Below are 72,089 nucleotides of genomic sequence, written 5' to 3' on the forward strand. Positions count from 1 at the left end.
TCAACTTGTAGGTTTCCAGTAAGATGTAGCTGATATTCTGGATTCAGGAGGTCAAATGGACTGTATCGCGGGAGACTACAGGCAAAAATGAGTGCACCTGAACTTGACAAAAGAGTGACTAAATGGGTGGCTATGTTTCTAGAAAATAGAACTCAGAGGATTAGAGTAGGTGAAGCTTTATCTGTCCCTGTTATAATTAAGAGGGTAATTCCTCAAGGCAGTATTATCGGACCTTAATGTTTTCTTATATATAAATGATATGAGTAAAGGAGTGGAATGGGAGGTAAGGCTTTTTGCGGATGATGTTTTTCTCTATAGAGTGATAAACAAGTTACAGGATTGTGAGCAATTGCAAAATGACTACGATAATGTTGTGAGATGGGCAGTAGGCAATGGTATGATGATGAACGGGGTTAAAAGTCAGGTTGTGAGTTTCACAAATAGGAAAAGTCCTTTCAGTTTTAATTACTGCGTTGATGGGCTGAAAGTTCCTTTTGAGGATCATTGTAAGTATCTGGGTGTTAATATAAGTAAAGATCTTCATTGGGGTAATCACATAAATGGGATTGTAAATAAAGGATACAGATCTCTGCACATGGTCATGACGGTGTTTACGGGTTGTAGTAAGGGTCTAAAGGAGAGGGCATATACATCTCTGGTAATACCACAACTGGAATATGGTTCCAGTATATAGAACCCTCACCAATATTACTTGATTCAAGAACTGGAAAAAATCCAAAGAAAAGCAGCTCGATTTGTTCTGGGTGATTTCCGACAAAAGAGTAGCGTAACAAAAGTATTGCAAAGTTTGGGCTGGGAAAACTTGGTAGAAACGAGACGAGTTGCTCGACTAAGTGGTATGTGCCGAGCTGTCAGTGTAGATATGGCGTGGAATGACATCGGCAGACGAATAAGTTTGGATGGTGTCTTTAAGAGTAGGAAAGATCACAATATGAAGATAAAGTTGGAAATCAAGAGGACAGATTGGGGCAAATATTCGTTTATAGGAATTGGATTTAGGGAGTGGAATAACTTATCAAGGGAGATGTTCGATTAATTTCTAATTTCTTTGGAATCATATAAGAGAAGGCTAGGAAAAAAACAGATACGGAATCCGCCACCTGCGCGACAGCCCTAAATGCAGATCAGTAGTTATTGAGAGTTGTTTGATGACAGCCCGTGTTCCACACCGTGCGATCTGGTCTGCACTCATGACCATGGTGTACCAGAAATGTTTATAATTTAGATCAGGATGCTATACACGAATACCAGAGGTTGTGTATGTTGCGCTGTCAACGTCTCGGAGAGCTTCTCATTGAAAGTTTGTGTGTACACCAATCTTCCACTCTGTCCCCATTGCTCTTTGTCCTCAGCATGGACACCACCACATGGGACTTGCAAAGGGGTGTTTGTAGGACTCTGTTATATGCAGATGATGTTGCACTTGCTGATAGACCCGGAATGGGACTGCGGCATCAAGGTGAAGATTGAATACCTGTTTTTCACAATACAAACTTAGAATGAACAAAAGGACGAGTGAATACCTGGAGTCATCCGAACCATCTAATGGCTCCATCCAAATTGATTCAGGTACCTAGGATCTTGCCTACAGACTGTTAGTGGGGTAGATTTTGAAGTGCGGTTTATGATACAGGCAGCGTGGATGAGATGAAGGGAATTCACAGGCACACACTGTGACTGAAGTATAACACTACGTCTGAAGTTCAGAATATAATGCATGTCAGTAAGTCTTGTTGCTGTGTACGGTGTTGAATGTCGACGTACTGAGAAAGGTATAGAGTAGCAATTACACAACATGGAAATGTGTATACGCCATTAGTAGATGGGCATTGCAGTCCTGCATCACGTAAGAAAAGAAAGACACCGTTCACCAGCAAATGAGCATAGAATATGTCACCAATGGTTTGGTCGGCGTCCTTTTGCTGTACCTGACGCAGTTGGCAATTTCATCCAATCTTTTGAATTTACTTTGCAATGTCCACATGGACCTACTATAAAAAGACATTGACAATATTATACAAAAATTTAAAACTAGAACTGCTGCTGGGATTGGTAAAATTTCTGGGCATATACGAAAGTCAGTTCTTTGAGATATTGATTAGTGTATGTGTGAATCAGCTATACAAGATGAATTAATAATTAGTGTAGTAGCACCCTGTGTATAAAGAACATGTGCTAAACATAAAGCCAGTAATTACACACTAGTCAACTTGACTGGTGTTGCATGCAAGCGCTTGGAATGCATTCTTTCTGATCATATTATACACATTTACGAAATTACAAACTGGTTCGATGGATGGTAGTTCAGGTTTCAGAAATATTATTCCACTGAAGCTCATCTTGTAGATTTCAGCAAGATATAGCAGATATATTAGATTCATGTGATCTAATGTATCACGATTGACATATCTATAAGGATTTTCATAGGGTAGATCTTGGGAAATTACTGACAAAAATTAGTGTGGTTGGGATAGATAAAATTGTGGCTAAATGGGTGACTATAAAGACGAGGCCAAATTATTAAACATTAAAAATTGAGAATTGAAGACATAAGATGTTACCAATTTTTAAGATGATGACTTTAGTACTTGGTAAGCACCCACTTAGCTTTCGTGTGTGACTTGATTAGACTGGGCATACCCTCAAACAGTATTTTACACTGACTCTTTAAATCGTCATCATGACACCAGATCTGAACGAGCTTCTCAATGAAGCCAATTTCTGTCGTTATATTCGCTTTTCGTACCTTTCTTTGCTATCGCCTAAGGATGTTCTATGGGGTTCATGTCTGGACTGTTTCTAGACTTTGTGGCAAGGAGGCCCATCTTGCATAAAAATAAATTCACTTTGGCCAAACCACTCTTGCATCCGAGGTACCAAACAGGTTCTTAATTCTATATTGTTCACGTCCCATAGTTCCTTCTACAATATATAATTGTCCACAGCCGTACCAAGAATACACACTCCAGACCATCACTGAAGTTGGATGTTTCACTCTCTGCTTCACTCAATCTGGGTGGAATGCTTCACCTTTTCTTCTGACACATGGACTTGTCTCTTATTCTACAGGAAATACCGATTCGCCGCTAAAACAAACCTGAAATAAATGAAACAAATAAGCCTAGCATTAAATGCAATAAGCTGTACGGTTTGGAAGAAAAATTTCACAGAGTTACTGTACTGTACAGTTACATCACTTAGATTGGGTTAAAATTGAATAATGAATGATAATTAAGGAATTACAGTAATTGTCATAGACTTGCCTGTTTCCAATCTTCACATAACCAATTCTGGAGAGTCGTGGCCCACTGGAACATATTTTCAGCCATAGCAGGAGTAATCTTCGCTTTTCTTAGAGGTCGTCTTGCTCTCAATCTAGCATTAAACAGCTCTCGTCTCAAAGTCCTGGCTGGTACCAATGACCCGTACTCTTATAATTTCATATGTAAATCCAAACTAGTAACCTTGCGGTTGTTTACTGACAAATTAAAAAGTTTTGCTTCCTCCTTGGGGTTAGTTTCTTCTTTCGCCCACAGTTTCCAACATGTTGTTGACATTTTGCCTTCCCCTTATCTTCACGTTTTAAAATTCTACTTACAGATTGCTGTAATATTTGCAATCTAGAATCTACCTCTTGCTGTGAATAACGTTTCTCAACAAGTAGCTCTCTGACAATGCCTTTCTTGGCGAAAGGTCATTTTGTCTCCCCATAACCTCAAAATTTGACAGTTCTCTAGTACCACTCTTAAGATATATCAACTGAACTCGTGAATAGTATCAATAACGCACGTAATTTACAGAATGCACACTATTAACAATAGGTCGCATTATTTACTTCCATACAGCAACAATATGCAGATATAGACGATAAACAACAGAATATGTTCACTAACAAAATATGACACAAAACCATGTGAATAATGAAATTACATTGTGGTTCTCACTGTAGCCACTATATGAAAAAATACAATAATGTGGGCAGGGATATCCCAAGTGGTAACTTTACCACCAAACAATGTTCAAGGATTAAACTATAAAGGTCAATAAATTACATAAAGATAGAAATATACCATTTACCATGAAAATTTTTCCACGTCTGGTGTATTTGTAGAAAATAGAACTCAGAGTATTAGAGTAGTTGAAGCTTTATTTGATCCTGTAACAATTATGGGATTGGGTCCCACAGGGCAGTACTGTGAGACCTCTATTTTCTGATATGTATATATAAACAATATGAATAATGAACTGAAAAACTGATGAAGCTCTTTGTAATAACTAAGGATTAAGGCCACGGCCGCTTCCTTCCCACTCCTAGGCCTTTCCTGTCCCATCGTCGCCGTAAGACCTATCTGTGTCGGTGCGACGTAAAACAACTAGCAAAAAAATGTAATAACTAAGTTTCAGGATTGTGAGTAACTGCAAAAAGACCTTGACAATATTGTAAGATGGACGTCGGGCAATGCTATATTGGTAAATGGGGGTGAAAAGTCAGGTTCTGTGCTTTACAAATAGAAAGAGTCCTCTCTAATTTAATTATTGTGTTGATGGGGTGAAAGTTGTTCATGGGGATCTCTATAAGTACCTAGTTATTCTTATTAAGGGTATATTTTCATTGTGGTAATCACATAAACGTATCAGAAATAAAATTTGCAGGTCTCTTAATATGATTATGAGGTTATTTAGGGGTTGTAAGGGAGAGGGCATATAAATCTGCAGCAAAACCACGATGAGAGTATGAGACCATCACCAGTATTACTTGATTAGAGAATAGGAAATACTCCACAGGAATAGCTCCATTTCTTGTGGTTGATTTCTAACAAAAGAGTTGTGTTACAGAGATGTTGCAAGGATTCAGCTGGGAAGACTTGAGAAAGGACACAAGCTCTTCAGTTAAGCAGTATATTCTGAGATGTCATTGGAGAGATGGCTTGGAATGACATTAGTTGATGAATACATTTAAGTCATGTTGTTGAATTATAGGAAAGGTCACAACATGAAGATAAGTTGGAATTCATGGGGACTAATTTTGGCAAATGTTCACTTATAGGAAGATGATTTAGTGATTGAAATAATTTACCGTGAGAGTTTTTTCATAAATTTCCGCAATCTTTTTCTACATAAACAACCAACATCCCTAAATGCTGCTGTTTGATTGTTTCATTGATTGATTTATTCATTGATTGGGACATTGACTGATGTATGTATTCTGGTCTTAATATGATGTACAGAGAGGGACGATGGATATTTCTATGCTTGTGATATAAACATTGTCCTATTGTTGGAAAAGTGGTGGGAGTAATGTGGGATTATTTGATATTACAGTGAAGTGTTTCGGAAAGAATATATATAGGAACATGGAAATGAACGAAGAAGTAACAAGTCAAGTCATGTATAGAAAAATGGGAACAGTGGAATGTGAATATTAGACAATGAAGGTAATACCTAGTCATTGTGGTATTAGGATCAATAGAAAGAGAAACATAAGCAAGGAATGGTATTGGGTTATGATTTGGAGAGTGTTTATTATTATTTATTTTCCTTAAATTGTACATGTACACATACACAGAAGTGCCTCCACCCATACATGTATGTGTACATATACTCTGCTGAATATTCACAAATATGTAGATAATTTTAAATTTACATATTTACAAATGTTCCTCCTGTTTTGTGCTACCATGTCTACTGCTATTCAACAGTGTTTTCCTTTTCATGTTCTTATCTATCTTATCAGTTGTTTGAAAAGCAGTGGCGAAAGGACTCAGGTTAAAACGCAGCAGGTCATTATGCTAGTTAGGTCCCCAAAACAGTAAATATAAAATAAATAAATGCAATGTAAATTTTAATCTAATAGAAATTGTATACTATTATTTGAAGTAGCTGCACAAGTTGTATACGTGTTGATTATGTTTGTAAAACAGAAGATATTATGAGTAAAATTTTGTAAATTATATACATTTATTAAGGACGAGCTGTGTGCTTAATAGAAAAAAATAGCATATATATTTTATAATATTGCATTTACAAAATTGTTTTCTTCTCTGTTCTTTTAAAATTTAGTGCTTGATAATAATGTATTTTTGTGTACCATTTGCCAACAAGGTAGACACCTCACTTGCATTTAAAGTGATTTTGATTTGATTGTTCCTTTCAATTATATAATTTTTAAATGGGATGTAAATTAATTATACTCTTATTGTGCCACTATGGAATTTATTATCTGTGCTGTTTCTTGTTTAGGACTATATATTTTTCCCTTCTTTATTCTACTTTTCTTATTTCTTACTTATAGCCTTCTGAATATACTAAGGAGGAAATATTCATAGAAGAACATACTGATGATCAGCTCTTGCCGTACATCAAAGAAGAAACAAAGTACGTACACTACAAATTCTATACAATATGGAATATGTTGTACCTATTCACAGCTGTGTTCAGTAGTGGTTGGTTTATCTCCAAAAACTGGCCGTTTTCATCAGTTTAATCCTTTCTTTACAAGATTACATTTAAACACTAATATCTTCAAATTCCACCTGTTAAAATTATCTAAAATATTCAGGTTATTTAAGATCATAATTAATGTTCCGTCATGTAGATTTATTGAATGTATATCTACAAAAATCCTTGGTAAAGCTTGATATTTTTGAAGTGTATTTGTTTACAATACTCTTAAACAACCACGAAAAATGTGTTCTTTTTTTCACTTTCTCTGCATCATTTGTTCATCACATTCTTAACATCTGAAATGCCTTCTGAAACTATTGCTTCCAGATATTCTGTGTAAGTTCTTTTTACGTTCATACCAACAGTGACACACAGAAAAAGCGATGTTTGTAGATTATAAATTACATCTACAAATTTAAAATTGTTAAGTTTTATGTACATTTTAAACAACAATTACTTCAAACTAACATAATCAGTTTCATTAATCAATATAATTATGGCTGAGTTCAATAATGTGGTATCTCAGAGAATGTCATTTTAAGATTATTTGGTTAGATTCCTTTTTTTCTGGTAATTTCTGTTCTCTTGTGTGTTAAGTCAGATTTCTCCATTTGTGGACGCCAAAGCAGATATTGTGTTGTAGAAATGAAACGTTGAGATCATTAATGCTACATCTTTGATATCATAGTTTGCAAATAAAACTTATGCATTGTTGCAAGTGTAAAAAAATGGTGGTATTGAATTCATGTTCATTCCAGTGATGTGGTCACACTTGCTCTATTCATTTTAGTGTTCATTGTCAGTCAGGTGGTTCTAGTGTGTTGATTGAAAACATGCCTACACAATGAGTATAATCTAATAAAATAGACTGGTACAAGTGGAGTTTTAAATTTGTGCAGGTTGCTTAAAAAATTCAGAATTCTTTAAGTAAGTGAAGTTATTATTTCGTAAAAGTAGATAAATAGGGGGTACATTATTGCTTCACGTCCGTAGGTTTAACCTCCAAGTGCCCTACACGTGACCCCCGGGTGGTACTAAGAAAGCAATAACTGTGGCTGCTGGACTTACCTTTTAAATATCTCCCAGCAATGACTAAAGTATTTCATGGAAATAGCTGTTCTCAGAGCTACCAGACAAGAAGGATTGGACCTTTCATCCGTGTCTTCCAGCTTAACATAGATGTGACTACCTATAAAAAGTTATCCTGGATAATAATATAGATGTAGTGTCTATACAGGGAACCCATACAGCCAATGAAGAAGAGTTTCGGAAAAGGGGCCGCATTAATGGTTATGCTGCTCTTGGTGGAACATATCACAGTGCACACGGTATAGCTACTTATGTTCGTAATAATATCCAAAATGCCTGACTGCTCTTTCAAAACGAAGACGAAGACATCTATTGTGTTGCTGTGCGAGTGGCAGATGTTACTATTTTTAACATTTATAAACCCCCAAACGCAAAGTGGCCAAGTACCGTTCTACCTACTGCTCAACACCCTGCACTTTATATAGGCGACTTCAACAGCCATCACGAACTATGGAAGTACTCGAATAACAGTGAATGTGGAACGAAACTCGTAGAATAGACAGAACTGAACAATCTCCATCTGATTTTTGACCCAAAAGATCTTGGTAGTTTCCAATCAGCTGCATGGAATAGGGATTCCAATCTTGACCTGTGTTTTGTTAGCTGCAATGAGGGAGGACAGTCCTTACATACCAGTCGTAAAGTGTTAATACATTTTCCCCACAGTCAACATGGCCCCATTGTAGTGGACATTGGCATGAAAATTCCTGTTGTACGGTCAATACCACATGCTCGGAGGAACTTCAGAAAAGCAAATTCGTCAACATTCACCACTGAACTGGATAAATGTGTTCGGTGGATTGCTCCCAAACACAATTACAAGCGTTTCGTAGATGCAGTTATGATGGCGGCTAAGAAGAGTATGCCATAGAAAAGAATACATCCCTGGTTGGAATGTAGAGACTGATGCACTCTATAACGAATATCGGCATACTGGTGATGAAGACATAGCTGATGAACTTCTTTCCAGCATGGATACTACCCGGAGAGAACGGTGGATTGAAACAGTGGAGAATATCGACCTAACTCATTCCAGTAGAAGATCTTGGGGACACCGCAGAAAACTTGGAGGAAGGACACATTTGGTGAAGCAACAGCCTGGAGTTACTCCGGATGAAGTAGCATCTCACATCGTCACAACTTTCCAAACTCCATCAGATAAGAAACATACCAAATACATACGGCGCCAGCTCCAAACTCTGGAATCAAGAACACCACGCACATCAAGGTATTCACAACCGCTTACGGTGCAAGACATCAATGCTGCTCTCAAAGACGTTAAACCAAGTACAGCTCCAGATTTTGACGACATTCATCCAGAATTTCGCATTCGCTTAGGGAAGAATGCAAGAAGTTGGCTGTTAAGGTTTTTTACCGACCTTCTACCGAACAGACAACTCCCGGCAGAATTCAAACGAACGAAAGTGATTTCCATCTTGAAACCAGGTAAGCCTGCCAATGACCCAAGCAGTTATAGACCAGTTGCCCTTCTTTTTGAGGTGCTATTCCACAACAGAATCAGCGCAATTATTTTTCAGCGTATTACAGTTGATCAAGCTGGATTCAGGCCAAATCGCAGCTGCTGCAATCAAGTGCTTTCACTGACATTCCACATGGAAGCAGGTTTCCAGAAACAACTCAAGACCTCAGCTGTATTCATTGATGTTACAGCAGCATTTGATGCAGTCTGGAGGGAAGGATTAATTTACAAGCTTCACCGAATTGCACCCCGTAGGACCATCGTGCAGGTTATAAGCAATATGCTCAATGACAGAAGATTTCGAGTGTGTATGGGAAATAGTATGAGTAGAGAAAGGAAGCTCAAAAATGGATTACCTCAAGGATCGGTACTGTCTCCCCTACTGTTCAATTTGTATATCTCCGATCTCCCAGAAACATCATCGCAAACATTTTGTTATGCTGATATCATAACACTAGCCACTCAAAATCGATACCTGAGTGTGACAGAAGAAGTGCTACGAAGAGACCTGATTTCACTTGAAACGTACTTCAAGAAATGGCAACTGTGTCCTAACTCTAACAAAACAGAAGTGTCATGTTTTCACCTGAATAATCGCCAAGTTGGCATTAAACTTCACATACGTTTTTGTCACCAAGAACTTCGGCATAGCAGCTATCCCAAATATTTGTGGATTACACTTGATCGCACACTATCTTACAAACAACATCTTATGAATCTGTCAAAAAAGCTCAAAACACGTAATATTATCCTTCAGAAATTGTATGGCTCAAGTTGGGGTTCATCAGCAAAGACTTTATGATCTGCTTTGGGACTGGTATTCTCGTGTGGTGAGTACTGTGCACCTGTTTGGCTGGATAGCCCATATACAAGACTAATTGGTACTCAACTGAATGTTAGCTTGCGGTTAATATCTGGTACTGTCCAGTCCACATCGCTTTATTGGCTCCTAATTCTGTCAGGTATAATGCCACCTGTTTTAGAAAGATAAAATGCTCCCATCCGAGAGTTCAAGAAGATAGAAATGAAGCCTCAACTGCCTGTTTTGGATGATATTCCTGTTCTCAAGGTAACGAGGTTGGAGTCACGACATCCATCTTTGCATGATGCTGTCGCATTGGCTGATGGAAATTTTCACCCTTTAGAAGAATGGAGAAGTCGCTGGAAAGTTGCCACAGACAGTTCCTTACACAACATCTTCCTGGTGAACATCATCTACCACGTAAGATTTGGACCACTCTGAATTGGGTGAGAACAAATCATGGACGACGCTGGGATGCCCTTTATAAGTGGAAATATATCTCATCACCAGAGTGCGACTGTGGTGCATCTCGGCAGAAATCCCCATATTGTAAGTGAATGTGCACGACGTTCCTACACAGGTAGCCCGAGTGACTTTTTGGAACCAACCAAGGAAGCCATACAGTGGATCACTCAACTGGACATTCTGTTATAAAACATGTTTCTTGTCTGTGCACATTTGTAAATACTATATATTTGTATATATGTATCTAACTTGTTGCCCTATGCTAATAATAATAATAATAATAATAATAATAATAATAATAATAATAATAATAATAGGTAAATAACGTAGTGATATAATATTCTTTCAAAATTGTAATTATTGTCACTGACCTTACAAAGTACCACAAGTGTATGTCCTGTTTTAAAACATTTAATGCAGTAGTGTTTTTGAACTGTAGTTGTGACATTGCTAATTAATTTTTTGCTGTCACACCTTTGTGGGTTACTGTGTGAAATGATCTTTGATAATTCATGGGAAATGATTGTATAGTCTCGGATTGGTGCTCTTAACCAAGCCCTTGTATCAGCAGGTCATGCGATGGCTAGTCATAGCCTAAGGTTTGACTTCAAACCAGATTTGTGATGGAAAATATGAATTCTGAATGGTTTATTTGATTTTGTGAGTGGTTAGAGTCTTCTCGTTTCTTATGTGATGCACTGACTTGTTCCTACTGTACTTTCACAACTAGTGGCAAGAAATATTCATGTCGGTCCTCAGAACTACCAAGTACCAGCTCACACTCTCTGTTTCTTTGTAATTCATGTGTAACAGGACACAATAGGCTACGTTAGAGAACAATCTTGTATTATGACCACCAGTAAAAATGTTGCTTATGAATCCTTTTCACACACAAAATCATATTTCTATTTTTGATGGAGTCTAAATTACCTTTTTACTTTCTAAACATATTTTGTGCAGAGACCAGCAAAGCGACATGCATTTTATATGTCTTCATTTTTCTTGGCATATATGTCAGAGGACAGTCCGTTGTCTACGTAGCTTAGTCCATTTTACATCATAGATTTTAGATGCTTCTGAACGATTCAGTCGACCGGATCTTATCTGCTACTTCCCACTTTGTTTTATATCTCACCTCAGGCGCTATTGTTTCCTCACTCTCATTTCAGCAGTCTACAAATATCATGCCGCAACTTAAATGACTTCCTTTAAAATGTCTAAACTATTTGCCATGCCAGTTTGGTATTGAATTACATAAGAAAAGATTTTAAGATTCATAAAATTTCCTAATTGCTGACTTGTGGAAATACACGTATTTCTGAGATTACCAATTAGTGATGAGATTACCTTCCATTTGTGGAGAGACACATCGTCCTGAGCTAAATAGTGATGAGGCTTACTTCTGTTTGTGTAGAGACACATGGTCCTGAACTAACCACTTAGTTATGTGGCTTCCTTCCAGCTTTAGAGCGTCGAGTGTCACATGGCCCTGAGCTGGCCACTTTGTGCCACTCCTCCATGGTCTTCATATTTATAGGCGTGATCGGAGTGAAAATCACAAACCGATTAATATGATCGTCTGCTGTCTATGACGTATGTAAGCAGAAATATGAATTGCAAAATTCTATTCTGGCTAGAATACACTGACGAACTCCCCTCTTGTAGGTACTTGTAGAATTCCACCGGATATTCAAACTGTCCTTCCCATTTAACACAGATATATCCATTTTTTATTTTTTTATTTATAAGTTTTTCTTCACAATGCATTTATAGGAGTCACTTAAACACGAAATCCAGAAGCGTTCAGACATTCAAACATTATTTTGTGAAAATAAGTTTTTATAGATATCGGACATAGGCATTAGGGGAGAAAATTTGAACATACAATAAACTAATTTGAATGTTAGAATGTGTAAAATATCCATTGCATTCAATTTTTGTAATAGAATATTAATCAGTCTGCATCTGGTGGCAGGGTTCGGTGTTGTGGTTCATTGACTCCAGTTAGTTCGGTCTCGGGCCATGTCTGCATGTAGTCTTCCAACTTTCAGGCCGTTGTGCACTTTATCAGTCTTTGCTGTCTGGTTCGTCCCTAGCGCCTCTTTTCACCGACTTTCTGTGTAATACTCTGACTTTCCCAATGTATCGTCCTCTACACGCAACACATGACCAAACCAGCGCACACGCCTTTTACCAATTTTCTTCTGGATCGCTGCAATGCCAAAACGTTTTCTAATAATATCATTTGAAATGTGATCTAGTCTAGTTATGCCAGCCTTCCACCTAAGCAACTTTGTATCCATGATGCTTAGTTGGCGTTCTACCTCTAGAGGTGGGCAGCATGCGTTGCCGTAGAAAACGACAGGATGGATATCGATAGGACAGATATCAGTTCGGTAGAACTTAGTTTAGAAATGGCCCTTCGTCCAAAGTTCGGAAGGGCGCCTGTTGTCATTTCCACTTCAGTCAGGCTTTGTATATCCTTAAGTTGACTTAATCAGTAAGTCGGCCATAATCATAGACTGTGGAGCCAATATACTTAAATATCTCTACTCGTGCAATATCTTCAACGTCAACATGCATGGTTCAAACTTCTCGACGATGTAATGCAATGTATTCTGTCTTTTTCTTGTTGGGGCGCGGGGCTTATTGCGCTAGTCGATTGTTCCAGTCTTCTGTTTGACGCTGCAGGTCTAGCTTATTCTCTTCAGCCAAATGATATCATTTGCTTAGACAAGTGTCCATGGTATTGGACTGCGCAGGTTTGTGGTAATTATGTCCATCACAGGAATGAGCTGCAGTGGTGATAAGCCGGGGCCTTGATGGACTCCTACAGTTATGCGGAAGTCATCAGACGGTCCTGCGGCAGCTTGAACACAACTCATTTGTTCTTTTTAGAGCAATTATACCCTCTCAGCAAGGTGCTCTGGAATGCCATGTACTTATAGGGCTGACTGATTAGGTCATGAAGTACCCGATGGAAGGGCTTCTAAGGGTCCAGAAATTTGTGATGAAGCCTCTTATTCTTTTCACAGTGTCTCTCAAGTAATAGTCCGGCAGCATGGGTTTCTCCTATTGCGCCACAATTTTACACAAATCCAGCTTGGCTTGTTGTATGTTTGTATAAATCGCTAATCCTTTTGTCGAAGATTTGTTCTAAGTTTCTCATTGCGAGGCTCAGAAGTATGTTCGGGCCGTGATTAGAAAAATTGGCAGGGCTTCCCTTATTTCTGAATTGATAATCCGTTGCCAGTCTGTTTGTTTTTGACCTTCTTTGATGATATGGTTGAAAAGCTTGCTTTAGCCACACTGCTGCATCCTCCCATTGAGAGAAACAAAACTCTGCCGGAAGATAATCGGGACAGATGGCTTTCCCTGGTTTCATTTCCTTCAGCATAGTCTGGACTTTAGTGACGTCATTTTCCTTCGTTGGACCTTCAACAGGGGAGGTGATTACGATTGGTAGATACGGAAATTCCATGATTGAAATATTGTCAAAATAGTTCCACCAGTGTACTCGCGCTTCCCGCCTGTCCAGTAGCAAATCGTCTGTTTCCTCACTGATGCCGTAAAAACGTTGGACTTCTGACGTTTTGCGATGGCTCGATTGGACTAGCCGTTAAAAATTCCGCTCGAATTCGCGCATGTCATGTTTCACTTATAGACCTGCCTACCGGTTTGATTTTGTTACGGCAAATACCTTCTTCATTTTACGAGTGGCTGCCTTGTAGGCATTCCAACGAGCAAGAAACTCGTGGTACAGCAGCTTCTTCAACCGTACTGCATATTTAACATCTTCATTCCTTGGCCATATGTCATGTTTAATCCTTCATTGTCGTCGCCCTGACTTAATTGTTCCAGGAATAGAGCGAAAGGCGTCTTTCAGTTTAGTCCGGCTCACTTCAACTATGGTGATTTGTGACTCTGTAACTTTTGCAACGACGTTAGTCTCCTTCTTCAGGGGCAACCATTTGATCCCAATTTGTCTATTTCCTGCGAAGTATTGGGCTCTTGGTGACTTTATCCGCAGCTTAGATGACTGGTCTTTGTTGCATCGCAAGGATTTAATAAGGGACAACTGTTATCTCTAGAACATCTTCGAGATTTCACCCTCTCACAAGGATGTAGTCAGTGCGAATTGGATGGGAGCCACTGTAGTACTGAGTAGATGAATATCACTCTTTTTGAACCGTGTGTTTGCGATGATCAGTTTCTGCATAATCGCGAATTTGTTGGGCATCGTCGTTCTTTTCTCCATATCCATGAACGCCATGGACTGTTTGTTCTTCTTTCCTCGGTCCTACACGTCCATTCAGATCAGCGGCAGCGATAAGATAGTCAGCGGTCTTCTTGTCAGGCAGTGCCCAGAACGCATCTTTGGTTTCCATGAGCACGTCAGTTTGTGGAGCGTTGCTGTGAAAAATTGGAATTTCCTTCTTTCCCCAGTGCGGACGAGTTACATCAAGCGATTATCAAACTTTTGCACCTCGGAGACTGAACCGTCAAATTTAGCTGATATGACAATGTCAACACCATGAACTGTCCTTCGGTTTCTGTTGTACACCAGTTAGTAACCACACCTCTTTGCCCATGACTTTTCTCCATTCCATCTTTTTTCCGCACCTCTCAGATGCCTACAAGCCTTCTCTCAAGTGCAGAAGCTTATTCGCTACTTCATCCAGGCATAATTCAATGATGGGATACAAAATGGGGGTACTAGCATGGTTAGCCGTCACAACCCGTGCGACGGTAACCCCAGCATACTTTTCATGCTGACTGGGCCCTGCCAATGCGCGTCCCTTCCAGGGGCTGCACTAATCTTGGCTCCGATACCATGAGAAATATTTCCGTAATGATATAACGCTATTATTTTACGGCCGGCTTGTCTTGAGCATTTTAGAGCTCATGACAGAAGGGAATAACGCAGCTCCGGACATGGAGAACAGATGCCTTTTCCAGCCACTCCTCTAGAGAAGAAACACTACCCTCTTTTCTGCATTAACTTCCAGAAATTTAGTGTACCTCTTCCGCCACCTGGTCCCTACTGAACGTCTCCATCTCCGTCAAAGTTGCCATTAAAGACTTTGTACATGTTTGGTACGCGAGAGCTTTTATATTTTGCTCAAGTTCATCGGCAGGCCAGCGGGGAACCCGTATCCGTCACCTGGGACGCGCCACGAGTTACAGCAATGTAGCTGGTTCGTATAGAATATTTATCAATGCAAAATGAAACATTATTTTACTGAAAACTAATTGTGAACCTCATAAATTACTTGTCACAAGAATCACGTATTCAGGTAAAGAAGAAGGGTTGCAGACGTTTGCACCTATGCTTGGCGTGATATGCCACAGAACGCATGACATACAATCCAGTGTCGTATTTTCTGCCCCCTGTTGTCTAGTGGTGTCAACATCAATATCTTGTTTGATGACGAAGAGGTTTAGTCTGTCATATCTGGAATCAATGTCCCCCTTTCATTTGTCCACTTATTTTCTCCAAAGAGTGCAGTAACAATACATGGTCGAGCCTCCCATTACTTTGCTTGTGAGCCAGTCATGCATTCGACTGGGCCATGTGAATTCATTTCATATAGCATGAATTGGAAAGTACCTGTTCATGTTACGATATATTTTAGCCTGCGTGATCGATTTTCCCATGTGGCAGTTGTAAGTGGATCTCACCTTTAACCCTTCTTCCGTAGAATATGTAGAACTACTCTGTGGTGGGGAGACATGCACAGAATTGGATGCTGTCCAACTATGTTATCAATCCACTAAAAATAATCACGTTGCCCGTGATCTTGTGAAATAAATAGAATAACATTCCTTCCTTTACATAGCAGCAATATCCACTACAGTGCAATTCATCGTCTTGTCATCTCGAATTTTGGCTCAAGCCTTGATTTTCATGCTCCTTCTATCCGTATTGTTAAAGTAATACTTGTAAGAATATTCAAGGGCATGATAGGTTGCGTTTTGTTTCAAAATCAGGATATTAGAACATTGTAATAAAACGCTACCACCAAAGCCATATTCTGTGTTGCCTTCATAATGTCTATAACAGCAGTGTCTTGAGGAGAAAAGACAGTATCAATGCTAGGGAGAGAGCCTCGTATACTTGTTACATTTCAGCTTTTCCAGGATTTCATCAGTATTAGTGGTTTCCGTGTTAAATACAGCAATTAAGACGTAGACTGATGTAGTACATGGTAGTAATTATGAACGTCCTTGTATAAACCTACCGTCCTATATATATAGGTTGGCTATGTTTGATTGCACATCAAAGATACATATTTCAGAAAAGCGACACAGTGACATAATAAAAGGCTATAGTGATATGATAACAATGTACAAATACAATATGTATATTTGTGTGACAAAATAACATTCATAAGAGATTAGCCATGTTTCAACAGATCTTGCTGAATGTCGGCAAACGTTCTCAACTTTATTAATATCTACAACACAGACATTCTCTCAAACAACCTCAAGAACAAGGTCCTTTACAAAAATTATTACTTGCCTGCGACAAAGCGCAGAGTGGTTCAACAAGATCAAAACTCCAAAGCATATGGCGTTCTTTATGTAGGAGAACAGACTACGGATTTCGGTAGAATAATATGTGCTGGATTAAAGAGTTTGTACGAGTATTTACCCTTTTAGGCTGGACCACTTCTCATGCTTTCTTCAAATGAGGTTGTCTATTAACTCGTACATTTCTAAACCGTGACAAGTTTCTTCCGCGTGATATCGTGATTAAGAAAAGACGCAACACATTCTCGTTACAAGTGAGAGGTTTTGAATTTTAACCTCAGATGATATTTACTCTCAGGAATGTAATGTTTATGAGTAACGAGCTCTCTGCACTGGATATCAGTGATTGGAATGTCCAGTAGCAAATCCCCTGTGTGAGAGTTGTAGTGGAGTTGGCTGTTGAACTATTGGTCACATGGTTTTAATTTGTCACTGTAGATCGAGACCCGAGGTGAGCTATAGAGATCATCAACCTCCGGACGGCGGATCAGCTAGTTTTAGGTGTAGTGTGTGCAGTGACATCCTGGCTGGGAAGTTGGACCTCTTGCGACATCTGAAGAGACACAAGGAAGATCGACCCTTCAAGTGCGATCACTGCGGAAAGGTGTTATGTAGCCGAAGCAGCTTGTCGGAACACCTCAGAATCCACCCGCTCCAAGTGTGCGTATATTCTGATAAATGCTTTACAAAGAGGAAAATGCTGACAGGGGACACGCGATTGCATACAGGTGCGATTACAAACGAATGCTCAGTATCTCATAAAAATTTCAGGAAAAGGCCGGACGTTATGTGGTCTCACACAGGCGAGAAGCCATACCGCTGCAATGTCTGTAGCAAATCATTCATACAGAAAGGCAATCTATCCGATCATGTGCGGACCCATACAGGAGAGAGGCCATACAGTTGCGGTGTGTGTGGCAAATCCTTCATAAATAAAGGCAAACTATCGGATCATATGCGGACCCATACAGGAGAGAAGCTATACAACTGCCATGTCTGTAGCAAATCATTCATACAAAAAGGCAATCTATCCGATCATGTGCGGACCCATACAGGTGAGAGGCCATACAGATGTGGTGTCTGTGGCAAATCCTTCATACAGAAAGGCAGTCTAACCAAACATATTCGGACCCATGCAGGTGAGAAGCCAATCAGCTGCGGTGTCTGTGGCAAATCCTTGATAAATAAAGGCAAACTATCTGATCATATGCGGACCCATACAGGCGAGAAGCCATACAGCTGCCATGTCTGTAGCAAATCATTCATAGTGAAAGCCAGTCTAACCAAACATATGCGGACCCATACAGGTGAGAAGCCATACAGATGCGGTGTCTGTGGCAAATCATTCATAAAGAAAGGCAAACTAACCGATCATATGCGGACCCATACAGGAGAGAAACCATACAGCTGCCATGTCTGTAGCAAATCCTTCATACAGAAAGGCACACTAACCGAACATTTGCGGACCCATACAGGCGAGAAGCCTTACAGCTGCCATGTCTGTAGCAAATCATTCATACAGAAAAGCAAACTAACCGATCATACGCGGACCCATACAGGCGAGAAGCCTTACAGCTGCAATGTCTGTAGCAGATCATTCAGTCTGAAAGGCAGTCTAAGCGCTCATATGCGGATCCATACAGGTGAGAGGCCATACAGTTGCAATATCTGCGGCAAATCATTCAGGAAGAAAGGCAGTCTGACCGAACATATGCGGACCCATACAGGTGAGAAGCCATACAGGTGCAATGTCTGTGGCAAATTATTCAGGAAGAAAGGCAATCTAACCGATCATATGCGGACACATACTGCGAGAAGCCATACAGTTGCAATGTCTGTAGCAAATCATTTATACTGAAAGGTATTCTAACGGGTCATATACGGACCTATACAGGCGAGAGGCCATACAGCTGCAATGTCTGTAGAAAAGCATTCTAATCGGTCATATGCAGACCCATACAGGCGAGAAGCCATAGAGCTGCAATGTCTGTGCCAAATCATTCATAATGAGAAGCAAACTAACCGATCATCTGCGGACCAATAGACGTGTTAAGCCATACAGTTGCAATGTCTGTGGCAAATCATTCATGAAGAAAGGCAGTCTGACCGATCGTATGCGTACCCATACAGGCGTGAAGCCAAACAGTTGCAATGTTTGTGGCAAATCATTCATCCTGAACAGCACACTAACTGTTAATATGCGGACACACACAGACAGGAAGTCATACTGATGCAAAGTCTGTGGCAAATCATTCAGCCGGAAAGACACTCTATTTCATCTTATGTGGATCCATACAGACGAGACTTTCTGTGGCGAATCCTTTAGCAGGGAAGACAACCATGCTATTCACATGCGTTCTCACACGGGCGAAAAAAGCCTTACTCTTGCAATGTCTGTGACAAGTTATTCGGCAGTTAATCCGTCCATGCTATTCACGTGCGGACACACATAGATGAGAAGCAATAATGCTGCAATGTCTGTGGCAAGTAATTCAGCAGTAAATCCGTCCAAGCAAGTCACAGACGGACACACACAGTTGAGAGGCCATACTCCTGCAACGTCTGTGGGAATTCCTTCAGCCAGAAAGTCCATCTATGCAGGTCACATGCGTACCCTCACAGGCGATATATCACACTGTTGCAATGTGTTCGGCAAATCATTAATCCAGAAACGCGAGTTAGGAGATCACATGCGGACACACTTAGGCGAGAAGCCATATTGCTGCAATATCTGTGGCATATTCTTCAGCATCAAAGTCAGCCTAGTAGTTCATATGCTGACTGGCACAGGCAAGAAGCCAATCTCATCCAATGTTTGAATCAGGGTATTCAGCAGGTGATCCCACCTAGCACGTCGTATGCGGACTCACACGGGTGTAAGGCGCACTGCCGCAATATCTGTTGCAAATCCCTCATCCAGAAAACCGACCTACCAGTTCACATGCGGACTCACACAGGCCAGAAGCTATACTGGTGTTATGTCTGTGACAAATATACAGCCAAGAAGGTCCCTTTAACATTTCAGATCAGAACACACACGAGTGCTCTGTTTTGCGATAAAATGTTAAGAGAATCATTTAAGTTAACCACGCACATGTAAACCACACTGGTGAAATGCCGCACTCCACCGTGTTTCTTGGCAAATCGTTCGCACGCAGCACCACGCTGTCGGTTCACACGGGCGATATGGCGCACGAGTGTCACGTCACGTCGTGATTAAGCCGCACGTGATTTAATAACAATGTTATTTTGCTTAACGTCCCACTAACTACTACACAAGTGTCCGGAGTTCCACAAGACCTCCAATTCCGGAGATGTAGCAAGGCGTATGCGATCGCACACAGCAGAGAAGTAGTAAGCTCTTCAGCTAGAACAGCACCTTTTCTGCGACCTCATAACATACATCGGGGAGCGGTCCATCCTTTTGTACCATTTTCACTGAGAGAAAATCTTCAGGTAACTTAATGCTAGGTCCGTGTACGAAAAGAGCAAAGGTAATTTCATGAATTATCTCCTCATCAACCACAGATATATACAACCGCTTGTTCTCTACCATGGACGACCCTTTTTATGTTTTCGGACCAAAGTAGAAGTGTGCTCATCAACAAACGTTTGGGAGCCGTCCAGGACGAGGATAAGAATTAATTCGGATGAACACAGAAGGATCCTATGACAAAGAAAACTGGTAAAAGACTAGAAGCGCATGAAAGAAGTATTCAGACTTATGAATAAACAATTCAAGGGAATTAGCAAGTGCCGAATCAAGTCATAATACGACGCAATTTAAGAAATTGTTGCTGAAACCTGAGCATATCTCTGCTCCCGTTTCCTATATGTCGTGTTTTCTTTTCATTATGAGTAGACCAGTAGCTCAAAACTGTACATGCTCCCTCGGCACTTGTACGATAGTATTGTTTCTGTTAGCCGGTTCTGAATGCAAATTGAAAGTTCTACTTCAGTGCCCATAGCTATTCATGAATGTCACGTAATTCTCGAGGGGCGTCTTTAAGTAGGGACTCGTATGTTGACAGCTGCAGTATATTTTTCTCCATTTTAGTTTACCTGGGGGCAGTTAATTGGCCTCTCTCTTTTCTCTAACGGGGCCACAAGGAAGTTACTAAATATCTCTTATATCTCAACGTTGCAAGTGTTGAAGAGACATAGTGAGTAATGAACCCTTTTCGTCATGTCAAACTGGTGTTTACCTGTTCCAGGTCTTCAGCATGAATTGTTAACTCTTGTATCTCAGGGGGTGTTAATGGCTCTTCGTCACTTCCAGACATGACTATTGGGGTATCAAGGAAGGCCTATATAAATTAAAAGCCTACATAATCTATTTTATTCAATAAAAGACAATGAAAAATGATGGCGGGTTTGTTAACAAATATGGCCATAAACAGTGTTCTGCGGTCAGTGATATTAATATAACGCTGCGGCTGGACGATTTCGAGTTGAAATTAATATCCACAACAAAAAACTCTGAAGGGTATTCACAGAAAACCAGTTTATGGTTAACTAGAAAACAACATGAGATTCAATCTGCTCAGCTCCATAAACAACTGTGCGTTATGCATCCGATTTCTCGATCGTCTAAATATGAGGAAGTGTTTTCGATACCTTTTTAATTTAGGCCATCCACTGACTGTCCATCAGCATAGGACGAGATACCTGGACCCTCAATGGAATCTGAGAAATGTCGAAATGTACATCACTGAGCTATCATGGTCACCCACTATATTAATGTTTAAGGTTGAGGACCAAAGTGACCTATCGTTGAAGTTAATTGAATGTGCGTGATGACCACAGTGACCCTCCAAAACAAGTGGACTTCAAGTGCCAGTGAATAATAGCGTAAAATTATACAACATAAAATAGTGTTATTTGACTGAATGATGTTTCATGAACCGAAATAACAGGTTGAAGTCAGTGATTGGAATAAATTCATGAAAACCTGTGAAAAGAAATTCTGTTAACATTTAGTTATAACCTTCAGTCAGAACCCAAAATAAACTCAACTCATGTGTAACCCTTACATATTTTAGGTCACGGAGTTCAACTGCATCCACTTATAGTCCTGCTAAAATATAAACACACAAAATATTACAACTCCTTTATGAACAACATGGCAAAAAAATCATGGGTATCCCATGGACTAATGGCAGGGTGCTACTACACCCTATGGAATACTATGTGGTACTGACTCATTGTGTCAAACAAGAATACTCACCTGTCATCTAGGAGCAGTTGGCTAGCTACGTAATTTCACGATCCTAGCATGGGCGAGCAATCCCAAGAATCCCTTCCATGCACTTCAACCACCATCCTGCTTTCCACTGAAGGACACGCCATCGGCAGTTCTTAACACCTAGCTGCACTATGAATATATCAAGAAATGGAAATCTTAATATCTAAGGACAACCTTCTGAAACCAAAGTAATTATTTAAACGCTCAGTGGCAATACGAACTATGACTGTGTTATGGAAACATCGAAACTAGAATACATAGTCAAGTGTTCGGGAATGTTACTGAGAATCCACTCTTGTCATTTGCCTATGCAGTAGAATTGAAATTCAAATTACTCCCCATTTATTGTAACATCAATAATGTTGTAACACGGGCCTCTATTTCCTAAGAGGTTCCGCCGCATATAAATGTGAACACCTGTTATCTCGTCAAACAGGTTTATACCTGCCGCTCTCCACTGGCTTACACAAGTGAGCAAACAGCTCTCGCCACGGATGGCCTTTTACTACAGCACAAATCTTCGTCCAAATCCTTGTATTATCACAATATATCGGTCAACAATATTGCCATCACGAATAATTTCAAGTCTAATGGGATCTGTAGAATTTGATATGCATTTCACTGGTACTAATGGAGTAATTGGATGAACAAAGAATCCCTCTGGATATACGAACCTGTTCTGTGTTCAAACCATGGACATTACCATATTTCAAAACACTCTGTCCTGATTTTTCCCTCGAGCATTTTTACAAAGAAACCTCGGCATTATCTACACCATTACCTCTGGAGTATCTACTAGGAGCATGTCTCACAAACTGAGTCGCATGGTTTCATAACAACATGGACAAATAGAACTTATCTACCACGGACAGTTATTGACAGTTACGAAGTTTCTCACTTCACTTGGAAATACAATGGTCCAGACGCATATGACACTGACTTCAACATAGACCCCAAACCTCAATACACCGAACCCCGAGCTATCACCTCCTGACAAATGTATCGCAGACTGACACTTCACAAAAAAGCATACCACATGGATGGTAACTATTACTCAATCCATTACTTATTAATATTATTATTATTATTATTATTATTATTATTATTATTATTATTATTATTATTTCAAAATATTTTGCCCCACTAAGGAGCGCGATTGTACTTATTTTGCAGATGGTTGTGCTTTCTTCTCTTGCCAGAGTTTCTTCCCTCTTTGTTCTTTATCATCTGTTCTTCCTTCTGTGTAACTGTGTACTCATCTTGGGTTCTCAGCAAAATGATGTTTGTTCACCAACGTTCTAAAGCTAGGCGTGTCCCATATAATTTCATCTGGAATGTTGATTTCTTGAAGGTCCTTTTCAATTTCGATTATCCAGTTATTCTGACTTTTAGCGAGGAGGCATTATTAAATTTTTTAGTGAGTCTTTCATCATGTATTCTTTGAATATGGCAATCAAACTTCAATCACCTTTTCCAAAGATTGTATCTGATATTTTCTCAATGTGTTGATATAATTACGGAGACCTCCTATTCATCCACACTCCTATGCATACTGGGCCATGGTTTCCCTGAGGACTTCCCAATCTTGTTTTTCGATCATTTTAGATACTGATCTTTCTCGACTGATTAAGGTTTATGACGTGTGTAATGTTTGAGGCTTAATTACGGTGTTATAATGCTTTAATATAGCGTTGCTTGATACTGATATTTTGTCGTACTTTTCCATGTGATTCTATGGCCTACTTGTAATATATAAATCTTTCTCTGTTTTCCTCATGATTTAATGCAGATTGTTGGATGATTTCCCCAAGTATTTGAAATTATTTACCTGAGTAATTTTGCGAAACTGAGTTACCAGATTTTGTTTGTGTAATTATCGAGTAGATCCTCCCATGTATTGGGGTTTCTTATATGAGTTTTAGATTCGTTTTAGATGCAATGGCACGAAGTTTTCCAGGGACTGAATTCGTTCCTGCCTATTGTTGGATAAAATAATGAGACCTTTTGTGAAGGCCGAACATTTGATATGAATTTTATGATTAACTAGCTTCACGGAAAGTGTCTTGAGGCAACGTCAGATGCTAAATATCTTAGTTATACTGCTGAGATAGATTAAAATCGAACTCTCCCCTGTCTTCAACTTATTAGCGTTATGAAATCAATTAATGTTATTAGTATGAGATAATATTCGTAAATATTATTTGTTTTAGTGATGTAGCCACACGCCAAATAAATAAATAAATATTGTAATTACTGACATGTACAAATTAGAAGTTGACCAGAACTTTCCAATTTGCATACACAACTGATTCTACGTCTGTGGACATAAAATCTCACAAATTAACATACTTAAAATTCCTCTCAATTTCACTGCTATACTGCAAACATGTTCCTCATTACGTCTGAACAAATTTTATGAGAAATGCACTCAATCTAACGTCCCACCCTTAAAAAAATATGAATAAATGTCGGTTATAACACAGTGACACTTCTACCATACGCAAGCATCGTAAATTTCTACTTGTGTCTTTTCAGCACAAAAATTAATAGCTGAAACTGTGATAAACTTCCACTAAAATATTACAAGGTCAAATCAGACCTACACATAGCAAAATACACCATGCTACGTTGTAGAAGTTACTATAAAAATAATTTCGTGTGGCTATTTCTAGCCGAGTGCAGCCCTTGTAAGGCAGACCCTCCGATGAGTGTGGGCGGCATCTGCCACGTGTAGGGAACTGTGTGTTATTGTGTTATGTGTGGTGTGTGAGATGCAGGGATATTTGGGACAGCACAGACACCCAGCCCCCGGGCCATTGGAATTAATCAATGAAGGTTAAAATCCCCGACCCGGCCGGGAATCGAACCCGGGGCCCTCTCAACCGAAGGACAGTACGCTGACCATTCAGCCAACGAGTAGGACTGTAGAATTTACTGAAATACACAGACTATATTTAGCTCTTATCAGCTCCCATTTTCTGCTCAACTTCGTCCTCTGGATGTACAGGTTTACTGGTTTATGTTACGCAAGTTTTCATAATAATATTTTGCACTTTGATTATTTTATTTCTATTATTCACTTAATTTTAAGAATCTGAAAGACAACACAAAATATATAGCCTTGCAATTTACTGGACACTCTAATAATATGCATTCAGGAAAGTCGCATAGACTAGAATCTTCGCCGTCCAAAAATCAAGGTCATGTGTTTAGTGATTGAACACCCTCAGTGCTATCCAACATCCAGATCATCTCCCGTGATGACATTGAGACTCTCACAGTAGAGCTCAATCAATAAGCCACCAGGTACTGTATTTAGATTTGTGGAGCCTTCCAGCATCAACATGTGAATTTTGTGGTTGGTGACATCAAGAGTCATAATACAACATGGGGCTACCCAGGTACCGAAGAAAGAGGAGAAGCTGGCGTAGAATTGACAGATTCGTGCAATCTATTTCTACAACATGATAACAAACTTCCAGTATCATTCAACAGTGCAAGATGGAGGATGGATATTATCCAGATATTAAATTACAGTATCTGCGTAAGCAAACACATATCTCGGTTTTCAGCGAAATTAGTGGGGCAAACAATCCCTCATCGTCCTGTTATATGCCAGATATATGCTGCAATCTGATCGCAGACAGTTCCTTTTCATACATACATCTTCATTACAGACTTTTATGCCTTTCATCGTTCAGTCTGCGACTCTCTGTGAATTTACAAAACGCCACCACAAAATTATGTTTGCAACTAGTTCTTTGGCCTCGTCTTAGTTCAATACATCTTACCTTTAAATCGTTAGAATCTGAGTGCCTTTTCGAAGATGATATCATTTTAAGAAGGATGATTGGGGGAAATGTATTATTTCACTGCACGAGAACATTCTGAATATGGAGCATTTTCCTTAATGTGATGATTATATAAATATCGTGAAATTTTTCTCGTATCTCAATTCGCTGACGGTGAACACTATATACAAAAACTATTGAAATATTGAGAAAATATCGTGATCTCTTTGACAACGATCATTTGAGATCCGATACCGTCCAAGCTGGGGAATATTTCTTAAAAGTGATACCTAATAACAGGAGCGATTGGGGACACTGCTCTAAGGAAGGATAGCCAGAAAGGCTGGAGGTTTCTTAAACGTCTGAGTTGTAACCAACCAGTTACAGAGGGTCGTGCGAATGTTACAGCTAAACAGATTGCCCACCAGCTCGTGGAAAATGGTAAACCTCACCAACAGACTTCAAAATGTTACGGTCAGAAGAATTAGAGTCTAGTCATCTTATGCGGCTTTTCTGTATGGCAGCCATTGGCAGTTGTAAGAGAGAGGGGACACACGACATCAAGTAACAGCAGATTATCCACGAACCTACTACGCTGTCGTAGCATGGGGAGAGGTGTTACTCCCACGTGCTGCGTCCCAGGTGGCGTGTAGGGGGTTCTTACCTGGCTTTCCAGTCGACGTGAGCGAAATAATATAGCTCTCGCGGACCAAACACACAGATCTCTGTGCGTGGAAGACGAGACCAAGGGATGCTGAATTTTGAACCAAATTACTTGTGCTTAGTTCCACTATCCTTGTGATTAGTACCACAAACTGAGGAATACCATGGGTCTGTTAGAGGATCACCCATCACTATGACGGAGGCTAACCCTTTGCCTAGATTCGGTTACAGGATCCCAGGGAGATAAAAGAAGCTAACGTCGCTCGGGTGTTTCAGCATCTGGTTGTGGAAACATGGGTGTGCGTTCCGAGGAACTCCACCGGATAGTACGAGTCCCATAGATTTGTACAACTATATGACGAACACAATGGGTTGCGTTCCAAGGAACATCTGAAGTCTAGGATTTATCTGTCATTAGTACCCACTATGTGAGGAAAACAACGGGATGGTACGGGTCCCTCAGATTTGCACAACTATGTGACGAACACCATGGGATTGCGTTCCGAGGAACAGCACGGGTCTGGGATTTTCCTGACATTCTTACCCACTATGTGGGGAAGACCACGGGATAGAACGGGTCCCTGAGACTTCTGAAACTATGTGACGAACAGCATGGGTCTGGGATGTACCTGTGATAAGTACGCACTGTCAGGAACACCACAGTATAGTACGGGTCCCTGTGATTAGTTCTCACTCTGTGAGGAACACCATGGGATAGGACGGGTCCCTGTGATTAGTTCCCACTCTGTGAGGAACACCACGGGATAGTACGGGTCCCTGACACTTGTACAACTATGTGACGAACACCATGGGCTCGCGTTCTCAGGATCACCACTGGTCTGTGTTTTACTTGTCATTAGTACGCACTATATGAGGAACACCAGTACAGGTCCCTGTGATTAGTACCAATATGTGATGAACACCATGGGATAGTACGGGTCCCTCTGATTAGCAACACAATGTGAGGAATACCATGGGATGGTACGGGTCCCCGTAATTAGTTCGCACTCTGTGATGAACATTACGGGATACTACGGATCCCTGTGAATAGTACAAATGTGTGAGGAGCACCACGGTATAATACGGCTCCCTATTATTAGTACCGCTATATGAGGAACACCAGGGTATAGTATGGGTCCCTGTGATTAGTACCACTATGAGAGGAACACCACGGGATAGTACGGGTCCCTGAGATTTGAACAACTATGTGAGGAAGACCATGTGCTTCGTTCCGAGGAGCACCACGGTATAGTACGGGTTCCTGTGATTAGTTACGCTATGTGATGAACATCATGGGTCCGCGTTGCATGGAACACCACTGGTCTAGGATTCACCTGAAATTAGTACCCACTATGTGAGGAACACCACCGGATAATACGGGTCCGTGTGATTAGTACCACTATGTGATGAATTCCAGGGGTTTGCGTTTTGAGGAAAACCACAGGTCTGCCGTTTACCTGTCATTAGTACCACAATATGAGGAACACCATGGGTCCGCGTTGCATATAACACCACTGGTCTAGGATTTACCTGAAATTAGTACCCACTATGTGAGGGACACCATATGCTTCGTTCCGAGGAGCACGACGGTATAGTACGGGTCCCTGTGATTAGTTACGTTTTGTGAGGAACATCATGGGTCCGCGTTGCATGTAACACCACTGGTCTAGGATTTACCTGTGATTAGTACCCACTTTGTGAGGAACACCCCTGTATAGTTCGTGTCACTGAGATTTGTACAACTATGTGAGGAACACCATGGGTTTTCATTCCGAGGAAAACCCCGGGATAGAACGGGTCCCTGTGATTAGTACCCACTTTGTGAGGAACACCCCTGTATAGTTCGTGTCACTGAGATTTGTACAACTATGTGATGAATACCATGGGTTTGTGTTCCTAGGAAAACCAAGGGTCTCGTGTTCTCCTGTCATTAGTACCACAATGTGAGGAACACCATGGAGAATCACGGGTCTGGGATTTACCTGGCATTAGTACCCACTATGTGACGAACACTACGCGATAGTACGAGTCCCTGAGATTTGTACAACTATGTGACGATCACCGTGGGTTCGCGTTCCCAGGAACACCATGGGTCTGGGGGTCACCTGTCATTAGTACCCACTATATGAGGAACACCACGGGATTGTACGGGCTCCTGTGATTAGTACCACTATGTGATGAACACAATGGGTTTGTGTTTCGAGGAACACCACGGGTCTGGGGTTTACCTGTCATTCGTACAACTATGTGAACAACACGACGGATAGTACTGTTCCCTGAGATTTGTACAACTGTGTGAGGTACATTTTGGGTTTGCCTCCGAGGAACACTACGGGTCTGGGTTTTACTTCTCATTAATGCCCATTATGTGAGGAACACCACGTGTGTGGGTTTTACCTCTCATTAGTACCACAGTGTGAGGAACACCGCGGAATAATACGGGTCCCGGTGATTAGTACCAACTATGTGGGTAACACCACGGTATAGTACGGGTCACTGTGATTACTATTCAATATGTCAAGGAATACCGCGGGTAGAACGGGTCCCTGGGAATAGTACCCACTATGTGGGGAACACTATGGGTTTGAGTTGCCTATGGGTTGCGCCCTTTTGTGTGGAACACCGAATGTTTACGTTATTTTCTAGAAATACCGTTCTCACAACATAAGGTAAATGTCAAGAGTGTTAGCACGACCAGGGATAAAATAAGCAAAAGGACGACTTACGAATTATCCCAACAGAAGGCCGTCGCTGATTGAGGAAGCTCTGGACACAAGAGGCCTAGCGAATCAACTAAAATAAGCTTAATTAACTAATTGGCTGAAATAATAACTCAAATTAAATTGATCAAACAAAATTTAATTAGGTAAATAATTTAAGAATCTTCGACCTCAAAACTAATTTTTTTAAAAATCAATTACCACTGCACAATGAACGTGAACACCTTTCAGAATAATTAATCAAGGATATCAATTGAAAATAAATTATTTTAACACTAACTCAAATTGCCAGGAGGCAGAAAATCTTTTTGAACAATAAACAAACGTAGATCAATAGAAGATTAAAATCTTAAGACAACTATTACTGAATGAAAGCTGAAATTTCCTTAATGAATTTCTCGGTTACTCCAGGGCTGCATTAAAATTAAATTAAATCCACCAAAAAGCATAACTTCAGTTAACACCATGAAATCATCCGAAACATGGACATAAATCCATAAATAGGATAAATAACCCTAATATTCTCCAAGGTACGGTAGCTTAAACCAAATGAGTTAATCAAACTCATCAGAAAAACCTTCCATATGCACGAAGATCCACACCAAAAATCAGCTGAAAATCAAGTTACCAACAATAATTCGATACTCAAATGTCAAATTCAACACAGCATGGCCACGGTATGTTTTCATTCTGTTACACAGAGTGTAACAGATGACGAGCACCGAAATCAAAACAAGCACTTGAAGTACCGAGGAAGTCATTAGAAGCCCTACATTAAAGGCACAATGTTTCTCTATTAGTAGCCCGACATTTGATTGAAAATATTATAATAATAAACATAACTTGTTTTGTGCACAAAACCTTAATTAACTAAAGTAAAGAAGATAAACAAATGCCATAATGACCATTACAACTTGAAGCCCGAAAATATTACCATATTACAAGATTATTATGAGGACCTGTTTTAGGAAGTCAATTTCTTTTAAAACCACATGCAGAATTTCAATTTTGAGGTTAAATATCTCCGCGTATTAACACTATTAACTAATCCATTCCTTGGTAGCTTAGTTCAGTACAGAAGATGGATGCAACTTACTTACGAGGTCGAAGGAAACAAGATATATTAAATATTCTAAAAGGATAACCAAATGTTCAGGCCTATCGCCTAGATGGACAATCCATCATCCAGGGTCTAATTTCTCAACCCTCTCCTCTTCTTGCATCATGATTTTCTACTCTTCTTAAGGCAAAATCAGCAGAGAATAGGTTCCAGCGTCTTCAGGTTAAGAAGCAAAAATCAGAACAACTGCTATCTGCATTGTCGACTGACTACGACTGAGAAAGCTTCACTTCTAGCGCCCAGATAGCAGCACAACTTAGCTACCTCGCTGCTTAAATTCCAAGTCGACCGCTAGATAGCACACCATCACCAATTAGAGAAAGTCCATGGAATCCTGAAGTTTGAATACACGGTGGGCCAGACAAGAAAATGGACACATAATCAATATGCATCGTATCATCGCGAAGATTAATTTTAAATCCATTACACCGTGGTTCTTCTTTACTAGCGATAGGTACCTTTATGAGGGGCCATTCACCTAGATTTTCGACCTCTTTAGACACAAAGCATAATCGATTCAAGGATGTGCTTTGGAAGCAGCTCCTAAGTCAGTATATACCATTGTTATAAGTTAGCTTCTGGATAGGTGCGCCATTTCGGAGCGGATCCGCTGATTGTTTTAAGTTCATAATAATTGTTCATCGTCGTGTTTTTATTTGTATTCGTAGGATTGATTATTGGAATTCTTCTTAATGTTTAATATTCGAGTTGGATCCGCTGATTATCTTGGTTTCGTATTAGTCCGTTCATTATTCACAATCAAGATATGAATTCCGGTCAGAGGTTGAATATTTGGACATTTAAATTGTTTTTACATTTCGTATCATTAGGGGCCAAGGAGCTAGATGCTAAGCCTCTTTAAATAATAATCATCATCACATCACGAAGATATGGAGTATACTTGGCTAATTGTTACTCACGTTGCAGTTCCGTCATGAGGAAGGTAATCACTATACAGCTCAGGAGATTTCTGGGTGTGACTGTTGTATGTTGAGTGCAGATTGAAGTATGTATAGATGGCCGAGTAGTAAACAGTCCTCCCTCTGTTATACATAACGGAAAGGCGAGGTAAGCTGAGCCACAGCTTGTAGGAACACGTCATTCCACTCGACGGACACAAGCGTTACCATATTCCCACTTTCACGGCAGTTTCATTTTGCTACATCTTCAGAACTACACCAACAAAGTGTTTTATGTTTCCTTTCAGGTAAATTTCTTGCCGCTTCGGATTGCTCTTCCATTTACTGGATGCCACACCTTCAGTACTCTACCGACCTTCATACGGACCGGATTCCTGGGAATGCCCCGCTCAGTTTCCGGTGGGCCATAGGCAACTACTAACGATATTCGACCACGGCATACAGCCAGGACACCGGCCGTGAAAAGCTGAACCGAGAGTCTCAAAGAGATCAGGAAGCTCTGGAGCCTAAGGAGCAGGCAGTGGTGAAGTGACTGCCCGCATCACCAAGGACATCTTAAAATATCTTCCTTCCAACATATTGACACAAAACTCTACATTCTCTTGGTTTCTTGCCTGTAGCTCCACATCTCCCTTGCTAGTGTCCTGGCCAGGCATAGTTCACCATCTTTCGGGTCCCAACGTGTACGCTCTGGATGCGCCTCAACTCGCAATGAGAACGAGACGCCCCGGGAATGCGGAGCCACACAGCAGCGCGGTCCATACTTCCCTCGGTCCGCACGAGGCGGGACCTTCACTTTCATTGCGTCTTTAGGTTTAGTGTCAACCCAATGACTCGCGCACATGTTAGACTCCTTGGTCCGTGTTTCAAGACGGGTCGTGAAATTACCCGAAGCTTTTGCGCCGCTGACGCGAGTCTAAAAGATTCTTTTGTCCGAGGCATCCCCAAACCAACAGCTGAGCGGGGCCGGAGCCGGGCCGGAAGTCCGTCGTCCATGCCACGCGCCCTCGCTTCTTAGGGGCCGGACGCCTGCCCCGAAGGGCGGCGAATCAACTCCGCGCGCGCACACACACACCGTCGAGCCGTCGGCCGGAACACTGGGGGTCTGTCCGACGAACACGCCTTGCGACGCGGACGAACAGGCTACACACCCAGGCCTTAGACCGACACCCAACGGGTCGCGACGTCCAACGAGGGGAGAAGTGCGGCCCACCGACCTCCCCACCACTACCCGGCCGAGTAGAAACCCGTTACCACCCTGACGCCGGATTGCTCCGTGCAGGGGGACAGACCCATCTGGCCAAAGCAGGGGAAGAGGCGCGGATAAGGCTTGAATCTCCCCGGTTGAGGTATTTTCGGGCTTCTCACGTTTACCCCCGAACGGTTTCACGTACTCTTGAACTCTGTCTTCAAAGTTCTTTTCAACTTTCCCTCGCGGTACTTGTTCGCTATCGGTCTCGTGGTCTTATTTAGCCATAGATGGAGTTTACCACCCACTTACGGCTACATTCTCAAGCAACCCCACTCTAAGGAGATATCCTCCCGGAAGCCGCAGCGGTCTCTACGGGCCTGGAACCCTCTGCGGAGCGTGGCCCCATTCAAGAAGGACTTGAACTCGCCGCAGGTTCCCTGTTAAGTGGACCCTCCCAAACATCACATTTCCCGGCAGGGTGAACCTGCGAGATTCGGTGCTGGGCTCTTCCCTGTTCGCTCGCCGCTACTAAGGGAATCCTTGTTAGTTTCTTTTCCTCCGCTTAATAATATGCTTAAATTCAGCGGGTAGTCTCACCTGCTCTGAGGTCGTGTTTGGCTTGTGCGTGTCGCACAAAATGTTCGGTCGCTGCACACACAACACACACTTTCGAGCTTGGTCGCGGGGCAAGGGCGGCGAACCGGCGCCAGCAGACACAAAGACGCTGCGCGGACCAACCCTCCCGTCTCACACACACTCAGTGGTGGTGTCGACCGGTCCAGCTCCACCGGGGTGAAGCTCTTTTCAGGAGACGCGGCGGCGGCCGTGGCCGCACGAACCGCGACGCTCCCACCCTTCGAACACAATGTCGCGTTCAGTTTTAGCAACCGACCCTCAGCCAGGCGTGGTCGGGGAACGGAATCCATCGAAATGGTGCCTTAAATGAAGACATACAATTTTGACACAAAGTAGAGGCCCATTTCAACCAGGACCGATGTTCCTATCATAAGGGTATTGCTGACTTAATTTGACGATAAAGATCAGGGGGCTTGATAACCTATTATCATTGTCACTGAGCTGGCTGCGGTTGGAGTTCTGGCCACGGAATTCGGGAGTTATACGAAGTACGTCCAGAAAGTAAGTTCCGTTTGGTAATAAAACTAAATTGTGTACAGATACAGAAAAAATATGAATTGCACAAAATTCTACAACTCTTAAACTACTTTTCCCCGTAACTGCCGAAATTTTACAGGCATTTGTCATAGCGGGGCACACGTTTTTGTATACCTTCTTCATAGAAGTTTGGCGCCGGTGTCTTCAACCAGTTGGAAACAGCACTAATTGTAAACCTGCGGTTTTCCCGGATCTTGTCATCAATTGCGTGAACCAGTTCTTCTGTAACCAAAGATGGACGCCCACTTCGTTCTTCATCGTGCACGTCACTACGTCCTTCATTGAACTGTCGGACCCACCTTCTCACCATTGAATAACTCATCGCATTTTGTCCGTAAACGTCGCAAATTTGCCGATAAATTTCAATTGGTTTCACTTTCCTAGCATTCAGAAAACGAATCACAGACCTAATTTCACAAGCGGCGGGATTTTCAATCAACACCGACATTGTAAACTAGCACAACAAAGCGTACGTGGCTGACAGCGATCTCAAAATGGCACACGCTTCTTCTCCTTGATACAGAGCGTCTACCGTGCATGTGCGGACCTGCGATCGCAGCGCAGCACCGGAGATAAATTGAAACGGAACTTACTTTCTGGACGTGCCTCGTAAAATGAAGACATCCTCTGGTTCGGATTCCACATTACACTAGAAACCCTTGGTCGTGATCAAGGTATATATGTTCATGAAAGACAGGAAGTTTCCTTGCAGAAGAGACTAATTCATCTTGGTGTTGCTTTATTCCCAGTTGTCCAGAGACTTCTTCGGTTACATGGTAAATTGACTATACTATATGATATTGGTCTGGATGGAAAAGATATACGAACCGTTGCCAACCTGTATTAACATCAGTTCGCATCTCTTAAGGTTGATAACACCAACGCCTGTGCTATTGAAATAAAGCAAGGGATGAGGCAAGGCTCTGTTATAACTCCACTCCTCTTCAATAACTTCTATGAAAGGGTGCTTTTCTGATATCAGTATTGTTAAAGGAATCGTGAAAAATAATCTGCCATATGCGGATGATACCCTTCGGTTTGCAATAAGTGCTGAAGGTCCACAGATATTAGCGAACTGTGTGATCAAACAGAGTTGTGCGTTTAAACACGAAAAATACTAACTTAATGATCGTAAGAAAACATGTCATTCAACCTATAAAGTTGAGAGTATTGTTGGGAGATCAGAAGAATGCACATGCCCGGTGAGGTACGGGGCGAAGGGGTTTTCACCAGAAGAGCCCGTGACGCAATGGTTACCATAGTAACTCCGCTACTACCCAGGCGACTTTACATTATCTTCTACTAGTAGCTCTTCGCTCTTGTTAGTTGTAATCCAGCAAACTGCAAAGTGTGAGTCAATGTTTTCGTGTAGCAGATAAGAGCAGATAAGAGCCGATCTGTCTAGGAAGAACAGGAAGTTCGTGCTTGCAGACCACATTCCACATTCGTGCATTCTTCTCATCTCCACACAGTAGCTGGCACATCCCTAAAGCAAGTCCAGTACTTTAGGTCTCTCACCTGCGTACTTGATCACAGCTTGAGCAGTCCTGTTGAAACTGGGTCCCAAAGACTGCCTTCAAGAGAATTATTTAAATCCTCTGTAACAGGGACTTCATTTTCTCCGTCCATGTTTACTTCGGTGTTGTGTATCTCCTGCCTTACTTAATGTTTTTGAGGCCTGAACACCATCCTTTGAGATGTGGGGCTACAGTACTCCGAGCTGGAGTTCACGTACAATATCATTCGAAATTTTGAGGTAGTGCAGTGGTTTATACGTTTAGAGAATTATAAGTTAAAACCAAATCCATCAAAAACCCAGATCCATCCTTTTCACGTGAGGAATGAAGAAGCATCTTGAAACTTGCAGGTCAAGTAGATGGGAGAGCTACTGGAACACAGTGATACACCTATGTACCTGTGACCACACTTTGCAGGTATCACTGCGCCAACTCCGAGGCAAAACTCCTCTCTCACGATGCTTTGACATGATCAGGCAGGGCTGCTCACCCAGCTCGCCTGAAACTTGCGAAACTTGAGTAGAAGTTGCTCCGTAACTACGGAGAGCCCTGGACGACGTGGAAACCTTCAAAGAGAGTGCGAATTGCGACAACGTAAAGAATAACATCCACCTGATACTAGTGCTCATATCTGGCACTATGCAGCACCACTGTAATATGTATTATCTCTCTTGTAATTTTACTGTATTATGCGACTGACACAAATAAATAAATGACCTCCTTCAGTTTATCTCAAAGATATACTTTAAGGAAAGAGGTGTAGGAGAAGAAGGAGAAAATCTTGGCTACGGACTGTACGAGAATGGTATGGACTCGGTACCCCAACTTGCTGAGGACAAGGGTCAGATCGCCCCGATGACAGCCGACATATGATAAGGATATTGTAGAAGAAGAACTAGAAGATGAATCATTGCTAGATTTATATTGTGAATATATCTGTACAACGTAGAATGCAATAAGCCTGAATTATTCCGCCTCGTGTGGCTTAAATACTGTTTTAATAATAGACATGTCACTGCTGAATGTTTCATACGGCACAGCGACACACGGCGCACCTCCGTCTCGGAATCTAAGAGAAACAGTGCTTCGCGATGGCGAGGTGGAACATGAACCACGTTTCATAGCTAAGTCTAATTCACGGACTAAATTGTTCGACGTTCTAATATAGATAAAATATGAGGATCAAGAAGTATTTAATGAGCAAATGTACAAAGTTCAGTATGATAAATATATGATGCACAGTATTGTAGTACCAGTATATAGTACCGGTAATATACAGCGTTTCCTTCATCATTACGCGCTTACAATGGTCCTAAAAGCAATCAATTTTCCGTTAAATGCACATTAAAACAGTAACTAATGTGAATATTTATAAAATGATTAATGAAATTTAAAAACAGTTCAAAATAGTTATTCTATGTATACGTAATCCAGTTGCAAAAGTAGTCTAAGTAAGTGGACCAACTTGAATAATTATAAAATGAGTAATAAAATCTCAGAAGAGCCCAAGATCGGTATTATGTGTATAGTAACAGACTTGGTCTATTCCAGTTTAAAATTTTACTTCAAATTTAAGTTTTAAAAAATTATTTTAGAAACATTTGCGACTTTCTCTTATAATGTGACCCTGCTTTGAGAACAATAATGTAATGTTTCCGTGTGAAAGACCTTACATTGTGGAGTGCATTGTTAATTTAATCACTTGACTCGCGATTCGGAATATAAAGAGTCTCGGCTCCCTAATTACAATTTTTAAATCAGCGCTACTGATCCTTTCAATCAATTGTCAAGGAGACGGATCTACTAGTTTCTACATCAGGGGAAGAGCTGTTTGTTCTACAAATTCACTTTTTTGTAGACTATTCTCGAAATTTACAAGTTCCTGGCCTATCCTGGCACAACCTACATTTAACAAAATGAAACAGTACTCACTGCCCTAACTGCTCAACAATCTAATTGCCTGAAAATGAAGTGAATGATGTTAACTGTAACAGGGGTAACAAGTGCCCATTCTACCTGGCTTTTAATAAAAGCAAAAGGTAAAGTTACTGGCCGAAAATCAAAATGGTAAGGAGGCGAACACATTCACTACTTGATACTTACATGAAATTCGTAAGACTCTATTTGGGCTTTTGGCCCGACGTTAGAGAAGTGACTATATGGAGAAAATATTTAATTACAGAAATGCTAGGTGGATTTTAACGGTTACAAAATCATGGTCACCTCAATGTCAACTTGAGAGGGAATACATGAGAGTTACTCACTCTCTATTCCCTGATTATGGTTAAGTTCTTTTGACTTGTTTGAATTTTACATTTGAAGTTTGAAATATACGTTTGACAAAATAAAAGTTACATTGCTAACGGTTTGAAACTTTCCTCTCAAGCTAGCTCTCAAAAATATCACATAGTTAAGACGAAACTGCCATTATCTCGAGCTTGTGGACCTCCAGAAGATGGACGTACACGCTCTAGACTGGAGCGGTCACAAAGGACATCATGGCTCATCAGCCCTCGGCTTTTATAGCGGAGAGGAAAATCCAGAAAATTATGGACCAAGGCCCTGACAAACCCCGAATTCGTATTGGTTAATTTAATAAATATCAGAAAATTTTTGATTGGTCGATAAATAAACATACAACATTTTTCAGCGGCCAACACTTTAAGCGTGTGGGAAGAGATAGCAGTGTTGATAACCTTTGAACATCTAAACCAAACACTAAATATTCCAGTTTAGGAAACCTTAACGCACAAAAATTATCCTGAATTTGAATAGTTCATCTTCACCCCACAGGGCACAACATAAGTCGATAGTAGTGACATATGTCGAGAAACGTTCACACTATTTCCAAAATGGGTTTCAGATTTCATGATCTTCATGGACTTCTACAAGTCACTAGTTTTAAATGCACGAGTCGGGCATACCTCTGGTACAGTAACCATGGCATGGATCTGTTATGTTCTACCACACCAGTGGGTGCGAGATGTGTCGTACATGTGGATTTGACTCTTGTTTGCGATCTGATGCTCTTCCCGAGGCCAAGCCTACGTGATAGAATGTACCGGTAATCCCTATTGCGTGTTGGTAGTGTTGCGTAAATATGAAGAGGAAAATTCTGCGACAAACACAAACACCCAGTCCCCGAGCGTGAACCAAGACCAATTACAATATTATAAGACCTGAATGCATACAGTAGCGGCTCGGGATCAGTTCCGCCAGTGGGGCCCGATATAGAGTTTTCGGCCATGGAAATGGGATTGCGGCAGGTATTTCTGAAGCACGGGTATCTATACCGTACCACAAAAACTCCAAAGGAGAGTACGTATAGCGAAATATATCGGCCTAAAAATATACACTAAATAGTTAATAATGAAGAAATGGAAGTGAACTCACCAAATGGCACATTACTTATACAGTGGTTGAGCACTGGCTTAAATTTCAATGACTCTGTTGTTGAAGTTGGGCATTTTACCGGTGTTCTCCTAATGAATTGAACAAACAGTGAGTGAATTCAGTCTGCTTTGAAACTTCGCTCTGATTTCGCTGCTGAAACTGGCGTAGTTAGTGCAATTTGTAGAGTTTTGTGTTCCTCAGAGAACGATTCTTCGGAGGAATGCTTCATGAAGATTGTGAACGAATCACAGGCAGAAGGAAATATCCTTAAATTATAATTGCCATAAATCACTGAAAGTTCATTTCTCAATTTATCTTGGTAGATAAATGAAATGAAACTTAATGAAAAAGTATTGACTAAATTCGTTGGGAAAATTTCTCCGAACGTAGCAAACTTTTGGGAACAAATTTTCGAAACTACTTAATGTATAAGACTGTGGCAATCGGTCTATCACTTGGTTGATCCCTATATCCCACACTTCGTGGGCATCTACAAAGATTTAAACCAGAACTGTGTTTAGAGATTTTTGTTGCTGGAGTAGAACATTCATCATCATCTATCCGATACCTTTCATTATTCTCTTATTTCTGAAACAGCTGATTCAGAATGTTGTAGTGCATTGGGTATGGTAACTGCTTTGGCACTCTGCATCGCAATCGTGTTATGCAAAATAAATATATTTTATAGTCTCAAAGAAGGATTCCAGAAAAAAATATTCTGAATTGTTAAAGTAATATTTTAAACCAAAACTCTCCCTTATTGTTACATCATCCCAACCATATTCGTTCTCAATCCTCTCAAAACATTACAATAAATGTGATTTCTTTTAAGACCATACGGCATGTAGTTGAATTGAAATAGTCCAAAAGGGTTGATTACGGCCGAGATTTCTTTATCTTCATCTGCTAAGCATGTCTGCGATGGTTACCACACACACACACCAGTTTAAACTGCCAATGCCCACACAATGTACGAAATTGATCTATGTATTTCATTTTAGATTATGTTAGCTACATTACTAAAAACAAAGCAAAACTAAAAATCTAGAGGAAAAGTGTTCCACAAAAAAAAAAAGAAATACAGGGATGCCACCTGTAGATTACATTGGTCAGTATAGTTACAGTTTGCAGCCTGCTGGTAGCCTACTTTCAATTGCGAAGACAGCTGCTGCTCCTAACTCATATTGGACTGTCGCGGCTGCTGGGCCGGTTTAGATCCTTGGTAAGGGTCAAAGGCTACGAGGTAAGCAAATCGCGTAGGAATTGATCACAGTTTAAGTCCGAACCTTAGAGGTGTCCCCTTGCTTGGTGCTGTGACGGCTGTAATAGGAAACCACAGCTTCATCCACTGCAAGATCACTTGAACCGATTCCCTCAAATTGCTGCCCTAAGTTTTGATTAAGAAATTTGAAGTATCTTTGTACCTTGCTAAGTTCGTATGTTTTCCAGATGCGTTTTGCCAGTCAAAAATAGTACAGTGATATAAAACCTTATGCCATCTGAATTTATGTCTAACATATGGTTCCTGTGCACAACGTATATTTTTGACATTTTCACAATGAGATTCTTCTTCTGCAATGAACTGTAACTCAAAACACTGAACTGGAGACAGTCGCGGTCCGTCATATTCTGAAGGTTCCTCATGCCCGTCCCTCACCCAATCGGAAAATAAAATTCTCCTCCGTAGCTGCCCACAACTTGTTGTATTTTTCCTTAGAAGGTGCTCGTTTATTTGCCCCAGAAAAACCAGGCGCCTGCTTCATTTCATTAGAAGGTACCGGCGTACCATCATCTGCTGATATATTTATTTCCACTGTCAATCTGAACATTCTACCGGGAAGGGGATTGAGATCGACAGAATTAATTGCCTCACCGCCACTTCTCTCATCTGTAATATACCTGTCATTTTGTAGAAACATAGTAATATCATCTATAGATCTATAGATCATCCAACATTTCTAGTACCTCATCCAATGTCAGACTGAAAAGGGAGAGAAAACATGAAGTGAATATCAGATATTATTCACAACTGAAACTGGACAAAAGTGCCTACTTTATGTGACCAATGACACATATAGGTAACATCATGCCTTTCATGTCAAAAACACATGTTTAAATTATAATATTATGCTTAAGAATGTATCACTTTCATTTCTGACCCTTTAAGCAATATACAAGCATAAACTGCAAAATATAATTACATTTTATCACACGCTTTCCATGCCATAATAACGCGCAGTTGCAGTTGCTTCTCCTCTTCAATCCAGTCTGTTACCTCTTGTACTTGAGCGTGAGCTGGCTGACCAGTGCAGGTTGCGAATTTAAAATGTTCCATTTCAAATTCGAAGACCTTTCTTTGAGTACTTCCAAAAGGCAGAGAAGTTCAAACAGGAAATTTGATTAATATTAGGTCTCACCTGTAGGTGACATTGGGCTTTGACAGATTAAGAAAGGATTTCAGCTTCGTCATTCCACAAAGAGAAATGCATTTTTCTGAATGATTCCTTTTTGATAACTCGTTGAGAACTTGCTTCACAATTTGTTACTCCAAATGTAATGTAGACTAATAGACCGCCTCAATCTTGATTCGCAGTGTAGCTTTTTCCTTCACTTTTGAAGGGAATTCGACGATGCACACTTTCTAGGTCAGCGGGATGGGCTTTAAAGGTTGATACAGTCACTGGGTTCTTAACCAAAATTTCCGAGCTATGAATCTCTGTGGAGCATGGTAAGAATTATGAAATGAAAAATCGTGTACCTGTTGTTTGAAACCGACATAAATCTGTAGCTCTCAAGGTTATCACTCCCTTCACCAAAAGCAATAAGATACGTAAGAGACTAACATCATCACCCTAAATCGAATTGGTGAGGGGAGATCGATTTGGCTAAATTTGATGAGAGGGAGAGATAAAATGTTATACACCCAGCACTTGTTCAGCATGTGTAGCCAGTAGGCCAAGGTGTGAATATAAAAGGCAGATTAGAGCAGAAGTAGGGTGAAGCAGTTATGTACAGTTAAAAGGTTGGTACAGAATAGGATGGCATCAAACCAGTCTATGGACTGATGACTCAAACAAAAACAACAACAAATGTAGAAGGACATAGCAGGCTTGTTGGCACATGTGTTGAAATGTACAGGTGACAATTTTGAGAAATTATGGAGGACTCCATCCCAAGGGTTTGGTGAGTGCCCGGACCCTACCCATCCAGACCAGTGGTCTTGTCATTAGCCAGACTAGTGGTTTCGTCACTAGGCATACCCCTGGTCTTGTCACTATTCAGACCAGTGGTCTTGTCACTAGGAAGACCAGTGGTCTTGTCACTATCCAGACCAGTGGTCTTTTCACTAGCCATACCAGTGGTGATGTAACGTAAGGTACTAGAATCCTGAGGGCAGCTTCGCGGCTTTAAACTTGTGGTATGCCCCCACCCCCGTCCCCAAGCCGCCTTGGTGAGCAGTCATCCCTAAGATTTTCTCACCAGCCGGACCTAACCCATCCAGCCAAATGGTCTTGTAAAGATTCCTAAGTTGGCAGCCTTGTTTTGCCACTGTTCGAGCCACGCCATATTATACCTGTTCGTGAATGGTGGAAATGTAGATGTGTTTACACATAACCATCTTAATATATTCATTGGGCTGTATAAAATAAACCCATTCATCTTGTTGTTGTAAATTATCCTGTGCCTTTCGTCGGAAGGAAGATGTTCGGGATCTCCTTAAGTGTTCTTCACACAACATTGATCAAGGATGCCATTCAACCTACCAGTAAATATTGGCTTTTGAATTTTGCACAAGTTGCTTCATAAATTGTGTTTCTCCAGATGGCATATCATCTCAGTTCTTGTATGAATGGTATGTAGTTGGAGCAGAATGAGTGTTGTCCTTTAGTAAGTTTGCAACAAGGTAAGAAGCTAAACCACGGCTTATAATTTACTTTTGTTATACTGAGTAGCGCTGCATTAAGGGCTCATTTGTTCATAGGCTGTCTGAGCTTGGCTCCTTACTCATTGCATTTCCCCCATATTATTCTCTTGGAATCCTGAAAGTTAACTGTGAATTATCCTGTTTTAGAAAACAAGACGGCAAGAAGTGGGTACTTTAGGTGTGTTTCAACTTTTGTTGTAATTTTCATAATGAATTGATTATAATTTTTACGTTAACTTTGTTTAATTAATGAATTAACCTTTCCCGCAGTATCATAAATGTGTTTGGAATAAAGAAATGGGTATAAACAAATTAACCTAAATTAATATGACATGCGTTGCGAGATTTTAGAAGTCTACTCAATAATCTCGTATGGTAAAATACAATCAATCATGAAGTTTATGTCTTAACTTACTTTTCCATATCCTCGTCTACGGACTCAGTGCCACAAACAAGAAAAATCATGAAGGTTTCTAATATACATGTAATATGTATCACTCAAATGTCCTCGTTTTCCATATCATACCAATATTATATGTTATTTACATGTAACAATACTTAACATTTTTATATGTAAAAACTCTCCCTTCGGCAAACTCGTGCCAGTGTACATGCTTCATAGAGATTTTGAGAAGAGGTGAAGCTCGTTATTTAATGAAACCGATCTCCGCTGGCAATAGTTCCCCTATACATGACAGCTTACACTGATAAAACAGAAGGATCATGGTGGATCAGAGCTATCCACGGGCTTTTGTCTCTTTGTGTCTCTGCTCGTCTGATAGCGATCACATGATTTCATTGGTACAAATTGAAACATACAAAGCTCGGAGTTTCTATGGCATGGTGTAGCTGGTCTGAGCGCAGTTGCTGTTGCTGTATCAAAATGGACAGCAATGCTGAGAGACATGTTAATTAGCAAAGTAGAGATGAGACCCTGGTTATGGCAGCTTTCCAATAAAGGCATGTAGAGAAGTGTAAAAACACCCTTAACAGTTCGTTGGACAACTCGCTGATGTATCCGAAATGTCTCCTTCGCTAATTCCACCTCCTCATATGTTTGGATAGGCACTGAACAGCTGTTACTTCATTTTAAAGCACTGGCACGGGCTGATATACACTTCGCTGTTCAAGTCCGTCAAAATGTGCGGCGCAATGCAACACGCCTTGTTCCTAAGATTCCTGTAGATTGTGGAACATCTGTTTGAACACTGGTTGCTGCAGACAGTCTTCTCTCGTAATTCATGTGCATTCCTAGATAGAGTCGTCTGACCGGTAAACAAATTATTTCGGCACGTCCGATATGTATGTATCTACAGTTGTGAGATCCGGAGTACCGAACAAAGGACCATTGTGAGGTAACACATGCTGTACCAAGGCACATTGACACGTGACTCCCTGGACACCTTTCATGTTACAATGAGAAATTTGATGTTCATAGCTTGTGTGTAATTCCAGCATTGTTTGTTTCTTTCTACTCAAAATGTATTTGTTAGTTCTTTTACGTCTGAAGTTGTCTACCAAGTGATTGAGACTGATCCACACGTTCATCTTATAGGGTTTTTTACACAAGTCTGCGTACTTGTGAATGTAACAGTTATTGCGAGAGAAGCAATTATCTCTGTAACACGTGACCTAGCTGTGTATCGGCCATCACTTCCTGCAGCTTGTCACACTCTCTCTTCTCCGTATACTTGGAAGGAGTGATAAGGTAAGTCTGTAAGGCTTCGTGGCCTCATTAAATTTCATACCTTTAATGTTTACCTCCTTAGAAACTGAGTCTAACCATCGTCGTCTTAGTCTGCTACTTCACATACCCTCTATGGCTGAGTCCATTATTCCCCTCGATAACACATCATCCTCCATTCGCCTTACAGGATCCCAAAAATAGTCAGGTTTACACATTTATCGACTGAGTTCATTCATAACTTGGCCTTTATCTCCCTTCATTCTGAATAATCTCCTGCCATTGTCTCCACCTGTTTGAACCAGCAATCATTCTCGCTTATTTCATGTCTGTTACTTAAAACTCATGAATAAGATATCCCACTTCCAATAATTTTACTCCCTTGCAGCAATGTTCCTCTGAAAACAGACCGATGTAGAGATACTGTCTCACAACTGCGAGCTACTTGCAGTAACTTTTCACAAGCAGGGCCGTGACTCACAGTTTTCTCGAGATGTCCACTCCTATTCTGTAGCAACTGGTATCCAGAGTCTCAGTTCCCTTTACCAGGTCATTCAGCTGTTGTTCCTGATTCACAAACTGACTACAGTAACCTACACCACGAACTATTAATATAAATTTTATACCATGATAACAGGTTTAAGACTTAGTAGGATAACTGCAAGGACTCTGTAGAAAGTAGGCCTATTTTTCACAAGCCCACAATTCAGTAAAAGTGGTTGTTAACATACTGAGTATCCGTTCCCATTAAAAATATTAAAATCGTATGATCATCATGCCAATATTTATATTAAATTTTTGTGTATTCTCAGTGTAAATTCAGTTTGGTCAAAAGGTTGTTTGAGGAGAAATATTCTCTTCTCTTGCATGTATACTTTATTTTATTGATAAACAAATTCTTGAGTGCCTGTAGATAATTGTCGATGCTCGTTCTAAAGGTTTATTTATTTATTTATTTAATCGTATGGTGATTATAACTACAAATTTATAAGTCCAGGTCCAAGTGTTTCAGCCACTCTACAGCACTTTCTGAAAGATGAAACAGGTCGCTGGGGCTTCCGGAGTAGGCATGAAGAGGGCAGTACGGGATGACATCGTCCATGGTCTGGTCCTCTTCATTGCATTCACATATTGGAGAAACCATCCAACCCCACTTATGGCGTAAGAAATTGCAGCGTCCATGCCCAGTCCTCAGTCTGTTGAGGCGACACCATAGTTTTCTTGGGAGGTCGAATCCCTTCATTTTCAGGGTTAGATTTAGGTAATGAGCATTTGTTCCAGATGTTGAAATTGACCACTCATCCCGCCAGCTCTTGTTTAGATTAAAATTATCCCTCAAGAGTCGGACAGCGAGTATACTTTCTGGTCTCCTAGATCGAAGTCGTCTTGGCGATGGGTAACAAAATTCCTGGTGAACTGGTAATGAGGGAGATGACCAGATCTTCTTTCCTTCACTCAGCAGAGCTTCCTTTCTCCTCAGGTGAAGTGGGGGATATGACTAAGTACGGGTAACCAGTGGCGAGGTGTTGACTTTACACTACCAGTTATGTCCGCCTCCGTAGCGTAACGGTTAGTGTTATTAGCTGCCGTCCTCGGGGGCCCGGGTTCGATTCCCGGTACTGCCAGAAATTTAAGAATGGCAGGAGGGCTGGTATGTTGTTGAAATAGTACATGCAGCTCACCTCCAATGGGGGTGTGCCTGAAAAGAGCTGCACCACCTCGGGATGAGGACACGAGTTTACTTTACTACCAGTTATGCAGAGCATGGTATCATTCAGCTTAGTATCCACTTTATGCGCATGTGCACTTTCCAGCCATACTGAGGCACAGTATTCCGCTGAAGAGTAGACAAGACTGATACCCGTTAATCGTAAGCAGTCAGCTCAGGCTCCCCAGGAACTGCCACAAAGCTTGTGTAGGATGTTATTCCTTGTAGCGATTTTGTGAGAGAGCTTGGTGAGACGTTCTTTGTAGCTCAGAGTTCTGTCCAGTGTGACTCCTAGATATTTCGGGAACGGGTTGTACTTTAGTTTCTCACCAAGGAATAAGACAGATGGCTCATAGTTTGCGAGTCGGTTGCTGAGATGAAAACATGAAACCTCGGTCTCAGAAGCACTTGGGATCAAACGCCAAGACTTGAAGAAAGTTGCCGTTTTGACCAAGTCTGTTGAAGGAATGCCTTCTCCATCCTCAAAATTCCTGCTTTGAGCTGCCAATGCAATGTCGTCTGCATAGATGAACTTAGTAGATGTGGTTGGTAGTAAGTCAAGGATGTATAGGTTGAAGAGAACTGTGGCCAATACTGATCCCTGTGGCAGACCGTTATTTAATTTTCTTTTCCGGCTTTTAGAATCACCTGGGAATACTACAAACTCTCTCTCACAGAGCATGTTGGAAATTAGGTTTGCAATTTCGAAGCAGGAAATCACTCCCAGCACTTTAAGAATTAGTCCATGTCGCCAGACAGTATCATATGCACTTGTCCGATCAATAAAGACAGCTGTTGATTTTAACTTATTTTGGAAGCGTGCCTCAATGTGAGTGGTAAGAGACAAAACTTGATCAGTGCAGCTACGATTTCCTCTGAAACCAGTTTTGCTCTGGAGGAATTACAGCGTCAATGAGTGGTGCTATCCTAGTGAGGAGGACTCGCTCCAAGAGCTTATAAGTGTAACTGAGAAGTAATATGGGGCGGTAGTTTTCAGGTCTCTGCTCCGGCTTTCCAGGTTTAAGAAGGGCGATCACCTTTGACCGTTTGAACTGCTTGGGCAGGTTATTAGTCTGAAGGATGTAAGTAAAAGGAGAAGTGATCCATTTTATGCTAAGTGGATCCGTATTTCGAAGGAATTCGTTGAAGATATTATCAGGGCCAGCAGCCTTACCGGTTTTCAGCATTTTTATAGCAGCTTCGACTTCCTGAATAGAGAATGGTCTAGACAGTTCCTCATTCTTCTTTGTTCCATGTTTGAGCTCGGTGAGCTTACGTCTCACAGTTTTCGTATGGCATTTATCTCTCTTGGCTCGGGTGACTTCAACTATTCTATTTGCAATGGCATCTGGGCTCAAGTTAGTGCGCTGCTTTTTAGAATAATGTTTTCCAGTAAGTCGATTTAAGACACTCCAAGCTTTTCTGCTCGATTTTGCAAAGTCCATATCCTTCACTGTTGCTTCCCACTATTCTCTCCTGTCCTTGTCTAATGACCGTAGAAGCTGTGAACCTATTTCATGGCTGCCTGTTGTTAAAAGCGTCAGAATAATGGAGAATGTTTCATCAAAGTTAATAGAGCACTGTCAATGATAATGATTCCGCCTGTAAGCAAAGTATTAATGTATGGCTAAGGTTGTGTGTAATCTGTTCATGGGTATCAGACTCAATTTAGAATTAGTTTAGCAACATCAGACGATTGTTATCCAAACGCGATTTTTGTTTTATCAAAAAAAATTAGGTCCACAACATGTGAATGTTTATGTGTAGTGTACCATGATTGTGAATTTTTATACTACCGTACCGTATATCTAGATTATTCCAAATTCAGTACAATACAACATGCCCGTTCTTCTAAGTAACCTTGACATGAATGTATAACCCCCTCCAGAGGTTGAATAAGGTTTTGAATAGGAGGAAAAAACAAAGACTTATACTTTGCACAGTTCAGCACTGACAATACAGATCATGAAGTTTATACACTTTAGTCCAGATTATTTTCAGACGTTTACAGAAGAGACTGAAATAATGTAGTTTACATCAACTTTGTATTTACCTTGATAGTTTAGTAATAGAGAAGGGACCTTCCGCATTTGTACACAATGAAAGTGACGTTCTTGTATTTGCCTGGGATGTTTCGCAATGCAGTGAAACTACGGTAATCGTTGTCTCAGTAACTGAGTGGAAGAACTGAGAACAATAGTTCGAAGATTTATTTGGCACCAATCCCAGGTTAATGGGTCGAATAGTTCATGAGAAACAGGGCGTATACTTTGGCGTGTTTCGTCGTCCGTTACTTTGCTGCGCACCATGCACTCCCATTTCTTTGGTTAATACGCCCATTCTCGCTTCGCTCAGTTTAGTCTGGTGTAGTGCTTTTATCGTCTGATTTATTAAACCTGTATTACTTCCCTTTCATTGAAACTGCACCGTGCCATCCTTCTGCTCCGCGCCATGTTATTTCAAATTGACAGCGGGTCAATTAATTATGATAATCTGCTCATATTGGCCGTATTGACTTTGTAATTGATTGGGTGGTTTATCTCAGTATCCTTTTTCTCAACTAATAAGGATTCATAGCAGATTTCAAGGCACTGAAAGAATTACGGTATATGAATTCACCAGATGATGTCAACATTCATATCAGTGAAGAGATTGCGATTTCTACTATCAATCTACATGAGGAAACACCCCGTAATGAAGACGACATCTGCTAGAATGCAGCAGAAATTTAAGCCTTCGTGCTCTCAAGCGGATAGCGATCAGACTATTTCAAACACTTCAGAGAGAAAGGCGGAAACACTGATTGGGGATGTTTCGTACATACAAGGAAGGTAGAGATCTTTACCGTCAAAGGTATACCACTTCCATCTCTACAACATTTATTACTTTAAGAGCAACAACAAAATGATGTTGGTCGTGCAGGTGTCTATACCACGTACGGAGGTCGGCAGCGGAGTCGTATATGATATATGGATGCCGGCGTTGTGGGACTGTTGTCAGTTGTCTCAATGAAGGAGATTAAGATACAGTAATTAAGGCAAAAGTCTGCAGGAAGTATGACTTACCCTTTGTTCTAATTCATGTAATGAACTGATTACAGTTTTCACTTAATTTACAGTAACTATTAAATATCACCTTTCTTGAAGTATCACAAATGTAATTAAAGTAAGGAAATAGGTATAAATAAATTTACAGTAAATCTTTGTGACGTACATGGTCAGTTTTTAGAACTCAACTCAATAAACTCGTATAAAATATAAAATAATTCATTATGTTAATTAACTTACTCTTGTCACCCTCTCGTCTGTAAATTCACTGCCACAACCAAGACAAATTACGAAATTATGTAATGCTTATGTTACATATATCATTCAAATATTCTCCTTGTCCATATCGTACTAATGTTATGTATTATTTACTTGTAATCATAGTTAGTATTTGAAGGGTACATGTACGCGTATTAAAAAAAAAATCTAAAACATTACTCTTCTACTATCTCCCAGTCTTTCCTGAATCCAACCTTATACAATAAGTACAGGTTATTAATATTTTAGGAACTTTTACAGCCCTAATCTTAAATATCTGCAGAACTCTGCCACGCCCCTTTACATGTCAAATGTATTTAAACTTCATAATATTTCCTGAACAAGTCATTTTGGGGCATTAAAGGTAATTTCTATGTAAAAATAGTAAATTTAACTTTCAAAATTTGGCTCTCCTGCACGATGTGCATCTTTCTCCACATCAGTAATAAATAAACTATAGTGTTGATCACAACAGTTTTTCTTAAGATATAAGTAGGAAATATTTCCATAGATATGCCGAGGACGAGGAAATTTGGTGCTGGCAGGCGCAAGTTCTACGGAAATAGACCTACATCTAAGGAGCAAGAAACACAAATCAATACCAGTAATGGTTCTGGTGAGAGTGAGGTTATGGTGCAATCAAATGCTTCAAAAAATAAAGTGAAATATTTGGACGATTCATACAGCAGTAACTTTAGTGAAGAAAAGATTCCAAATATAAATCCTGGGTCTGTGACAATTGAACTGAGTGTTGTGTGCAGTTTACTGAACAAATGTTTAAAGTGTAAATATTGTGAATGTGAAAGTAGTATTGAACTGCTTGAATATGTAAATAGTAGAAAGAGTTTAGTCTCAAAACTTATCATTATGTGCAGTGTCTGTGGTCATGGTCTCAGGGGTAAATAACAAGAGGCTTTATAATATGAACACAAGACTAGACTGTGGCATGTGGTGTATGGGCAAAGGGTATAAAGCAACACAAACTTTCTGTGCCATTATGGATCTTCCTCTACCTCCTCACTGCTATTGACAGAATAGTTGCCGAGGCAGAGAGAATGTTCAAGGTGACTTCCAAGGAGGCAAGAACCAGAAAAAGGAATATAAGGATTAAGAAAGAGGATGAAGAACTTCTGAACCAAGATGAGTATGGGGCTGGAATGCATTAAACACATCAAGTTACGCCACAACTTTCATTAAAAGCAAAGTTAAACTTTAAGTCCAATTTCCCGAAAGTTTAGTTTTCTGACATATTTAGTTTAATAGACCAAAAACTACTCAAGCTAGAAGGCTGAAACTTCGTACATAGAATCAATACGATAATTGAAGGAAAGTAGACTACAATCATGGACCTATCATAAAAAGTTAGGAATTGACTTCAGCTAAACCCAACAAAAAATTGCTGTATTTTTATGTACCAAGTTTTAATTAATGCTGCTAATTCATTTCTTTCTGTATGTTCTCCGTAGTAGTCTACTTTATGCACACACACATTCTCTGTATACAGTTAAAATGGTGGATTTTATTGATACGTTTCGAAGATAAAGGTACCTAAAAACTGTCTACACTCCCAAAAAGTAAATTACATACAAAGGATAAAGTAGGCTATTTATTAAAATACTTGACTAAGTAATTTTTCTTTGTTGTTTTATGGTTCTAAAAGGTTAATTCCACTTGTACGGCGAATTTCGGGTGTATATGAAGCAAACTACTGGTGATATCTTGTGTGTGATTTGTAGTTAAAATTACGGTCCTTCACAGACATGTACCCTTAAGTTCAGTTTTATGTGCAAACATGACTGGTACCAGTGTGCATCCTTCATAATGATAATTGTAGAGATTTTAGTAAGAAATTAGGCTTGTTGTGAAGTGAATTGAGTCTCCCCAATACCTGGAAATTGTTGCCATATACAAGACAGCTTACATGGGAAAACAGAGGGAGCACATTGGATCACAGATATCCATGAGCAATTGTCTCTACATGCCTCAAATTCTCCCGTAGAAATAACATGATTTCATTGGTACAAATTGAAGCTTACAATGCTCAGCCTATCCCTGGCATGAAGTAGCCGGTCTGAGTGCAATCGCTGTTGCTGTATGAAGATTAACAGCAACACTGAGAAGCATAATAATTAGCAAAATGGAGTTGAGATCCGGGCTATGGGAGCTTCCCACTCAAGACATGTAGAGAATTGTAAAAACGCCCGTAAATGTTCGTTAGATAAATTGCCGATGTCTCCTTCGCTTATTCCGTTTCCTCATATGTTTGCGTAGGCAGTGCGCAATGTGTTAATTTTGAAGCACTGGCACGAACTCGTATGCACTTTGCTGTGCAAGTCTGTCAAAAGTGTGGCCTAATGCGTCATGCATTGACCATAAGGTTCTGTAGATCGTCGAACATACACTGACTGACAGTGACAATGCAACACCAAGGAGGAGTGGTTCGAAAGGGATGAAAGTTGGGGAAAAAACAGAGACGGCACGGATGAATAATTGATGTTTATTTCAAACTGATATGCAGGTTACACAATGCGCACGGCATCGACTCAGTAGGATGTAGGACCACCGCGAGCGGCGATGCACGCAGAAACACGTCGAGGTACAGAGTCAATCAGAGTGCGGATGGTGTCCTGAGGGATGGTTCTCCATTCTCTGTCAACCATTTGCCACAGTTGGTCGTCCGTACGAGGCTGGGGCAGAGTTTGCAAACGGCGTCCAATGAGATCCCACACGTGTTCGATTGGTGAGAGATCCGGAGAGTACGCTGGCCACGGAAGCATCTGTACACCTCGTAAGGCCTGTTGGGAGATGCGAGCAGTGTGTGGGCGGGCATTATCCTGCTGAAACAGAGCATTGGGCAGCCCCTAAGGTACGGGAGTGCCACCGGCCGCAGCACGTGCTGCACGTAGCGGTGGGCATTTAACGTGCCTTGAATACGCACTAGAGGTGACGTGGAATCATACGCAATAGCGCCCCAAACCATGATGCCGCGTTGTCTAGCGGTAGGGCGCTCCACAGTTACTGCCGGATTTGACCTTTCTCCACGCCGACGCCACACTCGTCTGCGGTGACTATCACTGACAGAACAGAAGCGTGACTCATCGGAGAACACGACGTTCCGCCATTCCCTCATCCAAGTCGCTCTAGCACGGCACCATGCCAGGCGTGCACGTCTATGCTGTGGAGTCAATGGTAGTCTTCTGAGCGGACGCCGGGAGTGCAGGCCTCCTTCAACCAATCGACGGGAAATTGTTCTGGTCGATATTGGAACAGCCAGGGTGTCTTGCACATGCTGAAGAATGGCGGTTGACGTGGCGTGCGGGGCTGCCACCGCTTGGCGGCGGATGCGCCGATCCTCGCGTGCTGACGTCACTCGGGCTGCGCCTGGACCCCTCGCACGTGCCACATGTTCCTGCGCCAACCATCTTCGCCACAGGTGCTGCACCGTGGACACATCCCTATGGTATCGGCTGCGATTTGACGAAGCGACCAACCTGCCCTTCTCAGCCCGATCACCATACCCCTCGTAAAGTCGTCTGTCTGCTGGAAATGCCTCCGTTGACGGCGGCCTGGCATTCTTAGCTATACACGTGTCCTGTGGCACACGACAACACGTTCTACAATGACTGTCGGCTGAGAAATCACGGTACGAAGTGGGCCATTCGCCAACGCCGTGTCCCATTTATCGTTCGCTACGTGCGCAGCACAGCGGCGCATTTCACATCATGAGCATACCTCAGTGACGTCAGTCTACCCGGCAATTGGCATAAAGTTCTGACCAATCCTTCTTGGTGTTGTATTTGCTCTGTCAGTCAGTGTAAATTTCCTTTCCGGTAATTCTCATGGTGGCCAGTTTCATTAACATGATCCCACGTAAACCGGCTCTAAGGAGGACTATCTGTTAATTTGTGGTGTTATTGTGTGTTCCACACTCGGTGCGACTGTGTGCGGCACTCTATGGGTCACTGGCGGAACATGTGGAGATTAGGGAATTGCAGCTGGAAGATGACACCAGAGTGGTGGAAGAATTGGGAGAAGCCCTAAGGAGACAGAGAACAGCGCTAGTTCATGGGAAGATGTGCTGAAAATGAGATGGTGATAGAACAGATGGAAGAGGCATTTGAGAAGAAAGCAAAGGATGTGGAGAAAGCGCGTAAGGAGAGAGAAGAGGAGTTGGAGAGAGCATGTAGGAAGAGAGAGGAGGAAAAGGAAAGAGCATGTAAGGACGGAGAGAAGGTTGTTGAGAAGAGTGAGCTGGCGTGCGAGATGAAAGAGAAACTTCCTCTCCAGAGAGAGATGATTGGCGGGAAAGAGAGGAAGGTCCACAGTGGCGGGAACTGGTCTTCCAGTACGAACCAGGTGACGAAATCCTTCAGCAAATTCTATATTGGGCCGCTGATCAGGCATATATCAATGTGGTGAATTTCCTTCTTGCAAGAAATCCCTGTGTGGACTGGAAGCGTACCGATTTGAACCATGCTGAAGAAGGGGACAGCTGCATGTTGTGGAGGCACTGGTAGGAAAGGAGAAAATCGAGGTCTAGAGGACTGTCTCTTCTTTGGAAGGAGTAACATTGATGTGAACATTGTTACCCACAGACAAGGAGTGCCTGCACTTTCCTTGTCAGCCATAGAGGGCCACGTGGATGTGGTAATGTACCTGCTGGAGGAGGCAGGTATTACTGGGGAGTTGCTGGGTACTACTCGTGTACAAGCTGCTCAGTGGGGTCACCTCGATGTAGTGAAGTACCTCACCACACTAGACCCCACTAGTCTCAATGCTAAGACTAATAGTTGCACAGCTCTGACCCTTGCCAAACGGAGGGGGGAAGGCACCATGACGTGGTACGCTTCCTCGAGCAGTGCTCATTGAATAAGTAAGTTACTTGTACACACAACAGTAATCTAGTGTGTCTCCCTCTATCCGTAGTACGATCCTTACTTGCGCCTTGGAGGTGGGGAAGAGCCCTTCCTCCTCTCAGGAGGTTCAGTGCTACAACAGTGAGGGATTCTGCCGGTAACAAAGAACTCTGTGTTGTGTCGTTGCCTAGAAGCGAATGGTATTCTATGCTAAGGCTTGTACCAATGTAAATAAATTGTTTCAAGGTAATAAAACTGTTAAATATGAGTTAGTGCTGGCCCCAGAACCATCTTCCTTGTGATTAAATTAGCAGCTCTCTGCCTCCTTTGTTCCCGAGGGGTGCAGACCATATGCCGCTCTCTAATTGGGAGTTGAGTAAGTAATAAACAGTATCGTCGAATTAAGTGGTTGAAGCCGCTCTACAGGCTGAGGACAGTGTGGGTAGTCAGCACCATAGATCATCCAGGTATGTGACCTCGAGGAACGTTACCGTTGAAGACGCTGGCAATGAAATATGTAGCTTGATCTCACTTAGATACGTAGCCTTCAGATATGGCACGGATGGGAAACTTGAAGTAATGTACGTAATTTTCCCATCACACAAATGACAAGCACATCAGTCATCTTAAAATGTTCATGTTTTCCCTCTTCACCACTACATTTACGCTTTCAGTACTTCCTGCATTGATCCCTGCAGAAGTATCTGAATTACTTTTTAAACAGGGGTGAAAGTGAGAATCGATGCAAGAGGCTGTGTCAGCGGAAAATAAGGCAGACTAATGATCCACTTACCCCAGTGCTTGAAATGTGATTTTACTAGGGTATAAATCAGGCTTGAAATTAGAAACCATATTTTGATATTAATTACATAGTATTTATCAAAATAATAATGAATGATCTCAATTAACTTATGACGATAAAAATATATTTTGCATTGAATATTTGGTTTGAAAAGCTGTTGGCTCAATAAACTCGCGTCCTCACCCTGAATTAGTGCAGCTAATTTCAGGTGCACCCCACAATGGAGCCGCATATAACTTTTTAACCACTTAACTGGAGTCGAACCCAAGCTAAATGTTATGCTGCCGTAGTTTCATTGAAATGGCAGAATGGGTTTGAACATAACACAGGTTGAAAGGAGGGAGCTGACGGCTGTCATACTGAGCTATGCACAGGGGAGAACGCCCAATGACATAAGAGTCCTGTCGCTACAAAGAAACTACTGATCCCATAGAGGGCTTGAGTGGGTCACTAGTTGCACTATGCGATATTATGCATTTCAATCTAAACATTTTAACTCTTACTTCCAACAAATCCTTTGCGAATCTTCCCTCAAAAAATGCCGCATTTGATTCCTTGATGCGTTTATGAATAACCGTGGTATTGAAAAAAGGAGGGTGCTACTTTCAGTCAGCCACCACTGATCTGCATTTAGGGCAGTCACCAGGTGGCAGGTTCACTACTAGATGTTCACCCAGTATTTTCTCAAACCGACGTGCACAGGTCTTACGGTGACAATGAGACAGGGAAGTTAGTTACACTTGCCTTAGTTTGCCTGGTGTGCAATTTGGAAACCACAGAAATCAATATTGAAGTTTTCTGAGGTGAGGTTCGATCCCACTTTCTCCCGACAGTTATGTGGTCACTAGCTCTGTGGAAACATTTTTTAGTTATGCTGTAACTAAGCTGTGATGGGAAAAGTGCAAAATAAAAGTGATTGGGTTCAATTAATTACCCGAGCAAAAATTAATTTCTGAATGTAATCAGTAAAGCTACAATAATCGTAGGACGCGAGTCTTCAGAGAACCACTGAGTTTTTTACATGGGTATTGCAGAAGGAAATTCATTTGTCTGTTTTGTACCTTTTAGTACAATGGCATTAAGTGGCTATCATCGCTGCATGAGACTAAACAGACATTCAAAATGATAGCTCCCGAGCGATAATAGAATGTCACTTTCGAGTTTTCAGGGTAACTTATTCAAATAGGGGAGCGAATATGCCTTAACCCGTTCACTGTCACGTGTTTATTCCGGCTCCATTCTCCACGACGTGGGGGCTGTATGAGGTGACTTTAAGGGAGACCAAGGACTGTCAACTGGGTTGTGTCGTTTGGTGACCACGGTTCCGCTAGCTGAGTCTGGTATGAGGCTCCTCCACGGTTTGTGAGTCCTCCCTCTATTTTGCCGATACCTTCACTTCTCCTCCATTTTACCTCTGATTAGTGTTAATAGAAGATGGTTGCTCTGTTGTACTTCCTTTTAGAACAATAATCACCACCACCGTCTCACTATTGCCTAAATATCAACAAGGTGTGATTAAGTGAACGAGTGCTGGGCCTCCAAAGTTAGCAAGCTCTCGATGAGATGTATATCGATTACTACAATGTATCGATTACAATTTATTTTCAGAAGTAAATTACGAGTAAAAGTTACTAAGAAAGTAGTCGTTACCAGTAATTCAATTACTTGCCAACGCTGTAAGTAAGATATTCGTGCTCATGACACAAGCTCGTATTACTACGTGTTAACGGTACTGATGTCGGACCAGAGTACAGTTTACTGTATTGTTACATCCTGATTGTTACAGAGCACTTCATAGGCAAGTAATACCTGTTAGTGCTTGTCTCGCAATGGAGCAGGGTCTGCTGTTTTTTTCAAGCGAATCATCACTTGGTTCTATAAGAGCATCATTTGAAACAACATGAACGTCCCTCATGCCTTCTTGAAGGTGTTTCTAGGACCGACCACGTGGCCTGTTTACAGACGGTGTGATGTGAAGTGCCCTCTGTACGCATTACATGGCCACACCAAATAGGTTATAAAGATAATAGCAGAAACACTCTCCAAAGTGCAGCCACTACCACAATCTAGCGGCTCGCTGTCGACTGCTCCTTGTGGCTGCTATGACAAAATACCTGAAGCAGAGGTCTCGAAATTTCACCTGCACACGAAAATATATTGGTTTTAAGCTTTAGACGAATTATGGAATAGCTCTCTAAGTACAAAATATTTGATCTGCGGTTATAACATTTTAGTAGTCACGAAATACCCTGAGGCATGAAAAGTAACATCCGTTTTTGGCCTACACCTAGACCAAAACTACTGGATTTTTCATGTGATAGTCTACTGTCTACAATTTTTACATACCATGTCATATTCATTCAAAAATAAATTATTCTTCCGTTCACATGCTATTTTCTACAAATTGAAGATTAGTCATGACAAATTTCTGTAACAATTTGCATACAACTACAGGCCAGGCAACCATATATACTGACAACCATGCACATATATATATATATACTATCTTATGTACATCCCAATGCACTTGGATATGAAATTACATATGCGTTACTTTCTGTAATTTGGCATTTTTCTTTATCTATTGAAATGTGTAGAAACCATTTGTATTATTTACAAAAGCTTTATGAGGACTGTAAATTATTTATGGGCCAACAAGGAATAACAGTTGTCACAAACACCTTCTACACTAACATACTCATTCATGAAGGTCTTCATTATTTGTCTTTGATATCTTGAGTGTCCAACCAATGACATAATTGTCTGCATTTGCCTGTGTGGTTTGCACATTACAGTCGACGATCTCATTTTCTTCATTACAATTAGGTCTCTTATCACTAATATTTAATCTTACATTCACAGTGTAACTTAGTTTAAATTATTGTGTTTGGTTAGGGATACTGCGACATCAGCCTCACAATTGCTATCGTGTGAAGGGGATAGTAAGTTATTTATCTAACAGTTCTTAATGCACTGTGAAAATTAGATGCATCTGGAGCGATATTATTGCCCTCTTTATCCCTGACAATGGGAAATTAATTTTCCAGACAATCCTGTGCCTGTCTTCTAGTGAATAGAAATTGAAAATCTATTGCTCCAATAATTCTGACCACAAAATCTTAAGGGCAGTGACATTATCTACCCAACATTGATACCACCTCTATTTAACACAATGATCTGCCTTAGATCTTTTCAATTTCTACCAATTTTCTTAAATTATTATAATTACTGCAAAGGTGTTTTCAATACTGCTTAGAGCCTGTGGTACTACATTTTGAGGAATTGAAGATGTCAAATAGTATGTCACATATTTCAATTAAATCAGCTCTAATAGCTGCAGAAGCTGGTAGTGAATTAAACTGAACACGCACCTTTATACCACAAGCAACAGATTGACTCACAGTCTGAACAGCTAAACACACTCTCATTGGTGAAAAGGAGGGAAGAGAAATACATTGTTTTGTTAAGTTTGGGGCTAGTCTCTGAACAATGGTTGAATCTTTGTTATAAATTTCTTCAGTATGAGACTAGGTAAAAAGTTCCACTCCTACATTTAAATCATACTTCTTTAGATTGTTTTTGAGTGATTTAATCAAGTGAGGGGCATCATGGATAAAGTATATTTTTTCACCATTTATTCCTGTTACTGGGATACCGTGGTAGACAGAGGGGAAACAAGGTCGCTCAGCAACGGAGCAAGGTTTCAGGTACAGAAGTAGCTTGGTAGCTTAGATATGTGCAATCTTCCGAGAGCACCTTTTGCTCTACAACGTTACCGCCTTCCAAAAGGCACCATTCAATATTTACACTAACACCTCTACAAGAATAGAAAGAGCATCTATGCTCTATGAATATATCTAGGAGGCTGCGCTCCGAACCTTATACCCTTACTGCCTCCTCAAGGCAACCTTCAACTTTTACATTTACAACCAGAGCATCTTTGCCCAATAAAATTAACACTTTCCAGGCCTCTCGAGGCACAACCGACATTTTACAATTCAAACCGTATTCACTGTCTTAAACACTCAACAGTCTAACATCTTAACATAAATAATCTATTTTACAGAAGTATAGAATACCCATTCCACCGGAACTTGGTGGGAGAAGACACACAGATTAAAATTACTGGCCCAATAATCAAAATGATGCGAAGGCGGACACTTGCACTCCTTGAAATTTGCACCCAAAACATCAAAACCCTATTTGGACTTCGGCCCGAAGTTACAGAGGCTAAGCCTATACTACTGAGGCAACTAAATGGAGAAAATGTAAGTTACGAAAGCTACAGACAGAAAACGGTTACAAAGTCATAGTCACCTCGAAGTCAAGTCGATAGGGAACTCAAGAGGTGTCACTCTCTCTAGTCCCGAATTTTAACTAAGTGCTTTTCGGCTCGTTTAAAATTTACATTATACGTAGATATTTACATTTTAGAAGACTGAAAATTTAATGTTACATTATTAAAGATAGGAAACTCTCCCCTCGAGTGAGCTTTCAGAGCTATCACATAGTTATTAAAGGGCTGCCATTACCATAATCTGCTGGAATACTCGATGAAGGGCGAGACTTCCCTCCTCATCTAATCACACACAGTCAGTAGACTGGACGATCAATAAGGCAAGGTAGCTCGAAAAGGTACCAGATTTTATATCCGAGAGAAAGGTTCTAGAGAGCTCTGGGCTAAGGCTCAACACACCTCCAAAGTTTATTGGATAATCAAAAAGGTACAAGACGGATCCTATTTGCTAAATAGAAAAAATACAAAATTTTATATTGGTCGATATTTGAAGTTAGTGGACAGAGATAGAAGTGTTGCAAGCTGTAATACACCCAAAACAAAGCATAATCAACCCAGTTTAAGAAACCTCAAAATAAACATTTCTTTAGGATTTGAATAGTTCCTCTTCACACTAGAGTGCATAACATAAGTTTTTGGGCAGAGATATCTGTAGAGAAATGTCCAAACTTCTTGCGCTAGTAGCTGCGACATTCATATATCAGATGGCATTCTTCAAGATGCTTCATTCCATTAAAGTCTCTCCTCAAAGTTAAAGTTTGACATTTCGCTGGTTGTTTCGCTGTTCGCAAGTTGTATTTTACAGAGAGAGATATTTTCTTGAAAAAGTTCATTTTTAAGAAATTACGTTAAAAACAAGTCTTGAAGTCTTCTTCCAGCCGTACCAGTGTAAGATATACAGTTCAAGTTTTGACGGCAAAAGCAGCCGCCGTAGCCGGTGCCAAAGTTGGGTCACCCGGATCCCCCAAGTACTCTCAGATACATCTCTCCCGCTACCTTGAGAGGGGTAGCCATGGTGATGGTCGCCACAGACCAAATATAGTGATAATGCTGCAAGATGGGCAGGCACCACAGCGCTCGCCGGAAAGGATGATGTTCCAGTACGCCGTTATGCAGGAGACCGGGCCAGATCAGAGTGGGCCGTTACCACACGCCGGCATCAATCGCCAGATGTCGAGACACGGCCGCAGATGAAAGACAGGGCACTGAAACAGTCATTTATTTGGCGACAAAAATTGTTTTTGTGGGGAGCGAGAGTTGTGTATTTTTCTAAGTTGCAGTTTCTGATCAGGCCGGCTGCATGTGTGACTAGCAGGCTTGGGCTTAGAGGCGCGCAACTGGATAAAATAAACCTAACTAGAGGGGAAGGTTGTACAGGATTAAGTATATGCAAAAGATACTGCCGTCAGGTGGATATGTGAGGGGCAGAAGGCCTCCCCATATACCTTACACGCTGATATTTTTTAAGCATTTACAGAACTGACGCCGAATAAATATAGCTGATTCCTTACTGCCATGACTTAGTGGCCTATACTGCAAAACAAAATATTATGCCGGTTTAATCTGCGAAAGTGTTCTCTAAATATCCTCTCAGTGGCTAGGTAACTGACCAAAAGAATAACAGGAGTAAAGAAGTCCAAAAACTATATATGGCCCATGAAATCTGGGGGGAAAGATTTCCTGCAGGTACGAAATTCTTAACCATAACTTGATCTCCAACCTTTAAATTGGTGGGCCTACGTCCACGATCATATCTCTCTCTAACCTTTTCATGAGAAGCCTTCAGATTACTTTCAGCCTTCTTCCATAGGTCTCTGATATTATCAGGACCTATTGCCTCTGGTAATCTGTCATTGAGTGACCAAAGATTAGACAGCGGCGTGTTGGGAATAAATTTAAACACGAGAGAGGCGGGAGTGAACTTGTGGGACTAATGAACAGCCGAATTTAAAGTAAAACCTAAACAATGCAGAGAAGTATCCCACTTGGAATGATCTCCATGATGAAAAGTGATCGACACGGATCGAAGATTACGATTGATCCCCTCAGCCGGAGATGATTCAGTGTAATAAGCGGAAGTTGTTACATGGGATATGGACAGATTGAAACAGAATTTCCGGAATGAGTTAGATATGAAAGACTTTGCATTATCAGAAACTATATATTGACAGGGGCCAAAAGAAGCAAAGATAGTATTAAGACAAGAAATGGTAGACTGAGCGGTAGTCAGCTTAGTGGGAAACAACCATGAAAATCTAGTGAAGCCGTCTACACATACAATAATAATAAATTTATTCCCGTTCCTGTTTGATCCCTAATGGGGTCTCATGATAATATTTGAAGATCATTGACACAACAAATGTTGGAACCACAAACTTCATTTTCTGATCATGTCTCGAAGGGCAACACAAAACCCCGTTCCTCAATACATAAGGGACAACATGTTCCCCAGAAGAAATAGTTTCCGTTATCGGATCCAGCACGGGATCTTCTGGTTGATAATTCTCAGTGTCACGAAACAGAGTCAAAATAGCATTAATACTAGGAGGTGTGGGCATAGAAAGAGAAGAACTAACTTCCTGTTCACTGGTCTCAATATCACTAGAAAACATGTGGCTTAGTCCACCAGCAACTACATTTTCTGATCCCCTAATGTATCGTACATCACATAGGAAAGCTGAGATCCTGATAGCCCGACGGGCGTTACGTCCGTTACTACGAGGCCACCTTAAGGCTGCTTGTGTCTTTCCAATTCAAATTTGACATGTTCCAGATAAAGGCGGAACTTCTCCGGGGCAAACAAGACTGTCAAAGCCTCTAATTCATAGCTAGAATACTTTACTTCTCGAACCGATAAGGTCCTAGACGCATAGAAGGTATGCCGCCTTCCGAGTTCCGGTTCCTTAAAAAGGACAGCAGCCACAGCAGATGAACTGGCATCACTTTGGACAGTGAATTTCTTAGAGAAATCGGGCATGACTTGTACAGGGACGTTACAAAGAGCTAAATTAAGGTTTTCAAAAGCGGCTGGCTGCGACGGCCCCCATTCAAATTTTACACCTTTCTTGCGAAGTAAGTTCAAAGGGCGCCGCCCTAATAGCAAAGTTAGGAATACATTTCCTGAAAAAATCACCATGCCTATGAATCTAGCCATTCCCGTTATGTCCTTCGGAGGCTTGAAGTCACGAATAGCCTGTGTTCTGGAATGGTCAATATAAACACCATCGGGCGACACAGTATGCCCTAAGAACAACATAGAAGGATTAGAAAAGGCTACCTTAGATAATTTAATGGTCAACCCAGGCTTCCGAAGGTGATTGAGGACTTCCGTCAGATGATCTAAGTGCTCTTCGGAGGTCACTGAAACACGACGACATCATCGAGGTAATGTGTCAGATATTCGAATTTGATATCGGAGAAGACCCTCTCCAGCTGTCTAGTAAGGGCAGCTGCATACGTGTGGATCCCGAAGGGGCGCGGTAGTATTGATACAGATTCCAATCCGTGGCGAAAGCTGTCAGGTGTTTGGATTCTTCTGCCAGAGGTATTTTATTATATGCCTGGTTAAGATCTAATATGGTAAAGAACTTAGCCTTGCGAAACCATGAAAACAAGAATGAACATTCAGAAGGGGTACAGATTGTAACAAAACCGATATATAAGGCCCTCAGGCCTCCTCTTCCATCTATCCAGGAAGTGAAATAAACATTTTTTTTGCTAGGGGCTTTACGTCGCACCGACACAGATAGGTCTTATGGCGACGATGTGAAATATACATATATTACATTGTGTTACTCACAATAAGTAGATCCCATATAAATTAAATTAATAAAAATTCAAGGATGGTGGGATTACATTAAGATCAAATAAATGAAGATTAAATTAAGATGAAATAAATCAGATATAATGAAAGGATAAGTTCTTCAAACTAATATTCTACATGTAAAAGAAAGAGGCAGTACATAAAACTTGATTTTAAAAACAAATTGGATAAGAATTTTGGACTCTCTACCAGGACATCCATAAAAAGAGAATGGTTGTAAGTAGCAGCATCAAGTTTACAGATGATCCTTACTACTGTAGTGCGTAAAATGTCTCCAAAGTGCTTCCTTGAAAGTGCGAATAGCGCTTAACCCCCTGATACTTTCGGGAAGGAGGTTCCACTCACGGCAGGCAATTACTGTGATTGATTTATCGTAGATGGCAGTTCTATGGGTAGGTAAAGCAAGGATGGAATTATTAGCAGATCTGGTGTTAAGAGTATGATAAGAGGATAGGTATTTGAAATATGAAGTAAGGTAAAATGGCTTTGAAGAATTAAGGATTTTATGGAGATGGCATAAGGTATGCACAGTGCGACGGATTTCTAGTCGGGGTCAAGATAGGTGGTTAGATGAAGGAGTTACGTGGTCATAGTACCGTAGGTTACAGACGTATCTCACACATGCATTTTTACCACGTTGTAATCTGCTCAATAACATGTTCCGAGTGTCTCTATAAATCGCGTCACAATAGTCGAAATGAGGGAAAACCAGAGCTTCTACCAGTATTTTTTGAGTTTTTTTAGGAAAATAAGTATTTATACCCGCGCGGCATGTGCAATGCAGAGAATGTTTTCTGGGTGATGTTTGTAATATGCGTTTTCCGTGACATGTCATCATCGAAAGTAACACCTAGGACTTTTACTGATGACATGAATGGTATGTCAGTATTACACAACCTTATAGATGGAATCTCTGGTGGATTGACTTTCGCGAGTATTTTCGGGTATCCAAAAATGTTGGCCTGCGTTTTTGCAGAGTTTAACCTAAGAACACATCTCAAAGACCAAGAAGAAAACGATATTAAATCCTGATTGATTTTTCTAGGGCCAAAAATATTAGATTTGGAGATGTATGGAGGTACATTTGTACACCATCAGCATAAATATGGTATTTGCAGTGTATTAGGATTTGGGAGACGTCATTAATGTAAATAGAAAAAGGAAGGGGTCCTAACACCGACCCTTGGGGTACACAACACTGCACAGACCGCCAAATTGATTTTTTTCTATCTGTAACACACTGCCGACGGCCTTATAAGTAGGAATGCAACCAAAGAAGGGCGCTGTCCGAGAAATGGAGGGAATACATTTTCGAGAGCAAAATGTCAATGTCAACAGAGTCAAAACCTTTGCTCAAGTCTAGGAGTATTAAAACTGTCACTTCCTTGTTGTCCATAGCTTCTCGGATGTCCTCTGTGACCTTCAGTAGTGCCGTTGTAGTACTGTGTGCTTGACGAAAACCAGATTGTAGTGGATGAAGTATGTTGTAAGTCGTCATGTAGTCTGTTATTTGTCTATGAGCGATGAACTCTAGCGCGTTGGATAAAGCAGAAAGTATGCAGATGGCTCTGTAGTCAGATGGTTCAGAAGGGGATGCTACTTTTTATAGGACGTATAATGCCCACTTTCCATATTTCGGGAAATGTGCTCTCTACAAGGGAAGAGTTAAATTTGTTAATTAGTGCAGGTAATATCACATCCAGAATAATTTTTATCATCTCTATTCCTATACTGTCATTTCCTTTTGCCGCTGATGTTATCCGATTTGTAGCAAACCTGACTTGTGAGTGGGTTGTTGGACGGAAGTAGAAGTTTTCTCTATCTGTTCGCGTCTTTGCATAATTCCCGTCTAGAACTTCCTGTTTCAGGGCTGCATTTAATGTGCAGTTAGATGAAAAATAATCGTTCAGTTCTTCCAAGGGTATATTTTTTCGTCGTCGTCTCGTCCTTTGGTAATTCCAAAGCTCTTTATGGATTTCCACAATACAGCTGTTGAAGCATTTGTTTGAATTAAACTGTGGGCGTGTCGTAGTTTAGCGTTTCTAATCTGTTGGGTCGTAGCGTTTTTAGTCTCTTATAGTTCAGTAGATTGTCAGGAGTGCAATGTTTCTTAACTCGTTTATAAGCAGCATCGCGTTCAGCCATTAGTGCTCTAATCTCATCTGAGAGCCAGGGAGCTGGCTTTCGCGTAAATCGAGCCTTTTTTTCAGGGGCATGTCTATCGTACAGTTCAGTCATATGTTGATTGAAGAGAGTCACTTTGTCATTTATGTATTTAAGTTTAAATATGTCATGCCATGGCACTGCAATTGTGTCTTGTAAAAGTTTATTCTTATCAATTCTTCGTAGATCTCTATATGAAATTATTTTCGGTTTGAACTTGGGACATTTAATAGAATAGGCCATAAATATAGCATCATGTCGCGATATGCCTGGGGCACTAATTTGACCACGATGAGGAACTAATTCAGGTTGGTTAGTGGTAATGAGATCTATTAAAGTGTGTGATGTGTCTGTGTGATGTGTAGCGTTGAGAGGGAGAAACGTTAAATCGCAAGCTTTTAAAGAAGTTAGTAGTTATCTGAGGATAGTAAAGTTCAAGAAGGTTTATGTTGAAGTCAACGGTTATAATTATATTTGAGTAATCAGGGACTTAATCTTGTATTTGAGTCTCTAGATCGCATAAAAAACCCGCTTTCGGTGGTTTATATGTACTACACCCAGAAGACATTTTACTTCACTCACAGTTATTTCCGGGAACATGAACTCAAGTTTTCGCTCGTACGGACCTGGAGACCTACAGATTATTTTAGGGCGTAAGCTGGTCGTAACATATGCGGCAGTTCCCCCGGAGGGATTACTTAATCTGTCGGATCTGAGAAATATATAACCCGCCAGCTGCAGTCTTTCTATTGCGTGGTGTGGTTTTAACCAAGATTCAGTGATTAATATTGCGTGGAAACTGGGAGGCGTAAATAGGGCTTTTATTTCATCCATTCGCGCCTCCGCAAGGAAGCTTTGAGCGTTTATATTGCAGAAATTTAGAGCATTACTGTACGGAGAAAGCTGGTGGTTAATGATGTCCCTTGTCGACTGGGATTGGCAAGAAAGCTCAGATGACAATAGATGTGTGTTGCCTGCAAAGCTGGTTCCAGCGACAGTGGGGGAGGGTGGAGTAAATGAAAGGTTTTGAGGACTGTTTGCAAGGAATAGGGGAGCCTGCTCGTTTGTCTCAAGTTCATCAGGGGGACTGTAACTTACGTTGTTCTCAGTTACGTTGGAGAAGATTATGACAATAATGGGAATGGAAATAACAATTTACAGCGATCAATACGATAATGGCAATGTGTCAATAATGGAAGTGGATATAAACACGACAAAAATAAGGCACTGAACGAAGTCTGCTGCTACTAACACCAATCTACCACTACGGCAAGCAAAAGTAAACTATATTACTAATTACGTTCTAATAGAGAGTTAAAGTTAAAAATTACGATATACTACAAGGATAACTCTAAAATTAAACTACAATAGAAAGTTACAAAATGTTGTTACCATTTCTCCCGCATATCATTTTGGTTAATTTAACTGTTCCATAGTGCACACTTTATACTTATTTGATCCTATTTTTATATTAATTAGTCCATCAATGGTCCATACCTGGCACAGAATAACGCGAAACACAAACAGACAGTTCTTGAATTAAAATAGAACAGAGTGTTTTAGGCAAGTAGAAATAACAAGTTAGGAGTATGGCCCCCAGTAACTTAGAAGTAGTCGTAGAAAACCAGTTTGAAAGATGAGCATGATGTGACACTAATTTCTACAGCGATAGCCAGTCCAAAACATAAAAGGGGAAGGCTAAAAAAGTTACCTCGGTAACGGTGTGAGACACCTCCACGGTTCTGCTAGCTCAGTCTTGTGTGAGACTCTTCCACGAATCCGCTAGCTCAGTCTTGTGTGAGGATCCTCCACGGTTCCGCTAGCTCAGTCTTGTGTGAGGCTCTTCCACTGTTCCGCTATCTGAGTCTTGTGTGAGGTTCCTCCACGATTCCGCTAACTCAGTCTTGTGTGAGGCTCCTCCACGGTTCCGCTGGCTGGCTCTTGTGTGAGGCTCCTCCCAGGTTCCGCTACCTCAGTCTTGTGTGAGGCTCCTCCACGATTCCTCTAGCTGGCTCTTGTGTGAGGCTCCTCCACTGTTCCGCTACCTCAGTCTTGTGTGAGGCTCCTCCCAGGTTCCGCTAGCTGGCTCTTGTGTGAGGCTCCTCCACTGTTCCGCTAGCTGAGTCCTTTGTGAGGCCCCTCCACTGTTCCGCTAGCTGGCTCTTGTGTGAGGCTCCTCCACGATTCCTCTAGCTGGCTCTTGTGTGAGGCTCCTCCACTATTCCGCTAGCTGAGTCTTGTGTGAGGCTCCTCCACTGTTCCGCTAGCTGACTCTTGTGTGAGGCTCCTCCACTGTTCCGCTAGCTGAGTCTTGTGTGAGGCCCCTCCACTGTTCCGCTAGCTTGCTCTTGTGTAAGGCTCCTCCACGGTTCCGCTAGCTGAGTCTTGTGTGAGTCTCTTCCACGGTTTTTTGAGGTGATCGAGTCCTATGGAGTCCACTCTTTCTTTTGCCGATACCTTTAATTGTCATATCTCCTCCATTTTCCCTCTGCTTAGTGTTAATAGAGGATGGTTGTCCAGTTGTACTTCCTCGTAGATCAATAATCACCACCACCGTCTCACGATTACCTAAATCTCAACAAGCTGCGAGTAAATGAACGAGTGCTGGGGCTCCAAGGTTACCAAGCTTTTGTTGCGATGTATCTCGATTACTACAATGTAACGATTGCAATTTTAATTTCAGAAGTGAATTACGAGTAAAAATTACAAATAAAGTAATTTTTACATGTAATTCAATAACTTGCCAATTTTGGAAGCGAGCTCTTCATAAATGTAGTGTTCGTGCTCCTTACAAAGTATGGATTGTGACCAGGACGGTACAGCGCGCAGGTAAAACAAAAGAGAAAATAGAATGCAATGAAGACATGTCCACAGAAAATGAGGGATTCACTGTGCGTCAGAAGAGACCAGGACTTTACCAAGAGATATCGGACAGGGAGAGGGGAAACATTGTCTTACCCAGCTCGTGATTCCACGGTCGCCACTCTGACCTAACACCCCTTCTCTGGCTACAAAACGAAGCTCATCATTTTTAAATGTAGTATACAAACAACCAGACTGAACAGAATCACCCTGAGCGCGGTCGTAAGAAAGGGCTTAAAGGGGTGCCTAACTCTATGTAACCACCAAGTTATCTGATTAGTGATGCGACATGTTGAACTGATAGGGGACAGCTGTAGAAAAGATCGTCCGTCTCTGAATCACATAATCCTAAGTAGGAGAAAGAAGAGGTAACCTCTCCTTGACTCTACGCTTGGTGACCACGAAACTCGTAGCTGAGTCTAACACACTATCTAGTTATTTTTGTGAGCCTCCTAACTTTCGTATTCACTGTTCGATCTTCCTTGGTCAACTCCTAATCTTTTCCGACTCTGACGCTATTAGGTTTGTGTCTTCCCTTCCTTTTATCGATAGCTTCATTGTCCTCTGATTGGTGTTAACAGAGGAAGGTTGTCATCAGTTCTGTAACAATCTGTTCCCGATCTCCTGGTGCTCTGCCATGAGCATAACTCTCTCTTCCTATCGTTCAATTACTTGACTGATACTGGCAATCTTGTGCTCTCAGCCCACACACTGCCTGTGATTGATCAACGAAATATCTTCCCTCCATCTTCCTTGCTCATGGATTGGTGTTCGCTAGAGGATCTCTTTCCAAATGCCCAATACAAAGTGCACTAGGAAAGTTTTGCAATGTGAGTGAACGGTTTAGACTTTTTCAAAATAATTTCCACCCCACTCAATTTACTTCAACATACGTCGAAACCAGTCACTGAACCAACTCGGCCACTTTTCTTTGATTACATTTTCACACTCTTGATCCCATGCTGCCAGAAGCTCCTCGTCGGATGCAAAACGCCGCCCTTTCAGCTTCATCTTCACTTCTGGGAAGAGTGCGAAGTCACAAGGGCAAGATCAGGACTGTATGGAGGGCGATCAAGCACAGTCAACCCTGATCTGGCAAGAAAATCCCTCTTGCTGCAACATTTTCCTCACAGCTTCAATGTTTTCCCCAGTCACTGATTCAGACGGTCGTCCAGAATGAGGATCGTCTTCAACCCCAAAATTTTCCCTCTGGAACTCCTTATACCAGCGGAAAATTGTATGTGCTGGAGCATTGTCGTGATGCAAGACCCAAGTGTTGAGCCGTGACCTTGGACAGAGCTGCTTCAGAGCCTGGGTGACCTGAGGCAGACAAGTCTCACTGTACCACTTCGCAGTTACTGCCCTTTGTGTTTCTAGCAAAACCCGAGTCAGGATGACCCCTTTAGTGAAGAATACTGCAATCATCCTTTTCTTCACTGACGTTGACTTTCGCTCAGTCACAGGAGTACCCTCATCTTCAAACAGGCACACCTTGTTCTGGGATTTTGTTGGGACATCGTAATAATAGAGTCAAGTTTCGTCACCTGTAACGATGCTATTGGCGTTACGCGAAGTCTCATTTTCAGACTGTTTTAGCATTTTTCGGTACCATTTCACTCGATGTGCCCTTTGCTCTGAAAGTGAATGGGGCATCCTTAGGGAACAAACCTTTCTAACATGGAGATGGTCGTGTAGAATTGAATGAATAGCTGGTGCAGGGATGTGGAAGGTCTCTTCTACCTGCCGATATGTCATCCGCCCCTCTTGCTGCAACATTTTCCTCAGAGCTTCAATGTTTTCCTCAGTCACTGATTCAAAGGGTCGCCCAGAATGAGGATCGTCTTGAACCCTAAAATTTCCCCTCTGGAATTCCTTATACCAGCGGAAAATTGTTGTCCGATGTGGACAACAATTCCCCAGCACGGAGTCATTTCCTCTAGGCACTGGTCAACAGTTAATCCACGAGCAAAATTGTAGCGGATATTTGCGCGATATTCACCCTTAGACCACACTGACATCTTAACATGCTATCAATCCCACTGCTTGGTAACAAATGGTGTGAAGGTCGCGCCTTGCTGTCTTCTAGACCGGTTTTCACGCCTCCTTTCATCCCACACCATAAATGCGGTGTCCAGCCAACTGGTTCTGCGTATTGCAAAACTTTCCTAGTGCCCACTATTAAGTTCATGATCCGAGTGAGTGTTTCTATTATTCGTATCAGAAGTGCTTACAATCGAGTAATCTATATAAATAAAATCGTAACGACCGTGTGTCTGTACATTGATTATTTTGGCGAAATTTCCGTACAGTTATCCGTTTCAGGTGTAATAATGACCATCTGCATAATTTTTAGCTTTGGTGTCTGTTTGTCTGTTTGTTTGTCTGTTTGTCTGTTTGTCTGTCCTTCTATAACTTGAAAACTACTGGATGTATTTCCACCAAACTTCATATTTAGTTTCCACCTGTCCTTGGGTAGGTTTTAGCGCAAATATCGTTTCTAAATCTCTGAATTGAGTGGGGAGTTTTACGAAACCGAAACCGTGATTTTGCCCTCCCTCAAAGTATACACAAATGAACTTAATGGAAATCTACCTGCCTTAATGAAAATTAATGTCTAAACCTTTTTTTCTCATGTGCATCATTTCGATAACAGGATTTAATAAGGGAGATATCATTAACGGACGGTTTTTCTGTACAAATCCCAGCGGACTTAACGCAAGAGCGGGTGCGTGTAAAGCGTATTTCTTACAACTTGAAAACTACTGAAGATATTTGAACCAAACTTTATATATAGCATCCATCTATCCAAGGGTAGGTTTCCTTGATGTCTGTTAGTTAGTTAGTTAGTTAGTTAGTTAGTTAGTTAGTTAGTTAGTTAGTTAGTTAGTTAGTTAGTTAGTTAGTTAGTTAGTTAGTTAGTCTGTTTGTCTGTTTGTCTTTCTATAACTTGTAAACTACTGGATATTTTTCCACCAAACTTCATATTTAGAATCCACTTGTCCTTGGGTAGGTTTTAAGGCAAATATTGTTTCTAAATCCCTGAACTAATTGGGGATTTATACGAAACCGGAACCGTGATTTTGCATTCCCTCAAAATATACACAACCAAACTTAATGGAAATCTACCTGCCTTAATGGAAATTAATTTCTAAACCTTTTTTCTTCTCATGTGCATCATTTCGATACCAGGAATAATAACGGAGATATCATTAACGGACCGTTTTTCGGTACAAGTCCCACCGGACTTGACGCAAGAGCGGGCGCGCGTAAAGCGTATTTCTTACAACTTGAAAACTGCTGAGATATTTGAACCAAACTTTATATTTAGCATCCACCCCTCCAAGGGTAGGTTTTAAGGTTTATACCATTTCAAATTCCCGGAATGGACTGGGATTTTATAGGGGACCGAAATGGTGATTTTTACTCTCCCACAATATATAAAGTACAAGACCAACGTGACTGGAAATCGATCAAACTGTTTGGAAATCCAATTCTAATTTCTTTTTGCCATGTGCATTTTTCAACGGGAGGATTAATAAGGGAGATAACATGAAAGGTCGGTTTTCAGGCTAAGTCTAGCGGACATAGCCCAAAAGGTGTTATACGTGGAGCAGATTCCTTATCTATCTAGATAAATCATATCGTAACGACCGTGTGTCTGTGCATTTACTATTTTGGCGAAATTTGCGTACAGCTCTCCGTTTAAGGGGTAATAATGACCACCTGCATATTTTTTAGCTATAGTTTCCTGGAAGTCCTAAATTTTACCCCGCCCCCCCCCCCCCGCCCAAAATCAAGATTGCCTCACAATCTGCCACACGAGCTGAAAAATTGAAATTAAGCAAATTTATACGTTTTAGCCAGTAACCTACGGAAAAACATCCACGATCTTTAAATATTTCACTTTTTATGCCGAATAATAACGAAATATAGGCAATTTAATGACGGTGCAGACCTTCGTTTCGAGGTATTTCGCGACTAAACGGTAAGTCCTATCACAAAACGGATGGCACGATCTCCGTTCAATTTCGAGTCATCTACAACTTTGGTCCTGTGATATTTTGTCGTCTCTCTCTCTCTCTCTCCCTTATAGGG

The 72,089-nt window shown here is 41.1% G+C and overlaps 1 protein-coding gene across 1 annotated transcript; it reads left to right on the plus strand.

The window, feature by feature from the left end:
- Positions 1-17,790: 17,790 nt before the first annotated feature.
- On the plus strand, positions 17,791-41,944 carry LOC137503300 (zinc finger protein 37A-like). Its single transcript, XM_068230849.1, has 3 exons — positions 17,791-17,974; positions 18,059-18,585; positions 41,708-41,944. The coding sequence occupies exons 1-3, from the start codon at positions 17,791-17,793 to the stop codon at positions 41,942-41,944; spliced, it is 948 nt and encodes a 315-aa protein (XP_068086950.1).
- Positions 41,945-72,089: the final 30,145 nt, after the last annotated feature.

This window comes from Anabrus simplex, chromosome X (genome assembly GCF_040414725.1).
Source record: "Anabrus simplex isolate iqAnaSimp1 chromosome X, ASM4041472v1, whole genome shotgun sequence".
Lineage (NCBI taxonomy): Eukaryota > Metazoa > Arthropoda > Insecta > Orthoptera > Tettigoniidae > Anabrus > Anabrus simplex.

Coding starts and splice junctions, on each gene's coding strand:
- LOC137503300 (XM_068230849.1), top strand. CDS start 17,791: ATGCGGACCCATACAGGAGAGAAGCTATACAACTGCCATGTCTGTAGC. Junction 17,975..18,058: donor ACATATTCGGACCCATGCAG/GTGAGAAGCCAA, acceptor GGACCCATACAG/GCGAGAAGCCATACAGCTGC. Junction 18,586..41,707: donor AGAAGCCATACAGGTGCAAT/GTCTGTGGCAAA, acceptor TGAAATGTACAG/GTGACAATTTTGAGAAATTA.